The sequence below is a fragment of the Anas acuta genome, chromosome 1 (assembly GCF_963932015.1).
Source record: "Anas acuta chromosome 1, bAnaAcu1.1, whole genome shotgun sequence".
Classification (NCBI taxonomy): domain Eukaryota; kingdom Metazoa; phylum Chordata; class Aves; order Anseriformes; family Anatidae; genus Anas; species Anas acuta.
Window position 1 is genome coordinate 91,541,735 of NC_088979.1, and position 72,089 is coordinate 91,613,823.

The 72,089-nt window shown below is 38.3% G+C and overlaps 1 long non-coding RNA gene across 1 annotated transcript; it reads right to left on the minus strand.

The window, feature by feature from the left end:
- Nucleotides 1-6,659: 6,659 nt before the first annotated feature.
- Nucleotides 6,660-41,944, minus strand: LOC137859027 (uncharacterized). The gene is made up of 3 exons (XR_011098122.1): nt 41,876-41,944; nt 18,798-18,902; nt 6,660-10,211 (listed from the first exon to the last, which is right to left on the minus strand). It is a non-coding gene; the product is annotated as an uncharacterized lncRNA (long non-coding RNA).
- Nucleotides 41,945-72,089: the final 30,145 nt, after the last annotated feature.

The window sequence follows — 72,089 nt, forward strand, 5'->3', positions numbered from 1 at the left end:
GTGCAAGCATCATGCAAAAATCTGTATCATCCATTCAATGAACAGCTCAGCTCAACTGAAACAACTTTCAAAAGAAAATCACAAAAGAAAAAAATACTTCCATGATGACTGTGCTTGTCCATGTGGAAACCCTAACTACAGTTAGAAAAGTATAAAACATGAAATGAAATTTCTTCAAATGAGAAGAAATCAGTTCAAGAAGTAAACCATGTAATGGTAACTTTTATAAAAAGGATAGATCCGAACCCCTCTAACCTTCAAACGTATTAAAAATTGCTTTAACAGCAAGGTCATTGAGGCATCTTCAACTGAATTGGAATTAAAATTGGAGACTCATAAATAGTGTCTTCACCAGAGGGTTTACTAGTTGTAGAATGTTTCTCATTTTTAGTTCAGATAATATTTCATAATACTTTAATGACTGGAAAGCATTCCCAAAGTGAACATGATGATCTAATGACTTTTACTCTGCATGACTAGAAATTGCCCATTGCTTAGATATCTACCAAGCAACAGAAAAGCAAGTTAAATACATGGGACTGCAGTAAAGCCATTGTCCCTAAAGTTTGGTTACTTTGTTATGAAATTCACAGAACATCTTTATGGGCTTCTAAGCTTATACTTTCAATATTCTTAATAAGCTTCTAGGTTTATTCTTTCATCTTCACAAGTCTTATGAGGAGTGACTGAGGGAACTGGGGTTGTTTAGTCTGGAGAAGAGGCGGCTCGGGGAGACCTTATTGCTATCTACAACTACCTGAAAGGAAGCTGTGGGGAGCTGAGGATTGGCCTCTTCTCATAGACAAATAGTGATAGGACAAGAGGGAATGGCCTCAAGTTGCACCAGGGGAGGTTCAGGTTGGAAGGTGGGAGAAATTTCTTCTCAGAAAGAGTGGCTCTGCATTGGAATGGATTGCCCAGGGAGGTGGTGGCATCACTATTCCTGTAAGTATTTAAGAAAAGGTTGGACATGGTGCTTAGGGACATGGTTCAGTGGGTGACACTGGCGGTAGGGGGATGTTTGGACCAGATGATCCTGGAGGTCTTTTCCAACCTGAATGTTTCTATGATTCTATGTTACACTGATGAGAGGCTAGAGCCTGAGCTGGAAAATATCACGTGGAGCATGTGGAAAAAGGTAGAAAAGCCTGCAATTTGCAAGGTCCTGCAGTTTTTCCACCTAACCTAACCCATAACAGTGGCCTAAAAGAAAGCTGGAGAGGGACTCTATCAGGGAGTGTAGCGATGGAACAAGAAATAATGGCTTTGAACAAATGGAGGGGAGATTTAATTAGATGTGATGTGAGGAAGAAACTGTTCACTCAGAGCACAAAGCGCACTTGGGAATTAGGGCTGAAGATGCACCTTAATTCTGTTCTTTTCCATAAATTAATTTTAATTTGCTAAAAATCAGTGTTAAAAATAAACCCAGGGCACAGGACGGGAAGTGGAGGACAGTACCTGTGGCCAAGGGGCAGCCTTTCTCTCTGGCAAGCCAAATGGCTTGGGAGAGACAGCCCCAGAAAAGGGGCCCTCAGCCCCCCAACCCTCCTCCTTCTTCCATGTGAGGGCATCTTCCAGGCCGCCCCCAACACAGCTGCCCTTGGCCACGCATGGGCCACTCTATCACAGGGGCTTGCTGAGGTCACAGTGGCCACCACTGCCACGCGTCTGCTGCGGGCCCTATAAAACAGGATGCCTGCAGCTGGCCCACCACGCGCTGAGCTTCCAGGCACTCTGACAGCCACCTTGCGTGGCAGGAAGGAGAGCCGAAGCAGCCAGGTGAGTGACAGGCCTCCTTGGTGTGAGGACAGCAATGCAGTCCAAGAAAGCACCGAGAAGGAGTGCACCCAACAAGGAGACGTGTCAAGGGCAGAGGGATAGCACCCATGGCACAAAAGACACCAGTGCCCAAAGGACTTCTGGTGCGCAGCCCATAGACACTTACAGGCGGTACCAGCGGCACTGCAACAATGCAGGGAACAGGCCGCCCCCTCAGCTATACAGCAACAGGGGGCTGGGGCCTTCCCAATGGCACAACGGTGGTGTGGGGCGAAGGCAGGAGTGCCAGACAGCCAGCCATGTGGAGGAGAGGCATGCCTATCATCCAGAACACAGCGTGGGACCCAGCCGTGGCCATAAACAAGGCAGCAGTGTCGAACCCATGCATGAAAATCAACCGGAGAGTGGCATGGGACCTCGACGTGTGACTGGACGACCCACAGTCTTTTCCAACCTTAATGATCCTATGATTCTATGATTTTATAATATAGTTCAGATCCAGCTACAAACCTTTCCTTACTGAAATTATTAGTATTTTCATTTTTAAGTCATATCATGCAAGAACTTTAATGAAAGTGTTTAGCAAAGAACATTTTCTCATTTTCGTATTTGATTTCTTGATTATTCAATCTGTCATCTGAAATAAGTTCTTCTTAGCATTTAATAAAAATGAAGGCTCTATAAGGAGTATTTCATCACCACTCCAATGTGAATGGAATAAGAAAAAAAAAAAGTCAATGTGAATGGAATAAGAAAAAAAAAAAGTTAACTCTCACAGAGTATATGGAGTGCTACAATTGTAAAGTACAATAAAGCTGTGAGTTTTTGTGAGCAGGTAGGAGTAGGCTACACTAAGGAAGTTTAATTTTGAATGTCCATAAAAGTAGTTTGTTGGGTAAAAAAAGTAGATTTTTCACAAACACTTTTTCTAGTAGATTATGAAAGCACATCTTTCTTCTAGAACTTACTTAAAGTGTAACTGTATTTGGAGTATGAGGAACTACATTGTGTTAGTTAAAAACAATTCTCATAGTTACATTCAGAAAGAAAAATGGCTCTGTCCACTGCTATAAGAGGATGCCCTGTTGTTAGCTCCCCTGTTGTTAGATCCCCTGTTGAAAGTAATTATTGAAGCAGTACATATATTAATACATATATTAATAACACTAATAATTTTTAATATATATATTAATTACACACCTTTTTAAGCACAGGGAAAGGTTTTCTCCAACCTAAATAAGGACACCTTATCTTCTCTGTATCCTAGTCTATTGTTTCCTTATTTATGGTGTGCAGTGACACTGGTTCAGACCTTCTATATTGATGCAAGAATTCCTTCCTTTTCCAGTTTTTTTTTTTTTTTTTTTTTTTTTTCTCTGTCTTCCTTTCTGACAAATTATGATGGTCATCCTACATCTTGTGACTAGCCAAGGAAGCTCCAACCCTCTTTACAGCCCTGGTAAAACTGTACTCACAGGGTGACAGAAATAGCAGTGTATACGGTTGTTTCACAAATGGTACTGAGAAACCAAAATAGCAATGCAAGGCAGCAGTGACATCAATGTGTATAAATACCTGAAGGGAGGGTGCAAAGAGGACAGAGCTAGGCTCTTTCTAGTGGTACTCTGTGACAGATCAAGAGGCAGTGGGCACTAACTGGAACATAGGATGTTTACTCTGAACACCAGGCAACACTTCTGTACTGTGCAGGTGATGGAGCACTAGCACAGGCTTCCCAAAGAGCTTGTGGAGTCTTGTAGATCTTCAGAAGCCACCAGGACATGGGCAGTCTGCTCTAGGTGTCCCTGCTTGGGCAGAGTGTTGGACCAGGTAACCTCCAGAAGTCTCCAGAGAAGAACCTGGCTAAACAACCATCATCTCTTCATCCATTAGTCTATCTATTACAATCCCTGTAAAGGCATATTAGTACAAAACTAGGAGTGTAAGACATTGAAACTTCCCAGCTCTGATGGAAACTTAGTAATGTGGATTTAAGCAGAGAATATAGTTTCCATGTTCCCACTTTCCCCCTCTATGAAAAGGTGATAATGTATTTCTTCTACCTCCTAAATTATACACACATTCACCATTACATATCCTCAAGAACCCCATCTGGTCTATAATATGCTAGTGTTCACAATTAAGTTAATTGGAAACACAAGGTATCTTTTAAATAAATGAACATCACTTACCACAGGTTTATCTTTGTAAACAGTTTATTATTTTGCTGCATAAACTGAGATGCAATTTCTTTCCATTGACATACTCTTTGCTGAATGGATAAAGTGTGACTCTCACAGAGCAAAGGAATGACAGACCCTCTCTCTGACACACCAAATGTTTGCTCACATATTTCAGGCAAAATGCAATGAAGAAAACCTCTAGGGGAGTTAGGGGTGGGGGATGTCCGTGTCAATATGTTGTAAAACATAGAGATTATGGAGAAGAAAAGTTCTTTCTAGACCAATTATGACCAAAACAGCATTCTAAAACTAGGTCTAAGAAGCAGGGAAGGGAAAAGAAAAGGGAAAGAAATGAAGCAGAATAGGAGAGATGTATGAGTAGCAGAATTCTGAACAAAGAGAATGGAAAGAGTAAGTAAAATAATTTGATCCAATCTGAATTTGCTGTCATGTTTCTGTACTTGAAGCATGGAACACTGAAGAGTCAACAAGATACTGAACCACTATTAAAAATTCTGCTTAGGCTTCCAAAAATGTTTAGACCTTAGTGGTTGTTCCATTCCCAACTTTTCCCCTCTCCAGTTACCAATTTGAAAGTTACACTCTGAAGCCAGGACAACAAAGAACAGAATTGTTCAGAATGGCTTTTTTTTTAAGAATACAAATAACACGGCTACTTAAAGGAAATCAAAAACACTGTGTTGACCCTAAGCTGGGACTTTTACACCCTTCCACTGACAGCCTTGTACTTGGCTAAATAAAAGAGAAATAAAATGTCTAAAAGTAAAGCACACATTTATTTTTAGCATGCTTTTTCACTACCTGCTTGAAATAGTCACTTGTCTCCCATCTTGTACTTGGACTGAAAGTTCCCCATAGCAGGGACCATTTTCATTCCCCGTTTAGTACAATGGAGTGTTCTCCACAGTGGTTGTAGCAGTCAAGAGCTACAGTATAAAGGTATTTAGAACTCATCATTATAATGGCACTCATTCTCAGAACTGTTATTAAGTGTTAGTAGATGCTACTTACCCCATGCTATTTGGTAAAAAGCCTTTACTGCAAGGTCTCATGCAAGCCCTGGCACTGCATAGCAAGGTTCCACTTCCAAGAAAGACGTATGAAAAAAAGGAAGGAGTTGATTAACTTTCCATCAGGTTGACATTAATCCACAAAGAATCTACTCCCACCAATATGACTCCAGATGTCAGCCTGGAAATGTTGAAAAGCTTCAAGTCTCAGCCCAGTGTTAGGCTGAAACTTGGCAGTTCCAGAGGGAAATCAGGATATGGCCAGATGGGAAGAGAGGTGAGCCAGAGCCAAGAGTCCAGAGAAGGGGAATCTGGCAGACAGGAAACAAAACCTTGGTTTATCTACATAGAAACCATCCTGTAATATTTCCATCTGTCTTCCTCACTATTTTGTAATTTTTCCACATTAATCATTCCACCCAGAACAGGGCAACATTTTACCCCAGAGCTGAAGTCTAGTGTTCAGTGCTCCAGTGGAGAATCAAATGGAAAGAGCCAGCTGGTGACTTGGGCATAGCTTAGCAAAAGTACATGTAGAATGATCACAGTTTAATTCAATTGTTGCTACCTTGTAAAAGAGAGAGAAAGAAAGAAAAAGAAGGAAAAAAAAATCCAACAATCTTGATGTTTACCTCTGCACTCTAATGTTCTGTTACTCATTTTGCATATTTCATATTGCTCCCAAATTTTTTTCTTCAGTGAGCTTACAAGACTTCTCCAAGTCACAATCCAGTATTGGTTCACCCTTGGCTACTCTACCTGGACAGTGCACATTACGTTTTTTACCACTTTGGTTCACAACCAAACACTCATAAAACACTACGTACCCATTAAAGGACCAGTATGGTTCATGTATGATTCAATCACAGCTCATCAAAGTCCTTTGGAATGAACAGAGGGAAAAAATAAAATAAATAAATAAATAAAAACACTTATATTTCAAAACCATCATGCCCCATGCTCCATGAAGGGGCTTAAGTGGTCCTAGAAAAAATCTGCAATGTGGGTACAATCTATTCTGATTTCCCCTTTTTATCAGATGCAACTAGTGCAGAAACATCAGTTAAGTTTATGTTACCAATTGTCATCTGGAGATCTGGAGCAGCCTTCCCCTCCACTGATTGATACAGAGGGAGTTTAAGGAGACCAGGCTCCTGACTTAATCATCTAAATTAATTCCCTAAAGATGAACATTGTGAGTACTTCCTGTGTGTGACTAATCTCATGGCATTTTTTCCAATGGAAAAGAACACTAGTAATTCAGACAGGTTTTTGCACTAGGATGCATCCAGAAAATTACCTGACGATGAAGTAGAATTACGGTGTCTTTTCTTTATATAGGGCGCTCTTAATGATAAGCTTTATACAAGATTCTCCACTGTAAAATTTTAGTTGTGTTCAGGAAAATACATATTTCATATATATACATATATACATATATATATATAAATATATAATATATATAATATGTATAATATATATAATATATATTTATATATTTGGTTGCCAAAGACAGTATTATTGTTGTACCTGGCACATGGCAAGCCAAAGATCTTAAAGCATGTTTCAGGCTACAATGAGAACTACCCCTAATTCTCTTGAATCACAAACATGCTGCTTGGGTATAGAGTCTCATTTCTCTCTGAAGAGCAAAACCTATATGAAATGCAGAACAGATAATATATGCTTTTCTCTCTATCAGAAGATTCATGGGAGAATATGGACAGCTTTTAACACTGCTTTTAGAATGAACAACAAACTTCCTGGTAAATTTAAAATTTTTAAGCACCAGTTCTTTGCTTACCCAAGCTTATATTAGGAGAATGTCTAGCATATTTTAACAGTCACTTTTGCAGTTCTGAAAATATTTCCAAAGAACAGATTTTTATTTTTTTTTCTTCAAAAAGCTTCTGCATCCTGTGGAATGCTGCTAATTCTTTTAGTAGTGATTAGGCAAGCAAGTAGTTACATTAAGTTAGCAGAGCTGGAAAAAAGAAGCAAAACAAGTTCACTGAATATAACAGCATGTATAGTTTACACTTCACCCTAGAGAGATCTGTCAGCGTACACACTTTGCGAGTGTCACTGTTAGACCAAAACATTATGATCAGTTGTCTCAAGAGTAGTGGTGAAGAGAATTTCTGGGAACAGAGAGCATAAGAAAGACAAAGCGCACTGCAAGGCACTGCAGGAATCACAAAATCACAGAATGGCCGAGGTTGGAAGGGACCACAAGAGAATTAAGGCACAACAGAATCACAGGAACATGAGATTTTGGAAAGACTGGAATTTGGTAGGCAGACATCAGAAGAAGAATGAAGAATAGATCTACAGAGCTTGATGAAAAGGCAAGAATAAAACTCTGAAACAAAAACTGAAGGGAATGGGGGCATTTCAGAAATGTGCAAGTATTCAGAAACAGATGGTCCTTGAGAAGAAAGACAAGACTAGGAAAAAAAAAAAATAGGATGAGCAGATGTTATCAATGCTTCATGTGAATGACTGGTAGGACTAAATTCTACCCCAAAACTGGGATGATGGGAGAAATTACATCATCACCAGGAAAGGTATGCGTCATTACCAGAATACACTCACATGTCTAGAGTTTTACTTGGATAACCAGAACCAAAGACAAATTTGGAAGTCAGATGGAATGCAGAGGAGTCAAAATAAATGAAGCATAACCAGCCATACTGAAGCAGATGGTTTGAGATGCTGCTGGACAGACTTGACTCCTGCCTCAATGTCACTGAGAGATTAGTGCCATGGGGATGCAGAAAGTGACTAATTAGAATACTTCTCTGCAAGTTCCTTGATTTTTTGACCTTTCGTGATCCTTCATTTGCAGTGAGAACAGTAAGATTTAAGCACATGGTTGGGATTTAGTGTGAGTAGGTTTCTAGAAAAGGGGACATTTTATCTGCATTTCAAATTTACACAATGAAATCTTAATTCTGCCAGGGACTAAACAGAATTCCCTCTTCTTTATTTTATTTTTCAAGGTCCTTCTTTTCTCCTCTTTTTCCTTTTCAAAGGCCCAAATATTTTCAAAGCTTTATAAATTGATTCAGCACTGAATTAGCTACTATTCAATGTTCACCTGTGAACTGACATCCAATGCTCTTGAAGTGACAAACACAAGTGGAGCTGTCAGAAACTGTCATGCCTGGAACTCCCCTACTCTTTTTAAGCTCAACGAGCTGTACTATCCAAAAGGAATTACTGAGTGAACTCCCGGACCTCCATTCATTACCTTCTTTCTGACCATGAAGAACAGTATGTGAAGCTTATGCAGTACTTTAGACCAAAAACTTCCATAAGAAAAAAAAAAAAAAAAAAAACACATGAGTAGAATCAGCCTCCATTGTCTGGTTTCAGTTCAGGTCACAACCATAAGCATGGTAACATGGTTGCTCTAATTTCAGTTCTCTGTGACAAGGCTGTTACCTGTGCACTGAGGCTTCAGTTAGTTAAAGTGGAAAGTATCATTTATTCTTCCAGAAAATATCTGGATTAGTTAGTCCCTTAAACTAACACACTTCTCACATTAATCTTTTGTCAATTAAGGAAACATGTCAATATGACTCCAAAAGGTACACAACAATACTTTCCCACACATACTAGATTTTTTTTCACAACCTGCGTTCATTCTTATTTAATTTAAAACCTAATTAGAGGGCCAGAATTGCTACAGCCCTTGGGAAATAAGAGTTACAGGCACTGGCTGGATTTTTTTAGGATATAACTAGATTCAAACTAATTCAGGGAGTAGCAAAATCCGTATTTTAAAAATAATTTCAGCCCATATTTTTTATTTTTTTTTTCTCAGAAACTCATCTCAAGGATCTGTCTCCCACAACAGCTATCTTTATTGACCAAGAATCTATGCATCAGGATCAGGACACCGCCTTGTGCCTATGCATTGCTCATACTTTTCTTCCAAGTCCCCACTGTCCTATAGCAGAAGGTTCTGCAAAGAATAACAAGGCTCTGTTATGAAAGACCACAATAACACAATAGCAAACCTTAAGTCCACAAGATTGGTCCTCATGCCATGGTATTGTGACAGAGAAAAGCAGATATAAATGACTGATGGCAAGAGTGAGTATAGCAGAAGACCAAATACAGTTCTGTGCTTGTCATTACCAGTTATGTCATTGTTTCAATTGAACTAACATTTCTCAAGAGACTAATTGTTATTTGACTCCCTCTTATTCACAACAGGCTGCAAGGTAGACCAGAGCTCAACACTCACTTTGTATAACCATGGGTAGAAAAAAATCCTCTCAAATTGCAGTAGGTCTGGAACATCAACAGTTGCCTCTCTGGGATGGAATTGTTCCCAGACCTTTTCCAAGTCCTGTGGGATATTTTTATTGGCTGTGATGTTCTGCTGTTTGAAAACATCAGCGAGTAAATGATTAGAGAGAGATATCTTAACACAGCTTAAGTCAAACAGAGCTTCACAGTGGCCTTCAAATATGAGCATATTTCATCTTGAAAATTTTCTTATTCTTTATTTTGACTGGAGGAAGAGGAAAGTAACATAACAGACACTCAGCTAGGCAACCTGAATTATGTAAATGTGTCAAGTATTTTATATCAGTCTTTCTTAATTTGATATTAGAAAAGAATATCTAAAGTGCTACCAGTAAGCAGACAGCCCCTGGGTTGGATCCATACTGTGAGGAAGTTGTTCCTTGCCTTGTGAGTGCCTAGGACAGGACTGTATAACATGCTGATCTCTAAAGAATTTGCTTATCTAGTGGGAGGTCAAGAGGAGGTGAGGAGCAAAGCGGGAGCACATACTAGCAAGTAGCTCCAGGCCATAGCCTGCTAAGCAGTACAGCCTCTTCTGGGCAACACCAGAGCTAATATGCCCTGACAGACAAAAATCAGTCCCATGCAGAGCCATGAAAGTGACTTTGTGCCAGGCATTCCTGTTATGTTATTCTCAGGCTAGCAAGTCCTGCCAGAATCAGTGCTGGGAGGTTTGTGCAGAGACAACCAAGAGGAATAGCGATGACTGTTATTGTAGTGCTGTTGCTGAGCCAGAGAAACTCATCCTGATAGTCTCCATATAGGCAGCTGTGGATCCTAGTAATTCTTGCACTTGCAGGATTTTGCTATCAGTCAGATTTTGCCAGTGCCTCAGTACCATCGACTGTGGAGAGTTGGCATTCTCTTGCATTGGTCCATCTCTCAGGGTAGTTCCCTGTGAAGAAAGAATGTTATAAAGTACAGTGAAGTCATCTATCTCTGCCACAGAGAATCTTGGCTCTTGTAGTCTACTTTCAGGGAGATTTTTACTGCTTGAAAGCCAGGGAACAGAAAAAAGAACCCAGACTCTCAATCAAATATGGAAGCTTCTAGACTTAGTTTCCTCAGGTGTATTATCTAAGCTGAAAGAGAGTAGAAATTATACTAAACTTCTGCACATTTCTGCAGAATCTTTACTTTAGACAAAAATGTAAAAGTGATTGGTATGAAATTTAATTTGGATGATAAACACACAGTAAGAAAAAGCAAACAGTTCTAAAAAAAGGAAATGCACCAATTTTGAGAAAACAGGTTGTACATCCACCCAGATGTTCCGTACATTCCTTTCCATACATGCACAGAAAAAGAACATAACTCATAAAAATGTAGCACTTCTATTACATTAGAAATCACAGCCTCTTCAAAAAAGAAGAAGAGTGTAGTTGGAAAAGGACAATAATTATTTAGATTTCTGAATCCAGGAATTAAAGGAAAAAAATAAAAATAAAAATAAAAAAAGGATGACTTAAAGCTGAGCTTTTCATAGGAGACTACAAAAACTAGGGTTGTCAGTTCACACACACACACACAAACACACACACAAATATATATAAATCCCAAACACTTCCTAATGGCATCTATATTTATCTAAATGTAAGAAAGAGTCTTTAAATTCTGTAAGGGCAGGGATAGGACTGTTCTCTCCTCTTCATCTCTCCTCAGCCATATCATTCTGAGAATTAGCATATTAAAGTTTCTGATACTGTTTCATTCACAGTTTGAGTGGGCAGAATGAAAAATAGCAGTATGGCTACTTTAAAACATTTCCTTAATGTAGAAACATTAAGATTTTGAACATTTTTTAATTTTCAGGATTATTTTACCTGTTATGTCAGACTGAGATAGCCTTGCTCTGTGCTCTGTAAACCAGTAGCACTATCTGAGAGCAGACTAAAGTGTATTCATATGACTGTAAATGAGTATGCCTAAGCTTCTCTGAATTCAGAGACACAACTCTTTTAGGTTTATCATCCTGCTAGAAGAGTCAAGTCAGCTATAAGGATCTCTGAAAAAAAATGGGCATGCTGGACAACAAATAAAATTGGATTTTGCTCTGATGTGTTAAACTCACCCACCTCTGTTCTTATATGGGAAGCATTAAGATTGTCTTGGCTTGAGGTACCAGACATGAAGAGCTGTCATAACTACACCTCTGGAAACTCTCTCTGAAAATTCAGAAAGGGATGAAAGGCAAAACCAAGTTTTAAAATTGATGAGAACACAAAAGCCTAGTAGAGGCATAGATCTGGAGATAACAAAAATAAACAATATTATATGGTGCGCCTGAATGACAAATATGTTTACTAGAACACTGCCAGAAGCAGATGCATTAAAACAGTTGGACTTTATACAGTAACTGGTATTAAGGTGACTAGGCTCATACCATGGAGCTCTTGGAAAGAAGAGCTTTAACCTTTCAGCATAGATCACTCATACTTTATGAGTGACACATACAATTTAACTGATAAATTATCTACTGAAAAATCTGAGCACTCATATTAAGGAGCTAGCTACATAGACCTTGGTCAGGAAAGAGGAACAGATTTTGGGGGGATTGCTTTTGTTTTTTAACATGAAAGAATGAAGTCATGCAAAGACAGGACTTTGGTTATGAGTTTCAACTTGCTTATTATGTACTGGGAAAGCTTTCAAGGATGAGGCAGAAATAATCCCAAGTGTCAGAATACTGAGTAGGAGGCAAGTGGCAATTTGGAGCTAAAATAAGCCATTTTTTTAGACACAGTAGGCATATTACATTGTGGATCAAAAAAAAAAAAAAAAAAGCTATTGTTGAATACTAAATTTTATTGAGTTGATAGAAGTCTTTATCTGAAATTGCAGCATTTGAATGCCTTACTGGAGGCTTCTGCATCTCCCTGACTTATGCAAAATTTACTTAAAATGGGTGGGACTTGAATTTGTAATTTTCTGAGAAATGACTAGGGATACAGATTTTTTTTTCTTCACAACTGAGAAAAAGAACTATTTCAGAAATATAAGAACATATGAAATCATGTTAAAAACTGAACTGTTTTACCACCTGAATTTTTATAGGAGTTGTTGACATCCTATCCAAGTATGGGTATATTTACTTGTACTTTGAGTCTCCAGGGCAGCCAGACTTGGATCATTTTGCATTTCCACAAGCTCTGAATGGCAGATTTCAGAATGTCACATTATATCACAAAGAATGTCAGACACAAGCCATGTTTTTGGCCACTTAGGTCTGTTCTCCCTGCCTGGAAGCAAAGCTGGGTTAGCAAATAGAAAGAAAAGGGTCTTATTCCAACATTTATTAAACAACAGAATTGACCATTGTTATTCTGGGTCAGACAGTAAAGAGGATCTTATTAAGGTGTCTTGACATTATATTGTTACAGCACTGGATGCCTAAGACTAAGAAACGGAAACTGTTTCATAATGTAGGTACTTTGTGAGAAACCCTGTTAAACATTAGAAATGGTTGATCACTGTTATTGTCCTGACTGGGAATGGATCAGAACCAGAAAAACAGATGAGAACACAGGAAACTGGTTGATAATCCAGACCCTGCCTCAGAGCCTTGTCCCTTGCTAACCCAGTTGTCAACACCTTACAGCATCCACCAAATGGCAGCAACACCCTGCTCAGGACTACTTACATCCTTTTTTCCCCCTCCTCAGTGCCTCTCCTTGAGACTTGCTCCAGAACCTCTTCACTAAGGGTTAGAACCATTTTCTGTTTCAGTCTATTCAGGGCCAATTTTCCCCTGTTTTTATTGTTCTAAACCATCCTCTAGATTAAATATTTTATTATCTTTGTCACTATGACATTCCCAGCTGCAGCCATAAGTAGAACCATCTCACAGAAACTCTGTGAGCTGTCATCCTCTAATTCACCAACCCCATCAAGAAAGCAGTAGGGCCTGACACAACTCCAGCATCTGCTGTGGATCTCCTATTTCCTTCAGTATTCAGTGCTCCCTGCCCTGAGCATCACTGTACTGCAATACCATCCTTCCAACCTGTGCAGTTTTTGGTGCTAGACTTTCAAGCACTGACGATTTTGGGGTTGGCCTGCTTATTTCCTTCTTCAGTAAGTGTAAGCAATAGAAAGCTGTTATACCCCTGGATCCATCACCTCCTCCAATTTACATATATTTTGTGCTATTTTTCTATTCCAAGCTGATATTCTGCCCTGAACATCAGAGGACACAGGAGTTGAGGTCAAAGTAGGAAAGTTTGGGGCCAAGACACAGAATATTATGAGATTCATTAGCCTGAAATTATGTAGGATGGGCTCCTCAGTTTAAGGCAGGAAAGCTAGCAGTGTTAATTGATTAGGAAATAATTGGATAGTCCTGCACAGTAAACTAAAATATTTACATATTAACTACAAGTTATGCAAATAGAAATAAAATGTATTTATTCTGCAACAGTAACACAGTACTCTGCAGGGGTTAGGAGCCCTCTAGGGAGTTCATGGGGATGGGGCAGCCGTTTTCAGACATGTAGTAGCAGTAAATTGCTTAAAGATGGAGATTGAATTTATACAGAGGTAGGTGCTCTGCTGATGTCCTGTACCCTTCAGGACCTCTTTCTGTCACTCATCCTTTCTGCCATTAATCCACACTCATATCTATCTCTCCAGCTAAGACCACGAACATAGTGCTGCAGGCTACCTGTGCCATTGCCAGGATCTTGAACAAAGGTTTTCTTAAGGTCTCCCACTCAGGACTTTTAAAACTAATAAGATTGGGAAAAGGAAATCCACTGAACCTCCTCTAGAGGAAGAGCCAACAACAACAAAAAAACTACCTGTAGGTTTGCATGGCCCAGTGGCATCCTGGGCCAAATACACTGCCAGTCAGGCTGTGCAGGACCTTTAGACAGTTTTCTCCCTGCTACTGATACCAGGAAGAGAACTGAAAGCCTGAACACAGCAAGAGCAGAGACCATTCACCAGACCTATAGTGTTTGAGGGATGTACTAACCCAATTTGAACAGCATAAAAGATACATGCCAATTACCAGGTATGATGAGTGATAGACTCATGTACAGTCTCAATCTAATACCTGACTTGGACCGAGTCTTCCTGTCAGCTGTGGTACCTTTTATTCTGAGTGTCTTACCTGTGTATTAGTGTCAGAGGCATCAAGCCTACCACTATTTCTTTTCATTTACTTTCTCATAATACCTATCTAAATATGTAAACAGCATTGCCTGTATACCAGTCAGTCCAGACTGAGAGTAAGATTAACAACATGGATGAGGATGAATGGAATAGTTTTATGTATTTGAATTTTAGTAAGTGGAAAGCAAAATTCTATTATCTATAAAAGCTCTTATTATTATAATGTTACTTTACTTCAAAGTTACTTCAGAAAGTTGCAATAAAATAAGACACTTCCTCCTTTTCTACTTTACCTTTCTAGTACAGATTGGAAGGCTACTGGTCACTTGCAGTCATAGGATACTACAGACAATGGCAAAAATAAAATAAATTAAAAAAAAAAAGCCACTGTAATTTGACAACAGATAAACAATGAATAGAAATGCCATTTACTGGCTCAAAATTATAAACAGTTATAAACAGGGAGATTCTTAGACCTTATCATTTTGCAGAATCTGTGCAAGTGTGCCTAAATGTCATCATGTCCTCAATTTAATGTGTAACATTCTTCAACGGGGTGCACTAATCCACAAGATACAGCACCAGAAGACACATTCGGGTTAAAACTGAGAGGAAAGGTGCAAAGGGAGAGCAAAAAGTGTTGCAAGTAACCTCTTTAAAAAGCAAATTTCCGTGAAGCTGTCAATGAATTGGGAAGCTAGATTTTTGTTTTTACATGAGCAACCTTTGCACTAGCAATACTGTAAACCTGTTTCAGTTTTACTCTTGACACAGATGGCTAATCACAGGGAAAAACCTAAAATCAAAAAGACCTGAGGGAGGCAAATAATGTTAGTTTAGGTTACCAGATGAGCAAAGAGAAACAGACAAGCAGAAAAAGCTAAAGGAGAATTAATGGCAGAAGAAATGCAAGCCATTCAGAAAAGACTGCTGTTTCACTGAGAGCCTTGCCAGAGCCTTGGGGATTCCTGGTATACAGCAATGATGCAATCAGTATATGTAAGTAAACTTTGTTTCCTCACTAATCACACACTCCATTAAAAAAAGTAGCTTGGGAAAAAAAAGCCCTAGCAGCAAATTAGATTGAGGTAAATAGTGATTTTCTGTGGCTCTTTATTGGCAGAAATCCTTTTCTCCTTCAAAGGAGTGGCTACTTTTTCACCAAACCAGAGTTTCTGGAAATGATAGTTCAATGCCACAGGAGTTGACAGCTCAGTGGAAAATGATAAGAGGGCTAAGGACAGTCAGAAATGGCTCACAGAGTGTCACTGTTCCTGCTCCAACCTGACACTCTGCATTTAGATTTGTATCATCCTTAACACTAAAATTAAACTGTCAAAAAGTTTTCCAAGTGGTGCTCTTCCTTGTTATAAACTTTACAAAGAGGTCTTTTCAACTATCTAGTCACTCCTTCTCTTTCAGATTTAGGCTTAAAAATGCATTTTCTGTCTGTGAAGATATAATATACAAGCCATTTGCAACAGAATGGAGTTGAATGGTGTTTTTCAGCCTCTTTTAACCTAAGAAATCTTGTGACTCTTCTTGCATCACAACAGCTCATTTTATTGTTGGAATTATTGCTTTATAACACATTAAAAATAGAGAAAACCAAGTGTTCTTTCATTACTTTGAATTCCCCTCACTGCTTGATAGAGAAATGCACATTTAATTTAAGAAAACAAAGCTCTTCCAGTAATTTCATGGACCACGTGTCCCAAGGAGCATCAGTGGACCACCATCAGGTGGGAAGCACTGGAGGAGCAAAGTGTGAGCTATCTCTAAACCAACAGGCCAGCTTGATGGAAGCACCATTTCCCCAATAGCATGCAGTTTCTTTATGATCTCATCTAGATTGCTTCTGCTACACTGTCTTCAGTCCAGCTCAAAGTGCTTCTTCCCACTAACACTAGTGGGACACGCATAGTCCTAAAGTCAGATCAGGTAAAGATCAGGGCACACAACCCCCTTAGCATGTTAGCCTAAAGGAAAATATGCTTGAGTCAGAACTGCTACCTGTAAAAAGCAGCCATAATTCAGAAACTCTTTCTGCCCTTCATCTTCAACACCACACATACATACTACATACTGAGAGAAAACTTTCCTCATCACTACACTTTCTCAGCCTGGCTTCAATAACTCTGAGTGAAGTCACAAGTACCAGTTTGTAATTTCTGCTAACATGCATGCTCAGTTCAGATGAAACACCCTTTTTAACCAAATCCTTACATGGTAGTCTTAGGCCCTTTTTGTTGAAACTGCAGGAATGATTAAACTGTAATGGTGGAAGCAAGTCTGCTGTTGCTTACGTGAGCTGAGTCCTTGCTCCTGGCTGCATTGCACTTGTGGGGTTTGTTAACCTCTTCTATCAACACTATTTTTACCCCAAAAATATGTTCTTAAGACAGCAAGAGAGAAAGGTTTCTGTTTGATTTTCAGGACACTCACGATGGAAAGGACACTCACTGTGTCAGAGTCCTTTCCCGATTCAATGAATGTTTAGTTATGCAGGCAAGGTAGGAAAACTTCAGAAAAAAAAATAAAATATAAAAAATGAGTTTGGTCTTCTTTGTGTGCTTCTTACAAGCACATGCCACTCTTACTTTTACTCCATATTTACTTTTAACAGAAGGCCTCTTCTACTGCATACCTAGAGGTCAGGATCAGCCATGTCCCAGATATGTTCTGCTGAAATCTACCTATTCACTTTGATTATTTTTTTTTTTGAAACACTTTAGGTAAAATTGTGGAGAAAGAGATGCTAAACAATTAAACTGGGCTTCAAATTGGGCATAAATTACTAATTAGTTGCTACCAATAGCCATGAAAACTACTATGTTTTTATGGCCCTGTTCTAATGGCAATATCAACATTTTTTGGAAGCCACAGGATTTGCCTCACTCCAAACCTGGTCTCAGGCTGTTGGGGAGGGTGGGGAAGAAGTAGCATCTGACAAGAAAACCCAGTAAGGTTGCAAGGAGTACAAACAAGTAGGCTACACACATAATATCCTCACAAGTCTTGATTAATCAAAGAAATAAAATCTAAGATAGGCAAGACAGACAGAAATAACCACCAGAGGCTTGTGATCATAACAACAGTCATTAAACAGCATTGAATTTCAGATGTATTGTTAATGTAATGTTTTTGTCATTTTGGCTTGTTCTTGAAGCTCTGAGTAAGAAAGTGTTGGTTGGGGCTCGTGTACCACATTACAGAGGGAAACAGTAGTCACAGGGCACCCATTACACTCACCCCTATGGAAGATAAAAAATCACATCTATTCTTCCAAACTAAAAATAAGTCTGACAAAACTTTAAGATGTTGCACATGTGAAGCCAAATTCTAGTTTGTGTTGTTAACATCTTTCTTGATACACTGGTCTGTGCAGATTCCTAATTACAGGCATGGCAAGACACAGAGCTCTATTTTGTGCAAACAGCTGTTTTCCAGGCACTACATTTTGCTCAGAGATGCTCTGTTTCCCCCATGATGGAACAGAATCCTGTCATACATCAGGCAAAATTGTCGCATGGAACACAATATTTCTATTTGCTCCCAATGCATCATGTTAAGAGTGATAAACACACCCATCTGTCTGACCCTAAACATGTTTTCTCAAACACTTGGACTTAATCTCTCTCTTGAGATGCATGGGTGTTAATGCCAAAAAGATTCTTCATGGTGACAGGGTTCTAGCAGCTCTTAAGGTTCCCCTTTTCACCCTCTGAGCTAAATTAGAAGGAAAACGAATGGTACTAATGTTGGTCATTCTACATGGAAGGATGGCAGATGAACTGAAGTTCATTTTGCCTACAGATGATGCTGTCTACAGGTGACTAAACACTTGCTAGATCACAGCTCATGCTTATTAAACCACGTAGCTAGTGGACCATAAAACCAAGAAAATGCTTACACTTGTTCCCATATGCCCACAGAGATATGTCTCTGGTGATGAAGAGGGGTCACAATGCAACCTATTCCCAGTGCTCTGAAATCATCTGTAAAATTCCTTTCTGCAAGGTGGTTCACTATGACAGGCTAGGCAGTAAAGCTGTGAGTGAGAGATAGGCCTTATAGCCTGCATTTCTTCCTTGACAAAAGGATAGAGCTTGTAGCCATGGCAAGAGGTCCAAGGGTAGGAGGAGGGATTCTCCACCACAGTGAAGAATCATTGCAAAGTATCATGTGCTGCCTTCTCTGTCATAGCCAGCTTCCCCCTTCCCCACTCCATTGCTCTTTTAGCTCTCTCCAGCCACTTAAAATCCCTATCACTAATATGCAGCAACTAGATGAGGCTCTTAGGAAGAAAAAGCAAGGCTGTGACTCTAAGCAGATGGAAAAGAAGGTGAAGGGCAGGAAAGAAAATTACCTTCAGCTAGTAATAAAGGCTGTGGAAAGGCAGGGGAGAAGAGTGAGGCAAAACTGAACTGGTGATGGGGGTGTATCCTCATTACTCAAGTCTCTCACTGCAGTTCTGGAAGCAAACATATAAAATCTGTTAAAGCCAGCAATGTTAAATAGCAAATGTAACATTTTGGCAGTCAGTTTCACCACCACTTGCAAACACAAAGAATGTGATAAGAAACAGAGTAAATGAGCAGTTGACGTGTGCATGTGGGATCTTTAGCCCCTGCATTCTCCTACACGAACTGCTCCCAGAGCCTCAGGGTCAGGAAGCTCAATTTCTTCAGTTCATCCTGATCTAGGAAGATCCACCAAGAATCTCAGCACAACTGTCCAGAATTCCTCTCTAAATTCAGCAGAAGTTCACTGAACTGGCGTTGCTCTGAAACACGTTCTTTTTTTGCAAAGGAAGAATTTTTATTCTTGACCCAACTTCTCCATCTTTAGTAATTTTCCAATATGGTACTGTCTGTTCTCAGATAAACAGAAGAAGTAGCAAGCGATCATATTTCTCTGAGAAACACATGTTGCATTTCATGTTCATTTCTATTCTCCTCCACATACTTGGAGACATTTTTCTCTCAAGAATTGCTTTAAAACTGCAAAAACACAGACAGTATGTCCTGAAGCCACTTAAAGACCTTTTCCATTTTGTTAGCTCAAATAAACTAGGGCAAAGCAGCAGCGAATCACCTGTGCATTTTTGACTTTTCTAAGTATGGATCAGTAGGATATTTGTCTTTCTGTATTCTAACTTCAGCATTAAGACTTTCTCTATATGAGAAGTATTTTTTTGTTCTTGGGAGATTTCCTAACAACTTCTATTTTAAACATTACTAAAGCTTAAGGCAATGCAATTATCATTTAATAATTATGGTTAGTACTAACAGCACATCTGTTTGGTTTGAAATGGTTGGCTCTGCTTCAGAAAAGCTAGACATCCATTTTATAAACAACTTTGATACCACTTAAAACATCAGATGAGTAAAAAAGAAGCCATAGAGTTACACGATCACAGTTTAGAAATCTTCCACCTCAGTCTTCAAGGCTACCAAGAAGAATGTATGAAACATGAACCAAGAATTCAGGGTGTAAAACACTTCAAAAATAAGAAAATTAGGCAATATTTCTCATTTACAATTACTTTGATTTTCTGATTCATCAGACAGATTAATGAAGGGGAAGTTTCCTACTTTATCGATTTTGCTCCTGTGAAGGCAATAAGGACTTTTGTTTTAAAAGCATTGGCAAAGCAGTTTAGGAATCCTCTGGGTTTTTGATGCCAGATCCTCCCCTGACATAAAGAGGAACTAATGGCTGCAATCACCTTGCCTGCAGCAGCATCAATGTTTTTAAAGCACAAGCCTTTGGATTTTTTAAGGATCAGTGAGATTCTATTTGCAAGGAAGCAACTTATTAACAAGGATGGGGGCCTCAGGAGTGGATTGATCTTTCCCATAACTGAAACATTCTTTGCAGTACATTTCATTTCAAATTCATATTAGGAAAAACAATTACTGACACTCGCATGCTAGAATTGATAAATTTCCTGTCCCTTCTGGCTAAAAGCTTATATCACAAAAGATTGCACAGCAGCACACCACTAGCAAGTTAAAACAGTTTTTATTTATTTTGTCTCTGGAAGACACAATTTATACACAATTTCAGTGAATACTGCATCTGTTTTCTTTTTTTGCCTCCTGTTCAAAAACCAGTGAGTTGAACACTCTTCCTACTCCTTCTGTATAATGGGATCTTTCCTGGGATCTAGGCCTTTTGGCACACTTTAAGTCTTCAGATTTCTGAGGCTATCTAAAGGACAGAGCACTTTCTCAGACCCTACAGAAGAACTCTCTGGCCTCAGATCATCTACCTAAAGGGCAAGAGCTCAATTGCCCAGATTCCTTTTATATTCAGTGAGAGAGGCACCTCTAAAAAGTAGTTCAGACAAACTTCATCAAACCCATTTATTTCATATCATTCATTACAAAAGAAACCAAATGGGTCTATAGATATGTTCTGTACTTCTAACATAGTCTATTTTATTAGACAAAGGTCTGCTTTTCAATTTCTAGGGGTTTGCTATTTCATGGGGGGAATAGTGCTGACCATACACTGTCCAAATCCAATTCACACATACTTTATTTTCAATGGAAAGGAAACCCAGCCAAAAAGTGGGTAAGAGTGGGGCACCATGCTACATTCCAAGAGGTGCCCAACACAACTCTCAGGGGTCACTTGCCTAGTTAACAGAAAAGTGTTAGGGGCCATCTGTGCAACAGCCTCACTTTAACCCAGCTCCTTTCTCTCTCTCTCATTTTTTTATATTTTATTTATTTATTTATTTATTTTACCTGTCATGGCATAACACATTCCTGTTACAAATGTTTTGCTCCTGTACTAGAAAAGAGAGTTTGGGCTGGCTTTACTCACCTGCTCAAAGGTACAAGCACTGCAGGTTTCATAAAGGGCAGAAGACAGCATCGGACCCACATCATGATGCTTGATTTCAACAAAAAGCACAAAGAACGTGCTTCTCATGTTGTCACAGCCAGGACAGTGGCTCCTGGGAATAATCTCAACTTCTATCCCAGAGAGCTCTTTGAGGTGTAGCTACTATAAAAAAGTAAGTGCAATATTAACAGCCTCTCCCTCTTCAGATTCTGTAGACAATGCTAAATAGTATTCTGGCAGTATTTATATTGGTCTGTTTGGGTTAATATTAGCCTAGGTATGTCTTCATTTTTGTCTACATACAAAAGACAGCAATGTACACAACTCCCATGCAGCCTTTTTTTATTATTATTTTATTATTATTTATTTATTTTTATTTACAGAGAAAGGAAAATTAGCTTGTTCCTTGAAGCAGACTGTGCTTTAACTCTGCTCCAGGCTGAAGCAAATAAACTGAACCTGCTCATTATGATAGCCAAGATGCTCTTAAGAAAAGTAGCTCCTTATAACTTTGTACTGAGTAGGAAAAAGCCCTGGAAATGGTTAAATGTCATGTTAGCTTCACATAGGGAGAGCTTTAGGAACACTATTTTCTTCAGGCATGGAATCCTTTCCAAGATACTCTGAGGACAGTTCTGGAAAACAATTTTCAAGACAACATACTTAAGTTTAAATTGAGCTCAATTAAACTAAATGGGACTTATATAGATAATGATCCACACACACTATTCAAGGGACTCCAAAGCTAATTTCTAGACTGTTCCCATAAGGAAAAAAAAAAAAAAAAAGTATACTCACAGCTACTGAGAAGCAGGTTTGCAAATAACACGGGGGGGGGGGGCGGGGGGAAGCAGGCACTTGTCAGAATTCTTTTTTCAAACTTAAAAAAAAATATAAAGAAATGAATAAATGACAAAACAGTTACTCAGTTAACAGAACCAGGCCAGGATAAAAGCAAAGGGTATACAGGCTATGCAATTAGTCAGGGTCAGAGCTATGAAAATGACCCTGCATCCTATCCAAGATTTGTAGCAAACATCAGGTTTTAGGGATCTTTTCACCTTTTTATTCTCCATCTGTTTTAAAGTTTTGTTCTCTTCTGATACTAGGTTTTTAATGGAATTGGAAAGCTGTATAATTTATAAATTCCACAGTGGGCAAAAGCACAACCATAACTCTTTATTTTTAAATACAGCCACATAAAACACTTCTCAAAGGATAAAGCCCAAATTATATATCAAGTCAGTCAATCAATATACTGCAGCAGAACCTGTATAATTACTTTTTCCTGTGCTGTAATAGGGCCACATCGTGTTTTATGGGCATCATTAATTATTAAAATAGTTTCCTGCACCAGCAGGCACCTATACATAGCACCTGCTATCAGTCTTCTCAGGTCAGTCTTTCCTACTGCCTTGTGTCTATCTAGTGTCTATCCATCTAGGCCCACCAGTATTCCCCTGGGATTGTAGTCAACCTAAGCAATGTGTCTGGGCTGCCTGTTCAATCCATCTCTAACACCCCTGATTCCTTTGCAATCAAAAACAACCCATCTACAGTTGATGATAAAGAAATACTAAGGAGTTTCAGCCATGTTTATGAATGAATACTGTTTTGCCTTCCTCCAGTTATGCAAGGTTAAGCTGCTGACACAGAAGCAATATTTATACAACAGAATGACGAGATGCACACAATTTGTTTATACAACAAAACGATGAGATGCACACAATTTATCAGAAGTGGGACCAAATTAAAACCAGTTTGTAGTAGTGGGTGCTCCACAAATAGGTATTTGCAAACACGCTAGCTGGTCATTGGGAATACTGTTGAATGTCCAGAGGCTCTTGAGTTCTTAACACCTAAGACATACGAATAACAAAGTGGAAAACTGTCTCAAAATGAGCAGTCCTTCCTTTTAGAACTCACAAAATATCAATTCACTTTCCAAATGACAGTAAAAGTATTTGGGGGTGTATTTTTTCTTAATTTTTGAAATATAAATTCACCTCTTTTGCTCTTGTAATTTATATAAATTATTTATCTTTATGTTTGACTTTTCCTTTTAAATGCCTTCTCTTTTCAGCTGCACCTGATCTTCTCTTATCTATAATGAGAGAAACAGCCTCCATTTTAAATTCTCTTTGTGTCTCATCTCTAGCTGGCTGCTTCTTATTAGAATCACAAAATGTTTTGTGGAAGGGACCTTAAGACCATGTAATTCCAACCCCCTTGCCATTGGCAGGGACACCTTCCACTAGATCAGGTTTCTCAAAGCCCCATCCAGCCTAGCCCTTAAATACTTATATCACTTCCCTCTACCTGCTGCTCACGATTCTTTTGGTGCTGCCCAGGATAAAGTTGTTTTTTTTGGACTGCAAGCATACCTTACTGGATCATGTTCAGGTTTTCATCCACCAACACCCTCAAGTCCTTTGCTTCAGTGCTGCCCTCATTCCTCTGTTTTTATTTGTTCTTAGGTTTGCCCCAGCCCAGGTGCAGGACCTTGCACTTCATGAACTTCATGAAGTTCACACAGGCCCATCTCTCAAGACTGTCCAGGCCCCTCTGGATGGTATCCTTTACCTCCAGCGTGTCGACCGCACCACATAGCTTGGTGTCATCCACTCATTCATCTTAACTCTACTTGTTCATATTAAGTTGGTAATGATTCTTCATAACGGTAAATGAAAGAGGCAATCTTCAGTATTTTTGGTATTGTTAGTAAACAGCATCTAGATACTCAGTTGTATGCAGAAGTTTTAGACCCACTACTGCTTTAAGCATCTGAATTTGTACTTAACAATTTTCCCAGTATTTACTACTATCCAACCAAAAATGCTAAACTCATGATGTGAGGTAGAATTTCTGAAGATCTTGCAAAACACCAACAATGCCAACAACACCAAAAAAATTAAAAAATATTATTTTTCCAATATATTATTCCATGTGATTATCACTGGGGGCATCTTTCCCCAGTAGATCCTAACTCTCCTTTGCAGCTGCACAGCTCATTCCAGGTAAAGAAAAAGGACAAGCAGGTTATCCTGGGAAGCTATGAATTAGAAAGGGAATGACTTCTTTGGTAGGTGATATCCCTTGAACAGAGTCATTTAGTATCTAAACCTTTACTTGTCCCTATCCCTTACTGACTCAACAGTTTTTTATCCCAAAGGAAGAATTTCTGAAAAAGTAATAAGCTGGAGAAAACAGGGCTCATTTTAGAATTATGGTTTTATTAGCCAACAATGCTACTCCGCAGTTATCACTTCCACAATTCCCCACTGGGGTGAAACATAACAACCACTTTACCTAGCAACAGTACACAGTACATAAGGACAGAGAGAGAAGAACAACTGCAAGACAAATTAAGGTATGTGGTAAATAATTATCTCATTGATATTTGGCCACCATACTGGTCTTAGCTCTTCCATCTCATGCAAAGCTTCACAAAGACTTTCAGCATCCTAATAAACCTTTACTTAGGTTTTATACTGTCTGAATGATGACTGCCACAATGTTTAGGATGAACCCACTACTCCACTCACAGCTGCCAGGTTTACTTATGTCTCCTCACATAAAGCAGTTAGGACAGATTCTGCTCTTCCTTGCATCCTGTCTCATGTATAAGGTTTCACAGCTGTGCAAAACTAAGTGCAGAACACCTATGCATATTGATCAGCATGCTTTGGTCACCTGCTTTGGACCTAGACTTTGTGGCTGCTAGGTTTCCACTTACATTACAATAACTTCAGCAATTCTAAACTCCCCAAAGGCCCAGTAAATGGGCTGGCTGCCTGAAATAGTTATGGAAAAGACCTCTTAAATATCACCCCTTTTCTCTGGTTATGCTAAAGGCCTATATATAGCCAGGTAGGTTGTAGAGAGAATATTGAAAAAGGTGAACAACTTGTTTAATGATTTAAGTAACAGCATAAGATCAACCACAACCTGCAGGGAAGCACAGGGTATCAAATGCTTTCATGTGCTGTTTTATAAGAAAACATATCTTTAGACTTTCTTGTTGCCTAATGAGCAGTCAGAAAATTAAAATCCTTTTTACCATAATATTCATTTTGTTTGTTTGTTTGTTTGTTTTTAACCTAATTATCATTTTATTTATCCTGGTGATACTGATCAGTTTAGGCTTTCCAAAAACACTATCAAGTTTCTTTATAAATAAATAAATAAATAAATAAATAAAGTTTAAAAGTACATTAAAAACTCCATGGGATATACTTTTAAAATAATTTTTAGTCCCTGTTCAGGAAAAGTCATCATCTGAAATTTCGGTCTAGGTCTGAATATTTCAAAAACTCAGTGTGTGCATATTTCAAAAGCTTGGAACAGTCAGAGTCTACAAAATTAAGGGCTGTAATGTAATACTTATCAGACTACATCCCATGACACTGAAGTCATAGACAGGAAGCATTCATAGGATCAAATCTTTACAAAAACTGTAAAGCCTCCAGGTTACAATCTCCAGATCACAGTGACAAAACTCCTTAAGTAAATGAGTTTGGTATGTGGCAAAGATACTGTACGTTTGCATTAACTTCTTTGAGTTGTCATTAATTTGCTTTGAATAATGTACTCAGCGTGTTATGGGCCAGTGACAGAAAGTGTTATTTTATACGGAGACTTGTGCTAGGTAAGTTTCTTCCGTTCTAAAACATGGTATAGTATACAAAATACTTCCCATACTGAAAACAGGAAAACTTCTCATGCATGGTGACTTATTTTCATATACAAGCATATTGTGACACTAATTTCTGTTTCCAACCAGCAGCTGCTACTGTCTCAGCATGCAAAGGGATAAGGAAATGGCTGGCTTTTTCTTCTGTAAACTTTCCAGTTATATTACACAGAGCAATGCAAACCTTTTTCTAGGTCTCAGATTCTGCTTCCTCACTGGGTGACACATTCTCTCTGCACAGAACAATTCAGCAGTGTGCATGAAACAAAAGGACACCAGAGTTAAATTATTCCAAACAAAATATTGGCTGCAACTCAGCAGGAAAAATGAGATTCCCAGAAATGTTCCTATTTGTGCTCCATCATTCCTGAGTGAGTGGGATAGTGATGACAAAAAGTTAGAGCTTTCGACTTCTTTGCCTACAGAAATTCTGCAGTATTGTGCCCAAAAATAATCTATGAATGGACTGTGTAATTCGGTGCATACTGTGCACAGTCAAGGGAAACAGTACACTACCAAAAATAATAACAATTTCTTCTTTTGCAAAAGGAAGTTTTCTGACAAAACCTGTTAAATTCTTCCAACCACTCCCAGAGAATTAGAAGGTAAAACACCGGTGCAGAGTAATCACAAAGACCAAAATAATAACTTCAGGTGTATTAATCTTACCTAGTAGGCTACATTCACATAGTACCCCTAAGTGCCTCACAATCCTGAGTGTACTGATCACTGGGAAAAGAACGAGTAACCCTTATGCACATGCATGTGCAATTTTAATCCAGCAAAGTAAGATCACTTTTTTCTTAAACTAATTATACTTTTTTTTTTCTTTTTTTTTTTTTTAATTTCTTGAGTTTTTGGTTTCCCCACTTGAGATATCCAAAAATAATCCAGTTTTGATGGAGTGGCAAGCACCATCACCTTGAAAGCTAGTATACCCCAAATTGGCTCATGACAAAAGAAATGTCTGGCATATGTGCGAGTGTCCAAAATAACACAAGTCTGAGAAAGCAAGTCTGCAATAGCTCAGGCCGAACATCTAATAACCAGACTCTCACTGTCCTTCACTTTGCTCTGTCATTTCCTTGAAATGGCTACACTACCTGGAACTGAATAAGATATTTCAATTTATGAACAAGATACTTCAATTTTTAATTTACAATGTACATAGAGGAAAATAATTTTTGGACATTGTTTTCCTGGTCTTCCTTCTCTCTCTTCCTTTCACTCATTTTTACTACAGTTTTACCGGCATATGTCAAGGTCTCAGTGAAATTACAGCTGTCTGACTAACATTTTCTCTGTGCATAATCCTTATAAATTTGAAATATGCCAACGCACAATAACATAACAGGAATTTATAAATAAATAAAATTACTTCTTGAAAGGGCATCACCTGTTCTCTTTATTATAAAATACCATAATCTGTATGTTCTATGTCCCATATTTAGGAGAATTTCTTCAAATGTTTAAAGGCCATGTAATTATTTGCATTACACAGTCACTACACTGTCCTCTTCTATCCTGATTTTTTTAAGAGAGTAAACACTAAAAATAAAAAAATATTTATAGTCATCATCATTCTTCTCTCTAAGATGTTGAAGTTAGCTATGTTTTTTCTTCTCTTATCAAATTAGTGAATTTGTCTTACCTAAAGCACAACTCTCTGTAGTGAACTGTCACCTACACTATAACTCAAGGAACTTAAAATTTCTAAAAGATATTTAAAAGACATCCAATATTCCCATGTGTTTCCCATGAAAGCCCTTTAATGGAATCTCCATAGACTGACAACACTAAACATCATTCTGACCTAATATCAGAAGTGTGTAAGTAGAGGAAAATGTCAGTTTGTCATAATTTGAGTTAAAGTTAAAATATAGAATCATAGAATACCCCAAGTTGGAAGGGACCCATAAGGATCATCAAGTCAAACTCCTGGCACCACACAGGTGTACCCAAAATTTTAGCCCATGTGACTAAATGCACAGTCCAAACATTTAAACTCCAACAGGCTTGGTGCAGTGACTACTTCCCTGGGGAGCCTGTTTCAGTGTGCAACAACCCCCTCAGTGAAGAATCTCTTCCTGATGCCTAGCCTAAATCTCCCCTGCCTCAGCTTGACACCATTAATGCGGGTCCTATCACTGGTGATTAAGGAGAATAGATCAGCATCTGCCCCTCCACTCCCCCTCGTGAGGAAGCTATAGACCATGATGAGGTGTCCCCTCAGCCTCTTCTTATCCCAGCTGAACAGGCCAAGTGAACTCAGCCACTCCTCACACGTCTTTCATATCTTCTATATATGTATATATAATTTGCCTGATTTCTGGTGTGACTAATGAATGATGATGTTTTGAAATAATTCAATCATTTTCTTTGTCTTTTTCATGGTTTTCTTTTGGGTGAAAAATCACATAGACAGTACCCTGTGAAGCTCTAACCATTGCCATCTGAACTCTGATTGCATGGTTCAAAGTATGGTTTGACAGAGTTTGGCTAACAGTACCAGAAACTACATTAATTTTTTAAAGATATCTTGCTTTGGCTTAGCTAATATCTTTGCCATATATTTCCTTCTATGGGTGTTACTAAGGTAGCAACACAGCAATCTGTGCTAGAAATCTCCACTCTCTAAAACTTACTTCAAATATATTTCTCAAAGGTCACAGTTTACTGGTGTGAAATTCTTATCTCCTTTTATCTGGCTGCCACAAGCAACTGCACTGCATAATTTCAGTTGTAAATTAATCAAGTTCCATCTTAAGACAGGTCAAGTAATTCCTACCCTTAGCACCAGTGGCATCTGTTCCTCTGCTCTTTTTAAAAGGACCTTTCAAAGCAAAGGGTTCATAAGTGTACAGCTTTACAACCCATGATACTGGACTAAGATACATGTTGCATACCCAGCGAGGATGCATCTGGATTATGCAAGAAACAGATGAAAAGATACACAGCTGGTTTCAGAGATAATGTTCAAAACATCCAGTGTCCTGTTAAGGTTTTCTCTCTCTCTTTTTTTTTTTTTTCTTTTTTTTTTTTTTTCAGTATCATAATATAGGAAAATGACTTCATTTTCCTTGTTCTCCACTTCCCTGGACATTAGGTATTATCTGGATTTAGTAGCAGAACTCCAAGCAAGGGACTATTTTCATCAGCCCTGCTTCTCGAAAAAAGCATCTTGGAAGAAAGATCATTGAATTGGTGTTTGATGTGCCAGGTATCAGAGGTACGGGCTTAAACCTGGAGAGAAAGGACAACATTCTTCCTTCCCTGCCATTTTCTACATCTCCAACTATGTAACTGCACTCCCATTAACAATTTAATTGAATCAACGTAGTTCATCTCCCATGAGTAGCTTTCCCAGGAGATAAATCTGTTGATGAAAAAAATAAACAAACACATTCAAAGAGATATAGTGCTTTTATATAATATCAGGACACAGAGAAGAAAGTTTCTGGGGAAAAAAAAAAAAAAAAAAAAAACAGTTTATAAGACAGGTTGTTGTTGGATTTTAATAAAAGGTATGCTTCCAACTCAATGCCAGGCATTTTGAAAGTAGATTGTGATGGCTGATGTCCATTTGGAAAAATATTTCTTTTTAACAGAAATTACCTCATCACACAGAACACAGACAAAACACACGTTTAAAAAAGGATAAATCACACTGCCTTCAATCGAGTATCAAAGGCTGCACATCATACCCATGATTCTCCTTACTTCAAAACTCAGGTCAATAGAAGGTTTATTCAGTTCCTCTGAATGACGGCTTTGATCTTGTTAGATAAAAAGTTCTCTTTCTAAAGCTACAAGGTATCTGAAAGATACTCTTCTAATTTTTGCAACGGAAATAGCCTCACTTGCTTCTCTATCCCGTATTGTTAACAGGAAATATACACTTGACTAAATCACTTAAGGTGTCATAAGGTGAAGCTGACTATGTTGAAGTGTTTCTACAAAACTCAGATCATTTATATTTAAATATATCTTATATTTAATAATAGAAATATGTTAAGAATAAAACTATGTTTCTCTAAATCATGGCATTTAAACTCTGACAATAAAAACTAATTGTAGAAAGCATGTCTTCCAAAGATGGATTTTTGATGTTGAAAATATTATTTGAAATTCATGAAATATAAATGTAAAAAAATTGTAGAAAATACTTATCAAATTTTTCTAACACTTTAATCTGAAAATATACGGTTATGTCACTCAGGTAAATTTTAGTATCAATTTACAAATATAAATCTAAAAGTAAACTATACTGGAATTGAGTGAAATACAACTATGTTTGAAAAGAAACATCAAATTAATATACTTGATTATAATTTCATTATGTAACATGAAGAAGACAACAAATCCAGCACCAGTAAATATAGAAAGTTGGAACAATATTAACTCTGGCCATTAAACTCCATGACTTGACATCCCATTGGAAGGTCACTGTCACCATTCCACCCAGTACAACCCCTCTTTATTTTCCTACTTTAGAAAAGACAGTTTCAGACACTTTCAAAACTTTATTTAAAAGGTCATAGACTATTTGGACCCTAGTAGAGGACAGTTCAGAAGTCAGGATATTAAACAAATGTCATTACAGCAGAGGTTTTTTTTTTAAGAAAAATGCTTGCCATTAAGTCATACTCTCTCCATTCTCTTCTCTAGCCTTCTATTGTATATTCATGTGTTTTTTAGGACTTCATTAGCTCATGGAAAACAAAATTTTGTTATTTGAAGTTACTTCAGGACACTGTTCTGCCAGTCCCAAATGCTCAGCTGAAGGGATCTGAGGAAGAACTGGGCACATTTATCATTCAAGCATCTGAGTACATTCTCTGTATTCCACAGCGTACATATTTTGTTTGCATTCCCCAACATAAATATCAAGTCAGATCTACCAAAAATCAGAGCAATTATCCAGTTAATGCTTAGGGAAAAAAAAAAATAAAAAGGAAAAAATGAAAAATAAATAAATTAAAAAAAGAAAGATTCTAGTAGAGCACAAGAACATAAACAAGATATACACTAGGCTTTGTGCTAAATGAGAAGCTCATGAAACCAAGGGTCATCATTAAGCAAGACTTCCAGTGACCTACACTGATATATGTATTGCTGGCAACTCAGCAATATGAAAACCACTGAGAGTCACAAATGGAAAGATACAGGTCAGTTCAGATGGGCCTTTGAATATGGAGCATTTTATATCTTAAAGATGAAAAAGATGGATCAGATGGATCAAATCAGTCCTATGGTCATGGCATCTTATACCCTCTGTCTGACGGGAGAAAAAAAAAAAAAAAAAAAAAGAAAGAAAAAAAAAAGAAAAAAAAGAGAAAAAAAAATGTAAACTGTTTGCAAAGAATGTAAAAAGTATGGTGTAGCTGCTCTCACAGATTCTAACTGTAGTCTACAACCCTTTCTCTCCCCTTGACTGCTATACAGTGTGGAAGGACAGCTGCAACTCCCTTCTGGGGCAAACAGGCTGTGGCTATATTAACATTTTAATGCAAGGCAGTGCTGAGCTGTTAAAACAAAAGGCATCACTCCCACATCTAGTGCACTGATGCAAATTTCAAAGTAGCTTGGTGTGTGCAGACTAGGTACCCAGTAGAGGAAATTAAGCCAGATTATTTTCTCCATGTCCATATCATAAGCAATTTCCTCTTAGGACATACATGCCTATAAGTGTATTGCCACAAAATCCTCAAGCATTTACTGAGACCACATGCTTTAACAGAAAGTTCACAAAATACCAAGAGCTAAGTTCTGAAACAAACTGACATGTTAGTCTTGGTATATAAACAGCCAATGCCATCTGTACACTTGTATTTCTTGTGAGCCACAAATGATCATTTCTTGCTGACTTATGCATTCCTCTACCCTACCTTTCTCCTGCCTTGATAGCCTTTGCCTTTCTCACATTCTGTACTTTTTTCCAATCCTATTTTACATCCCTTGTTTATTCAAACAACTCTTTTTAACCCCCTTCCTTTAACACTGCTGTCTTTCCTGATGCAGAACCAACCTTTCCAGCCCATGAGACCCTGTATAGTTCTGCAGGGGTGTAGAGGAAATGACACTGCACATCTGCCTGGACCACAAGAGGCCCAAGAGCTCCTGTGGCAGCAGCTAAAGCCAGTGAAATAAAAGAAGGCTGCTGCCTCATGGTTACCACCAGGATTGAGAGGTCTGTTATCAGTGCATCTCGGATTCCAGAAGAGGAGGGTCATCTTCCTAAAAATCCATGCCAACTGAGCCCTAGGGCAGCCCATGTCCTCCTAGTACAGAGGTCTTGAAGACATATCTGTCTACAACTACTTGAAAGTTCAGACTCTATACTGTGAGCCTTGCAGAAGACGTTGCTTTTGAAGAACCTGTGACCTTGAACAGGCCTTGTCTTCTCTATTGGGCGTTGCACTTAGGGCTTGAGAAGCCCTTATATTAGCAATATGATCTGTAACTTGTAATAACTTTGAGAAAAGCAAACTGTATGGCAATCAAGGGATGGAATGTTTTGATCCTGGCTAGGAAATCACCATATACCAAGGAGTTAGTGATCCATATAACTGTAGGCACAAGCCTGTGCTGTGTTGAACTATGCTGCAGGGAGTGTGGGCTTCAGGCTGTGTTGTGGGGCACAAATCGCTTGGCAGTAGGACAAACTCAACCTGCTCATTGTAACAGAGGAGCCTGACAGCAGCTCCCACTGGGTACCAGCTATTACACAACCTGTTATGTAAAAGTACAGCAAGTTCTCATACAAACATCCTTTATGTTGCTTTCTTGCAAGCAAATTATATTTCAGTCAAGCTATTGACTGAAAAGGAGGAACCTCTCTCCACAGACAATATCTGCATAGCCTACTATGGGAACATCCATCCAGGGTCTCTGATGCTGCACAAATGTAGGGTTCCCAGCATCTGAAAGGGCATAAGATTGACTCACTACATATATTCCTCTTTTTATTCTATCATATTAAAACAGCCATTTGTGGATAGACCTTTCTTATTGAGATCCAGAAAGAACCCCACACCATCTCTCTCCCTCTCTTTCACCAGCACCACCTGCCCTCCCTGGTGCAGACAGACCCCATGTCCCAGGTTCCCCATGTGGAGTCTGGAGGAGAGGACAGTCTTTGCACTCACTCTGAGGTCCTCATCCACAGATTCTGCAGAAAACCTTGCAAGGGAACATCAGCATTAAAGGACACCTTTGTGCCTCATTTCTGAGGTGTAAGGCATTACTCCCAGTTCATGGCCCAAGACAATACCACTCCCTTGTACCCACACTCCCAATCCCAGACAGGACCTGTCCTGCAAATGATGAACGTGACAAGTACAGACAGATTGATGAGGAGGAGATTTCTACATATTCAGAGTACTAGGTGGTAATGGCAAAGGTAGCAGTTACTTCTGCTAATAGTATCCTTCTGTTCCTCTCCACATTTATGTGGGTGTGAATAGTTGCACAGTCACCTGCCCTCAGCCACTTGTGCCACTACATGCAGCACAAACCTTCTTCTGAGACCAACCATGGCCATACATCCCCTCTAGCTTGGACTGTTCTTCAGTCTGAACAGGCAGAGCACAGCCCAAATCAGATTCACCACAGATACCTTTAACCTTTACATTGTGGGCAAGCCAGCAGAAAGCTTGACTGCTGAAAGTTTTGCAAGTAGGAAAGGAAAGGCAGTCTCTGGAACCCAATTCAGACGATGGGGCATGGCCATTATGAGCAGTGTTTAGGCTTCTAGCTGAAATGCAAGATAGATGGATGATTTTGCCTAAGAGCTGGAGTATGAGCTGAGGTGGGAAGCTTTTGACTCCCAGAGGAGAGTGGAAAGACAAGGTGAGAGGCTCCCTTTCCTTTGTGTAAAGCCCAGTCAGCCAGCTCCACCTTGCTAACAAAGTTCTGGTCAGTCAGTACTCATATTTTACTGGCTCTGTGGTGAAATCATCCTGAGGGGCTGGATCTATAAATACTGGTTCTTCAGAAAGCATAATAGACCTGGTCGGAAGAGAGAAAGCAAGCATGGGGTGCTTGCTTTTCCTATAATGATTGGATTTTTTGGTAATGTAATTCCAGTGTGAAAAAATATCAGCAAATACAACTGTAATAAAAGAGAAGGAACATTTTACCCACACATCATGTTTGGTAAAACCAAAAACACAAGGATGTAAAATAATGCTTCACGCATCTTCTGCTCTTCTTCTGAAGGGATTGACCTAATTCTCCACTGTTGTGGAGCAAGGCAAGGATATAAATGACCACAAAGATGACAATGGCTTTGGCTCCCCTTGTTCTGTCTTGTTCTTCCCCTACATGAACCGTCAAGTTGTACTTCTGAGTACTCAAGAGTGACCCACTGTTACTCTGCTGCTTAAGTTTCTAATCCCCTTTGCCCCCATTCTCTGCGTCAAACCATCCTGACAAGCCTGGATGGCAAACCCAAGCCTAAGAATCACAAAACACATTTAAATCACCATGTGTGGATGGCTGTGTCTAGCTTCTATCTTAAAAGATTCCACTTATAGTCAAGTTTATGGTTTTTCAAAGTATCACTAAAAGCTTAGACACACACTTTCTACAATGTTAAACCTGAGCTTCTTACCTAACCATATAAATCTGAGAAGTGAGGAGCTCTGGAAAATATACCAAAATATTCCCAGAAAAACTGCAAGAGATGCTAACATCAGACAGGTTCTGTTGTAAAAGGTGGCACAGGTATAGGATAGATGATGTGGGTAAGTCTTAATTTAAAACACTCACTTTCCCTGGCAGGAAATTCCTCATGCAGTGAACTTTTATAGGGAAACTTCACCTGTCTATGCAAAGTGAACAGATGAGACTCTGAAGCAAGTTGAGTGTCCCAACTCTTCAAACCTGGCCAATGTTCTCAGAAAGAACAGTCAGGTACTGTGTGCAATCCACCCATCAGAGATTGCTATCTGTTAACTTCAGAGAAGTCAGTAAGTGGCACCAGATGACAGACAACCTACACTTTCTGAAGAGCCCGAGAACTAAAGACCTATCTGCCCTCAAATTTTAGTAGGACTCTCCTACAGAGCACACAGCCTCTTTGTAAAATGCCACGTGCAGAATTTGTCTCTTTAACATAAGTGCAAAATATTTTGAACCCATTTCTGAAAATTTGAGATGCTGAAAAAAAGTCTTTAAACAGAAGCAGATCTACCAGAATTCACAGACTTGTTTCTGAGCAGCATTTAGCCTTCTGCATTTTCACCAAAGAGCTTGTGTTATTCTTTGTACAGCCTGACACCTAGAAAACCCATGTTGCACATACCACAGTTGTTAAGGCTAAATTTGAACTGGTCACTTAGAAATGAGACCTTTTCTAGGCAACTTAAATATACTTGACGGTTTATTGTGTATGCAAATGGAACAGAACTGATATAACCATCAACATATTGGTGATACCAAATCACCGGAAGGAGGCTTGGGCAACTCCAGATGGTAACCAGATTGGCTACAGATAACAGAGCATAAAGCAAAGAATGACCTCATCAAGACTGAGCCTTCTCAGTCAACAGCCAAGGTACTTTCTCCTCTATCCTGCAATTGTATCAACAACCATAAAACATCATTTTTAATAGGGATTTCATCACCCCGGAGCTCAGTTGTAAATTAGTTTTAATTATTTCACTTCCAAACTTTAAAGCTTTTCCTTTTATAAGCCTTTAGTGTCTTACACTTAATTAAAAAAAAAAAAAGAAAAGAAAACATACTGTGAACAATGTCTTAAGAATGTGTTGATTCATTAGAATAATAATAATAATAAATTATTTCCTCTTCAAGATACAATTTCTAATAAATCAAGAATTTTTAAATTTTGTGCGAATGGCTTTCAAAGACATGGCAAAATCCGAATGTTTCCTTACTAGTATTAAGGTATTTGATAAGACCTATAAATATACACCAACCTGTAGCAATGCTTACAATGAGTAGATGAGTTATGCTTAAAGAAATATGCAGAAGTTGGTATGTTACCTTAGCTGTAGTCTGTCATTTATTAGTATGCCTTTTTTTCTGTTTTTATACCAAAAATCTGAAGAAATCACAGAAAAAATGAGTATCTAGAACATTCTCAGCTTGATTACCAAGTGCAGCTTTTAAAGCTTTACATAAACTTTGTCATCTTTAAATATGGACAATCCAAACCTTTCATTAAAAAAGTGCCTGAAGTAAGATGCATGGATGTACTTTGGTGCAGGCTGTACATTTTTAAGGAATAAGCAAGAAGATGATGATATAGCCTAATAGGCTCTCTCCCATTTGGAGACAGAAGAAAGATTAAAAAAAAAAAAAAAAAAAAAAGCTTCTATGCCTTTTCTGCTGACTTCTTTAATTTACTATTCAGATAGGACTAACAAATGCAGTATTCTTTGTCCTAGTTATGGCTTTGCCAGCACACAAAAGTTCTGTCTTTGTGCAAGGCATTCTGGCCTTCAATTTAGTTTTCTTAGTAATAGACAATTTAGGTTAAAAGCAGCTTATGTGTGAATAATTATTGAAAGCCACTATGCAGCCAGTAGCCACTACTTTGAAGCTGTCTGGTGGGAATTTCTGGTAAATATTGCAGACATTAAAAAATTCCTTATCCATTCGAAGTCTCATTGTAAGTTTCATTCCTTATTAAAACCAGATGGTGCACAATCTTAATGCAGGTATACAAACAGGACAAAATACCTTGGTGCAAATCTGAGAAAAAAAGCCCAGTAAATGACACATGAAGCTGAGGGAGACCTCAACACAGAATTGCACTGCTGCAATACCCTCAGAGCTCCCTGTACACACAGCACCAAATCAAATACTTTAGCTCATATAACTCCCAGTCTCTGCCAACTCATTCTCCTCTACCAACATCATTACTGGTGTCTCACATGGCCTTAGTACCAAGAAAGACAGGCAGAATTTCCAGTCTACCTTTGGAAGCCACACAGGGTCTCCTGCATCTTTGCCTCCTTCAAAGCACATAAAATAAGACAAAAAGAGCCCCAAGAATGGGTCATGACTCTGCTTGCCTAGCTCTGTTGACAAAACAGAGTCTCTGTGCCCCTGGGGTCAAGAAGTAACATGACCCCTGGAGCTGCCTGTTGATACCCTCTAGGCAAAGCAGCTCCTCTCCTTTTTTGTGCTCCTATCACATAATATAGCTCTGACCATCCATAGGAAATTACCTCTATGGCACCTGGCCTTCAGATACTTTGACTTATTAGACCATCCACTGCTCCATTGTATCAGTATCTTTTCCCAGTATAGAAAATTGGCTTTTGATCATCACCAAGGATGCCTGGCTATGAAGATGCTGTTAATGAGTTCTTACTGAGCAGTGACATCTATTAATTATTCTTAAAACTGATGTGGGCTCTACAGCAGGAACCTACCACAGCAGTCTATTCCTATTCATGCTTGATTCCTGGAAACACAAAAGAACATTCCCTTCGTTCCTCTTCTTTACTGTTTGGGAGGGGGGGGGGGGGGTGTGCTTATTTTTTTGATTGTTTGGTTTTGTTTGGCTGGGTTTCCTATTGTTGTTTTTCCTTCTTTTTTTTTTTTTTTTTTTTTTCTTTACCCTTTGTTTGCTTTGGGTTTGGCTATTTTTATTTTGTTTTCATTTAAAAATTGTTATTGATTCTGTTACAGTATGAACAATAATGGATTTGGTTTTGCAGCACACTGCTTCTTGCAGATAAACTATGCACAGCAATTGTATAGTGGCATATTACACATACACAAGAGTATATTGCTTTTGTTATATCTTTCTATCTGTCAGGTATTCCTACAGGTACTTCTCTATGGACTGTGGATGGTAAGAGCTAAGGTTAACCACAAGAATAAAAAAATGTCATTCTCTAGAGCATTCCTGTGTCCTGGGTTGTCTAGGGCACAGGAATGATCACATCTGAATACCAGATGTAAAGGTCGAGTCGATGATTCTTTAAAGGTGAATTTCTTCTCAACTGGTCTCTCTGTTCTTCAGGTCAGATGAAGAAAACTGCAGGTATGATATGTGTACACTACTTCCTGATAAGTACATGTAGAATGAAGAAAAAGGAAATCACTACATTCAGTTCTACCTGGAGAAGTTCAAGAAAAATTCAACCAGTTAACAACAACAATAAATAAATAAATAAATAAATACATAATAAAGTTTTTTTGTTTTGTTTTTTCCCCCAAAACAAACATAGTGGCCATTAAATCTCCAGTAATCTCCCACCCCCATTCACACACACTCCAAGTTAAGGGTATTTTTTTTTTCTCTACATGACATTTTAAGGACAGGCTGCCAAGCCCATCTGTCCCCTCATTTGCAGTGACTCTTGTTTGCATGAGCTTTCCACATGCTGTTCAATTTTCTGGTAGAGAACAGTTTGTTTTCTTTCTGCAATGGGTTTCCTTTCTGAGAATATTCTGCTCTCCCACCACCTGGGGAGCTGCAGCCTTCATGGAAACTTATGGGTAATCAGTATTTCTGAAAACTAACTAATATACTCAAACACACGGTAACTCACAAAGTCATATCTAGCATAATGCAAGTGATCATCTTAAAATAGAAGCACCAAAAGTCAAAATACTGTTTTGGCCTATGATTTTCTGCATCATTACTGCAGTTTTGCCAACTGCCCAATGAATTCTACCACCACATTTGCAAACAATACTTGCACTACACATGAACTGAAACCAAGGCCTTAATCCCTAAAAAGCTATGTAACAGATACGGCTATTCAAATAGTACCGATGATACCACAACCACAAGAGGCTGAGACATTGGACTTCCAAATAGTACCTTGAGTCATGCTGCTGCACAATTCCTGTTTTAATAACTTTGTTTTTAAATCTTCTGCTACAACAAAATTAAGATATTTTAATTGCACCAAAAGGAAAAACAAAAACATGAAGCAAACCAAAAAAAAAAAAAAGAAAACTAATGTTATCACTACACTATCAGAAGAGCTGGCCTATAACTTTTTACCTAAACCGCAGGAGCAAAAATTCACACATCATATTAGAAAGCCACTTTAACTCCCATAGAGGAAAATGAATCCCTCTTAGAAATAGCAACACCTGAAAAACCTCCTTTAGAATAACAAGTGGAATGCACTTTTATATAATCAGATTTTGTAATATCTCATCCTTGTCTTCAGTGTAATGGAATATGCTCCATCTTTTTAGGACATAAAATATCATCTAACTACCACAGATGACTAGATTCTCACAATTCATTTCCTTTGATCAGATCTATTAATAATCTGTTCTGTATGTGGGAAAACCCACTGACAGAATTTCAGGAAATAATTCAGATTTATTATTTTCTGTCTCAATCCTTTTCTTCTTTTATGATTTGTCCTTTTATTTTTTTTTCATTTTTATGTGGATATTATAAAACGAAAGTCAAAGAAGTGCTTTATTATACTAAAATTGTGCATGTCAAGTTTCAACCAAGAAGGAATTCCTATAGGCAATTTAACTGTATATTCAATCTTTTATTTTTCAGCATGCTTATCGTAGTTTTTTGGAGGAGGGGAAGGGGTGTTTTAATATCAAGAACATTTATCAAAATAAAAGGGAATTTGTTTCAGAAAGTAAATTGCACTACACAGACTTCACCATAGTAGAACCTCCAGATACTTCACGTGCTAACATTGTACTTCATGAGCTAACATTGAGTAATTCACTTGTGGATTAGAGTGTAATCTTCTTCATTATTACATAAATTTCTACTTCACTAATTACAGAAAAAAAAAAAGCAGAGTACTCTGCTTTACCCACTTAATGGCATTTTTTCTATAGCACACTAGAGATGTGTCTTTACAACATATGCATTTATGTCTTCTTTATAGAGTACCGAATGCACTTTGTCCATCTTCAACTTGATAGTTTCTTGGCAGAACCTTCCACACCTCTCTTTCTCTGTCTCCTTCCCATCCAGTATTTCACACTTAATGATGTTGTTTCCTCATTGCTAGTCACACAAGGATAAATTGCATTGGTTGTTACTTTAGGTTTCCTTGATACTCTGAAAGTTAGGTTTTTATCTGTCAGGCTAAGTTGAGAAGTCTGCCATTTGGGAAACAGCTACTTTCAGGCTTGCATTCTTCAACACTTTACACTAAACACCATAAAAACCTGAAATAAATTTTAGTTTCTAGGCTAAAAACTATTTTCCTTTGTCTTGTTAAAGTATGAAAATGACAGCTGCTTTCCCATATCCTAGCCACTGAACATATGGAAAGGACAAGGAGGCTTAAATCATATCAAATGAGATTCAGGTCTGACCTATAGAAGAAAGGCTTTCTTATTCTACAAATAGTGAAGCACTGAAAGATGCCACCTACAGAAAATAAAGTTCTCACATTAGGAGGTGACAAACACCAATAATGGAAGATTTTGAGGGAGGGGTTATATCTTTTATTATACTAAGTGATATAATTGTAAAAACTGGCCAACTCTTGAGGCACATTAGTCCTTCTTCAGATATAACAGCATGACAAACATAAAACTAAGCAGAGGATGAGACATCATTCTGTGTAAACTAATAGACTAGATAAACTTAGGAAGTAAATTCCATCAATGAAAGACTGAAGGTGTAGCAAAGATTGTATATGAGGAAAATTACAGACAATCATGAAAAAAATATCTTGATTAAGCATTCAATTTTATTTATCCATGTTACAAAATTTATTCTTTATATTTTTTGCAGTTATTTTCTGTAAATCATCATCAAAGAATCAGGACAGAAAGGTCGAAGATGGAGTGAATATTTTTGAAACCCTATTTATGCAAATAGCTACTCATTTGTTCTTTATCAATTGCCCATGTGAAAGTGTTCTGCTGCATAGAGGTTGTCCATTTTCACTCATACTTTCCAAAGAAGTGGTGAATGAAATATATCACAAAAAAAATATTCTTGTGTATGGCTGAAACAATTAACCTTAGAGCAGAAATTTTACTGCAATGTCATTCTTACAAGGCTGTTACATTTAACATTTGTTGATCTGCAGAAAATTCATTTCTAGTGATGTATTTGCTTGGGTTGAGTGGTTGGAAGTGGGAGAGGGAATCCAGGGTAATGTTTTTTTAAGCCTCATTTTCTTCTACATAAATTGTAATTGCCAGTGGCTTCTAACAGAGATTTCAGCATCAGGTCATGTGCAACAGTTGCTTGGAAGTTTTGTGATACGTTCTTCCTTGCACCCAAGTGATGGGAAGTTGGCTTATTCACAAATATGACTTAACTGTCTGGAAAAATGCCTTTGGTGTAAGTCCTCTATGAGTTTCTAAGGCAGATGGTAAGATCAGTTTTTCATGGATAGGTGTGGCAAAAAAACAGACTGCCAGATACAATCAACAACTTTGGGGTGTTCAAGATGGTTTCTGATTTTGTGCTGAAAAGTGTTTGGGTCAATAGGATTTTGCATATAGTAGATTTTAAATTCCAAATTTTATGATGTTCATGGTTCTGAGAAAGTTGCTGTGGGCAATACTCCTGAGACAGTTTTATGTCAGTCAGTATTAATGAGATACTACAAAAACAATGAAAGATCCCTATCCAGGTGAGTAAGGTGGTAGAGACTATCTATCATGGCTACAGTAGTGTTTTAGTGATACAAGTATCTATAAAGTCTTCCTAATATTATTCCCAAATGCCAATTAATTAAAGAACTTAACTCTTGATGACCTTAACTATGCCCAGAACCTTAGGAAAAAAAAAAGTTGTTTAAGCAGGACTTAACAGCCAAGAGCTTGGACTAGATGTTCTAACAAGGTCTGTCCCTGAATCATGCTTCATAGTTCAGTGTTTCACACACATAGGAAAAACGTAAAGGGAAATTCTCCATACTTTTATTAAAAATGAAAATATTCAGTATTACCTGTATCCATATGCAACACCTGCAACAATATTCTCGCCACTTCACAGGAACTAAAACATCTTCTATCAAACTCTGTTTCCTTATAACACCACCTTTTCAATAGATATTGGATGAAATTAAAAATGACGCTGAAAATCAAAGAAGTTGAGAAATAGTAATGTAGTGCTCATATAATTGGAACTTCTAAAAAGTTTTTAAAATACTGAATACTGTTAATTGTTTTCCAGACCAACAAAACTAACATAGAAAAAGAAATAATCTTAAGAATGCACAATATTTCACCCTAGACTCCAGGTAACAATAAAGCTTGTCTATGTCTAAAATAGATTTACTTAGTCATCTTTCCCACTTCATTTTCTGTTATTTGAATGTTATATTTACTATCTCCAGGTGAAAACTAGGTATCATCCACTGCACTAGAAGTGAAGAAAATCATTTACTATGAAGATCTGAGAACAGATTTCATAAGGTTTTCTGGCATAAATCTAGCAGACAGCAATACAAAAGGTGATACCATGCTGATGACGATCAGGGCTTTCTTGATAGATTCTCTTTAGAAATCAAAACTCAGATGGGGAAGGAACACAAGAGAGCTAAAGAGCATTGAATTTCATTGCCACTTAATGACAAAGATGCACAGTTATGTTCTTGCCTAGTTTTAGGATACAAGCTCTCTGTACTGCATAATATGTCTGCTTGGAAGGAAAGGAGCACAGGCACCTTCCTCTAACAAAAAGGACAGTGCCATGCCTCGCAAAGCAATCAAGTAGCATGGAGGAGCAATGCACTGTACAGCAGTGTGATAGGAAATCTGTCAAGTTTTAGATATGAAACTTACAGCCTTTGTCACATAGTTAGTTTATATGCTGTAAGTAGATTGTGAGTCATGATGTTCAGGGTGAATACTTCTCCCTTCTAGGGCACAAATGAGCAGACATTTCCATGGATGCCATTTTGGAACCACATAATCTTCAGATAAATAAACATGAAAGGAACTGGTCTGCTGCATGAGGTGGACTAACAACTCATGAAGTCTAACTGGGCTAAATGTACTGTTTGCATATTCGCAAAATGCATCTTCAGCCTATAACATGGGCATAAGTGGGTCTTTGATACTAAACTGTGAGGAGCTGTTGACTGCAAGTGGCCCTGTAGAGGTATCTAGGTACATCAGAGCACTAGGTCATCAGCAATGGCATGGGGTTCAACAAATGGAAATGTTGAGTTCTGCCCCTGGGACAGAGCAATGCTGGACCCAGGCACAGGCTAGGAGCCAGGTGGCTGGGGAGCAGCTCTGCAGAAAGGGAGTGCTGGTTAGCAGCAGGCTCAGCATGAGCCAGCAGTGTGCCCTGGTAGACAGAGGGCAAAACACTTTTTGGGGTGCATTACACACAGCACAGCCAGTCAGTCAAAAGAGGCAATTCTGCAGCATTCAGTGTTGGTGAGGCCTCACCTCGAATACTGTGTGCAATTCTGGGCTCCACAACACAGAAGGGATGTTGAGGTCCTTGAAAGTCTCCAGAGGAGGGCAGCACAGCTGGCAGCAGGACTGGAAGGCATGTGCTGTGAGGGGATGCTGAGGACTTTTGGGCTGCTCAGCCTGGAGAAGAGGAGGCCCAGAGGCAACCTCACTGTTCTCCGCAGCCTCCTGAGGAGGGGAAGCACAGAGGGAGGCGCCGGCCTCCGCTCCTGCAACCCGATGGCCGGGCACGGGCATGGCACAGAGCTGCACTGGGGAGTTCAGGCTGGGCATGGGGAAATGTTTCTGTGCTGTGAGGGTGGTCACACACTGAAACAAGCTTCCTGGGGAGCTGGGTGCTGCCCCGTGCCCATCAGTGCTCAAGAGGCATTGGAACAATGCCCTCAACAATATACTTTAACTTCTGGTTAGTCCTGATGTGCTCAGGCAGCTGGACTCAATGGTCTCTGAAGGTCCCTTCCAACTGAACTATTCTAATAACAAATTCTGTATCAGACAAAAAAATATATAATAAATAATTACGGGCAAACTAGTCACCATTTACAGAAAAGGTGTGGGCAGAGACTTGTGATGTGTCAAGAACTGAATGTCTCTCTCTATCTGAGGGAGTAATCTAATCTCTTTTGATACTATTGAGAGAAGAATGTCTCAAATACAATTCATTTCAGCCCATGATCAATATCTAATGTAGATCAACATGAATCCTGTCCCCAAACTACCTGTTTGTTTTCACTGAAAATAAAGAGAGCTTGGAGTGAACAAGCTCAGGGCAGAGTTTAACACTATAGATGGTCAAAGCTAGGTAAGATGAATCCCACAAAACGTAAGCTCTGGAAGATGATCTGAAACATTAACTGGTCGTAGTTTATTTACAAAGGTACAACGTCAAAGAAGAAATTCAAGCACAAAACATACCACCAGGACCAGATGACCTCCAAGAGTATCTTCCAACCTAAACCAATCTGTGATTCTGTGGATTTTATCCACCTTAAAGAACTCAGATTACATTCAATTTATGGTGGTATTTAGGATGCTAAATAATCATAATTTAGTAGAATGTGTGCAGATACATCACAGTGGCACTTTCTGTGATAGTATGATACAACTATTTCTGCTGATGTCAGTAAAGAAGTTCTGTTCAAATATTTGAAAAGATATCATACAACTTTAAAAAAATAAAAATAAAAGCACTGTGAAGACTTTCTGAAGGACATGTAAGCTAAACTTGAGAACCTGCAATCCAGAAAATCCTACTCTGAGAAAAGTCACATACTTTTAGAGAGTAGAGAGTCTGTAGAGAGTCTGAAAGTCTCTATCTCCTCCTATCTCTGGGAGTGCCAGTGAGGTCAACAGACACTTCTGTCCTAATTAAGGGTAATACTCATGGCTCTGCAAATACAGCTATAATTTCAACTTTGCCTTTAGCAACATTATTACACTTTCTTTTCTTAACAGTAGAGAATAAAGCAGAGAAAAGATCTCTAAAAGGAGCTGGGGATCTTCAGCAAAGCTCCTTCATTAGTATGAAGGAGCTAATGCATGAACCCTTCAGGGAGCAGCTAACCGATACCTGCTGATTCATTCTGACAAATGCTATCAATTCATTGCACATTTTCAAGGAAAGTGATGTAGGAGTAGCTTCAGGCAAGCAGGAGTAGTGAAAAGTCCTATATTGAATGGAGCCAGGATGAGCTGCTGTCTTAAGCAATCTATTCTTGAATATTCATGTTTCATAGTTCCCTGTCCTACACATCCACCATGTTGGCAAGTATTAACTCTGCTCTTCATGTGACCCAGTGACTCTATCCCAGCAGTGCTCTAGATAGTCAATCATCCTGTTTGATAATATGCCAAAGTATTAAATAAACATAATGATGTAACTTCTGTCTAAAAGCTAAAGCATGGGGAATATCTCTCCAGGGATAGAAAAAACTCTCTAAGGAAAGCCTGAGGGAACTTCAAGCTCTAAGAACAAAACTGGCTATAGCTATTAGCTTTTAGAAGAAAACTGTAGCTTTCTTGTATATAAAACATAGACTTTCTCCTAAGAGTAGCACAGAAAGAGAATGTAACTTCTGTCAGGGAACGTGGAATGATACAACCAGCAACAACTTACCTTGTGCATTCCATGCCTTGAGGATTAAATAGATAAATATTAGCATAAAAATATAGATATGTTTGGTAGTGTGCAATGAGTTTTACTTACCACATCTCATTTCCTCTCAACTCTCATTTGTTCCTTCTCTTTCCTTCACTGTAGAAGAGAAATGTCTGTAACCATAGTCAGGACTCATTTGGAAGTCCTGCTCAATGTCCTACTTCACAGACTATATATATTTATGTGTGTGTGTGTGTATATATGTATATATATATATATATGTATGTATATATATATATAATACTACTAATAAAGCATGCGTGTGTATATATGTATGTGTATATATATATATAATAATAATAAAGCTCATCACACTTGGACACAGTGTTGATGCTATTGGTGTGCTCAAAGGATTACAGCATATTTAGGAAGAATACCACAAATGATTCAGGCTGTTTTAGTCAAAGCCTATTCCAAAACATCAGTTCATAAAGGACAGGAATAAACTTCAGTCCCTGCTGTGACAGCCAAGAGGTGTAGATAGAACTTGCACAGCAAATAGCTCTACAGCAGCATTATAGCTGTGGCAACACAGGACACAGCACAGCTCACTGAGCAGCTACCTGGCACATATCCCACTCTAAACTGTAGTTAGCTACCAGTACCTGAGCCTCTATGTTCAAAACTAGCACAACTGTGTTTATTGGATTTCAGCTCACAACTCTGCCTACAGTACACCCGAAGGATTATACTTTTGTAACACCAAAGGAATGGGAGGAAACCTATGATATTTAAACACTAGCAATACCATGAAGACTATGTAGTATTTAATAATACAACAGCAGGGGAGATCCTCTCGGTTACACAGTAGGATGTGACATCATTTTTAAAGGTCTGATGATTTTTATGCCTGATTCAATGGATAATGATTCTGTGATACCCTTTTCCATGACTGAAATACCATTACATGGTTATTCTTGTGAAACATGGGAACATATTTTAACCATTTTTTAATGCTTAAAAATGTTGATATAGTATAGTTTCCAGTCCAAATATATTATCCTGTAATTCAACTCTGGACCTGCATACCAGAATGTTGAAGTATTTTCATTGCTAATCTGACAGTGAATATACTTCAACTAAGTGATTTACCTATACATATTACAAATTATTAGTTGTCAATTAGATGCACTGGTAATACAGGTAATTATATATTTCAAGTAACAGACCTGTACTTTGACAGGCATTTGCAGACTAATTTGCACTTCTGGCAGGCTTCTAGAAATAGAGTGTTCAAAGTAGCAGTAACAAAGTAGTTTTGATCCAGTTCTTTTTCATATTCTTCTTTTACCCCATGACTTTTTTATTCATATATTTATGTTTAATGTTAAGAGGGATTTTTTAGACTTTCAGAAATAGTGAGACTGTTCTTTGCAGAGGTTTCTGTAAAGTTTCTGCTTGTCTTAAGAATAAAGCAAAATGATTAAAAAAATTCTCATCTTCATTAATTTGTTTTTGAGCATAACAATTCATCCTATGCCAAAGGCCTGGCCTGTAAAGAGTAGAACTGTTTGGTGGCCTTGTTGAAACTTAAATGTTTCACAGACATATGAAGGAATCGTCAGAAAATGGTTTTAAAGCCAGAGGGGACCAAGAGAGCAACTAGTGAAATGCAAGAAGCCTTCTTCCATCAAATGGCCTTACTGCAAACCAAAGTGCAAAATTATAATTCTGTTTCCAAACAGCACTTGGAAGTCTTTGGTCATGCAATAATAACAACAGGCATTGAAATGAAAAGAAAATGCAAAACTTTAAAAGCCACTAAGAATAAATTCTTGCCTTCTGAAAGTCCATGGCAAAGATCAACGTTTTTGTATGAGGCCAGTGACAAAGGGCAGGATTTTAACCATGATGCATGTACAAAATTGATTTTTTGTTGTTGTTGTTCTGTTTTCAAAAATTCCAGACAAAGTATTTCAGAGGTCTGTGGTGATGTCCATGGACAGAAGAGTAGCAGGAATCCTGTTCTATGAAATCCTAAATGGAAGGCTTTTTAGTGACTTCTGACAGTGAAGAAAATCTTGGCTCTCAAATGTCTCTTAAGACCTACAACAGAGATAAGGAAATAACTGGGAGTCTATGATGCATAAGAATTTATAGATGTCTGTGGCATATAATTTTTGCTATTGTGTGAGCAAGGGGACAGGAATGTCTGGTATTTTAAAAAAATAATTAAATAAAAATTACTACAGAAACACTTCTGTCCTTACCAATTGCAGCCTTCATCCAAATAGCAAACTCTTCACCTAAAGCTTCTGGTTTTGAGATTTATGAGTGAAACCTACCTACATAAATCTTAATATACTAATTTATGGTGTCTGTATTTAATATGACATGACCTCTCCACTTCAGAGACTATTAAATCAGTCTTGGAATGAAGCATAAACCTTTCCAAAACTACAAAGCTTACTAGCAGAGCTTCATTCAACAATGAAAGGCTGATTAGTTGATTAATATTTTCTGCTCTTTATTAAGACCATACAGAGCTTCACAGTGAGATACAAGATAGAGGAAAACTCGTGACATACACCCAAGTGGCATAAGATAGAATTTTTTATTATTTTTTCCCCCCTTAGAGGACTTTTGTAGCTGGGAAGTATAGAACTTAAACAAGGCTAGCTGTTTTGTGTTCCTTTCTAAAATGGATGCCATCTGTCTGCATGAAAATGCTTTTACATAGGTTAGTGGGACCCAAACTTAATTACACAATTTGAAGGGGATTGGGACTAAATGATATTTAAGACCCCTTCCAACAAAAACTATTCTATGGATTTAGGTATTTTTCACAAATCCATGCCAAGTTTGCAGTAAGGACTCCTCCAGCATAGGTTAGCCCAGAGAAACACGAAGGTGTCCTTCATCCTTATTTTACTCTGCTTTGAGTCAATATTCCATGAAGGCAAGCCACACTATATTTATGCCTACCAACAAAGGAAATGATATCACTGTACAAATAAAACTTTCTGTAAAAATACATACTAAGACTAAGAATCCATACTTGATAAATGCTTTCATAGTTTTTGTATTGCCTTTCAGAGTGCTTATAAAGGACAAAAATGGAAAAAATACATTAGAAACCAATATGCTTCGCATAATCTACAGCTGCACGAATTCAGCTGACTATTCAAGATCACAGTCACACAGAAAGGGTGAGCAGAAGTACCAACTTAAGATGACTCTTGGGCTTCTGCTGCCACTATTAACATCATCACCATTACTGCAATAGTATTCAAGTCACTTGCTGTGCAGTGCATGATATCAATACAGAACAATAAGAAGAGTCCCATGAAACTTCCAATTCTAACTTAAAAGTGTCCTTTGAGTCCCAGTTCCCAGAAGTCATTTTCTCTCTCTCCTTTCACAATGGGATTGTGGAACACCATTTACAGCATGCCATGCATACTTTAGATGAAGCTGTAGTTTCACAATATAACAGATGAGTTATTCAACTTTACTCAAAAATCAGGAGGTGCCAGGGCACCAGTTGAATATTCCCTACCCATTCCTTCATCACTCACCAAGACACAGTACTCTGGACTCTGATGAGGAGAAAGAATTACATATTTTCTGTCCAAATAAGAAAGAGCTTCACATGTGAAATATAGTCAACACAGCAACTTCTCTATGTCAAAAGCTCCTATGCATTTGATACTATGTTAGGTTCCCTCATATGATATTAAATGGGGATTTTGTGATCCCTTATCTAATATAACGAAACTTCCATTTAAGACCATCCCAAAACAAACTATGACTCCCCATTACATTTATTACCCTTCCCAACACAATTCAGTTCCCAATTACTCCTCATTTAGTCTCTAATTCCCTAATTAGAAAGCTCCCAGGGGTAAACCTGTACAATATATGAATGGATTTTATAAAATTATTCACTTTAAACATGCTTAATTAACAAATTTTTTCGTCCAGCAAATAATCTGTCACTAATTAGCACAGAAGTACTTATATCACTATCCAAAACCAGGAAAGCTACACCACAATTTGCGGGTTCATCACTTCACATTATTTTTGCAGCATATCACTGTCTCCTATATTTTAAGTTAAGAATTCATTTCTGTCCTTTGTTATCACAGCATGTACTACCCAAGTCTTTGATTTTGGGGGTTTTGTTGTTTTTGTTTGTTTGTTTTGCAAGGCAAATTAAATAACAGTTAAGTAACAAATGCTGTCCCAGGAGTCTTTCCTCTCTCACTGCACTATTTGATGCATCATAAATATGGCATTTCCTAAATGTCCACTGCCAGAGTTCACAAATTTAATATTCTTTTAGCATTGTGTGTTGCTCTATCATCTTCGCTGTGTTCGTAGTATACCATTTATACTCAACATTCAATTATTTTCACTAGATAAAAATATTTTCTGAGAGAAGCAAGGAACAATGACTCTTAAAACAGAAAATTCCTCTGCTGATCATCAAAGGCCAGCTGTAAACAGCCATCTTTGAGAACGCTCAAAGAAAAGATTGCTTTTATAGTGGAAAGCATGAGCTGACCTAAATACAAGGGAGACCAGCAAATTTCCCTCTAACTCATATGGGTAAAACAAGCATTAAAGCACACTTGCAAGGGAGTTCTAAAAATCATACATAGATGTTCCACAGAACAGAAGCCCATCCATTTTCAGCCACAATCCCTCCCTTTCACCCTCTGCTAGGATACACATCTTTGCACGCTGATAATGCTGGTCAGCCTTTGGGTTACAAAAAGTAAGAATCACTCAAATTGCATAACAGGCAGCTACAGAGTTGTGCCCATGTTCATTACAGAAGTCTTTTTTCCACCCCTATTAGTGGGTTGTACCCTAAAAAACATAGACAAACATCAAGATAGTTATTTTTAACATAAATAACAAACAGAATGGTTAGGAAAAGAAAAATATGGTAATATTTAAGTTTTCTTCAACCAACAGCACAGGTGCTATTTGTTTCTAATCCAACCCTGTTAATTTCAAGAATGATTCAATCAAGTCACGGAAGAGCAATACTTTTGCAAAATCAAAGCCTGACACCTTTTAAAATTTTGACTGGCGTCACAACATTCTGTGCTTGCCAAGAGATACTGGCAGCAGAACTTACCGGAAAATGGAAAAGCTAGGATCCCAGCACCTGGGAAGCAGAATAAAAATTATTACTTATGGAAAGGACAGGCTGAGGACACACAAAACAAGAACTGACAAGTATAATCTAACTTTAGTAAAGGGTCCTGACTAGCTTTACCTTACTACTTCCATTCATTCAAGCTTACCTTAAGCTTCTTCTAGCATCTGTCTTAATTTCTATGAAATTCTCATTTAAAATCTTCAATAATTCAGCTGTTCCATTGTCAGCCAATCAATTATTCAGCTATTGATCTGACCCACATGGAAAATAAAACTTTAATGGATGGACAGTTTACCTTTCACAAACAAAAGAATGTGAGGTGCTGATTACAGCTTAGATTTGGTCTCTGCTCAGGCACAATTCTCTGGTGGAAAAAAAATAAATAAAGATAAAACGGTCTATTTCTTTTGCCCCCTCTGCAATTGTCTGATTAGGCCTCTTATAGTTTCAGAAAAAGAGAAACATCTGTAAGGTTCTTACTTCTTGTCACCAAGAGTAACATTCAGGTGATGCTTATCTACCTCATTTGCTTCTTGCTTAGGAAATGATTAGGACTGAAATGCTGTTTTGTGCTGGAGATAATTAAACATTCTCCTGTGAAAACTATAATGGGATTTTTAAAACTCAGTTGCATTATTTTTGTTCTCTTTTTCTTTTCTCTTATGAGTTCTTTACTTCTGATCTACATCTTTCTTTTCAAACCTGCTACCCACCAGTATCTCCTCCTGCCGTTCTCAGTGACCATTAGGATGAAAGACTCTCTCTTTCAACTTCCTCCCACAAGTCTGATGCTGATTTCTACAAGGACCATGCTTGCTTCTGAATAGCTCCTACAGCTAGACACTAGTATCCTAAAGTGCTGAGACCCTGTTAACTAACTTGACCAATCAAATTCATCCCAGAATTGATGGCCACAGGTAATCAAATTTTCCTGCTGCTTAAATGCTGCCACCACCAGTTTCATATCCTCTTGTTGAAAGAAAAAAAGTAAAGCACACAGAGACAGTTACTGACACAGCAGCATGGCCTTACATATTTTGTTTTTGTTGGTTTTTGTTTGTTTTAATCAAACCTGTTTTCTACTGTCATTGTCACTAACTTTTTATTCTATTCCATTTCTGAAAGGGAAACCAGAAGTAAAAGCAAAGGAGAATACTTTACACTCTTTCCAGAGATGAAGACAGCTACTTTCAAAACATTTTCTGATGAACCATGGGTATCACAGTTTTAATAGTTTTATGAGAGGAAGACAACAGAAGAAAAGTGAGAGGAAAGTGTGTCACAGAGAGGTCTAAACCAGCAGCCCCACTGCACAGGGATGATCACCCCAGTATAGGTGCTAAGAAAAATCTAAACGGGGCAAGGTGACTGTAGTTCCTCCTCCAGTTCCCAGCAGAGTTATCTGGTTCCCACCATCAGCTCAGCCTACACAAACGTGACCATTACTGCTTTTCTCATAGGCTGATGAAAGACCTGCAAAGGACCTACATTGGGGAGGAGGTATGAGGAACCAATTTGGTAACTCAAACAACTTATATGATGTATATTACATAAACACACACCTGTAAGGGTGTTTAGCTTCACCATAAGGTATTTTTCCCAATTACAGTTATAGGAAACATAGTAGCCATTGCTTTCCGTAATTGCTGAAAAATACTACTTATTCCACAAAACAGACATGTTATTAAATGTATCCATCATGAAAATGAGCTTTCAATGCAGTGAAACATTTCTAATCAATAATTTGTAGCTTATGAACATTTTAAATCGCACCACTGCCTAGTCCTACCACATAAATCCAAACCGTCACTTACAGTGAAAGAAAAAAACTCAAGCTCTTCAATTTTGAGTTTAATATGTATGAAATGTATGTAAGTTTGTGCAGATAAATATTTTTTTCTAGTAAAGCATCAACACACAAATAATAAATCAACTTTAGCATGGGGAAAAGAAAAAAAAAAGAAAAAAAAAAGGATTTATTTCATCAAATTATTAGGAAATATGCACTGAAGAGTAAAAAGATTGGTTGTTTCACATTCATGCTGATAGAACTTGAATCACAAATCTGTCAAAGATAGCTTATTAGTTACTTTAAATAGGCATTCAATAATTGAAGTACCCCGAGGAATAATTACAAGCTATATTAAGATGACAGGAATTTAAATTCATAAAGCTAAAAGTACATGTCATGAAGTGTCAAAGACACATTGAATGAGTCCCAGATTCCTTTGCATCTATTCCTACTCTTGCGCTTCTCCTCCCTATTATTTGTGTACAAAGAACAAGCACATACTTTCAGTCCTTTTTTTTTCTTTTCTTTTTATTTATTTATTTTTTTTCCCCCCAGGTATTTGGAGAAACAACCATACACAAGCATACACACAACCTGAGAAAGAAGTGTCAGTGAAACCTCCCTGAGAAACACATTACACCTATACATATCATCACCTGGGAAGTGCCTTCACCAGAGTGAAACTGCTCAGAAACACACCTGTGTGGCAAACAGAAAGCAGATTAATGGACAGAGATGCTCCTTACACAGTGTCTCCTAACAATCATGCTGTTCATGCTAAATTTCTGCAATTGCAATACTACTGTGTTCCACGGTACATAAAATCTCAAGCACCGTCTCTGAAAAATACATCAGGAGACCATCTCGCTTGAAGACAGGCAACACTTCTTCTCTCCCTCCTTTCTTTCAGCTTAGAGAAGGCATTATTAAAATCTCTGTAGAAATAATGACACAGCACAAGGTCTTTGGTTTGATTTTGGATGTCTCTACTCTCACTCATCTGGGGCTTCTTTCTTCCAAACGTCCCCATTTTTCCACAGGTTGTGAAGTGACTACTTTCACTATTACGTCTCCCAAACACTCTCACCAGTGAGAGCACTTACAAAATGGCCCACACAGAGGTTCCCTGGATGTTCTATATTTTTCTTCATTAACATCTCCATAGAGAGGTTAACAGACCAACACTCCACCAAATGGAAAACAAACAACCTAACATAGGATCTATTTCCAAGAAAAAGGAAAAGAAAAAAAAAAAAGGTGGGGCAAAAAAAAAAAAAAAGAAAAAAAAAAAGAAAAGGAAAAGGAAAAAGAAAAAGAAAACACGTGAAAATCATAAGGAGAAAAGAAAATGCGACACACTACCATTGCTATTTAGTGGTAAACCACTACCTCCACAGTTCATTACTGTGAGAAATTAAAGCTCTTTTCTCTCTGCAGTTAACCCCTATCTTACAGCAGTTAGATTAAAGTATTGAAAACAGGAGAATAAAATGGAGGGGAAAAAAAAAGTGAGAACATAGAAAATATTTTAACTTACATTAAAACTAACACTTTACACTTACACTTTACACTAACATATCTGAAAACAAAATTATGTTAGCAGGGTCTATTGTTACTGCACTGGGTGTCCTAAAATAATACCTTGAAATAGAAGCAAGGAGCATCATCAAGTTCACATAACCTTTAAGATAATTTTAGGTGACTCTGAAAATCAAGTTACGTCTATGTAGGATTTCACATACATATTTTCAGGCAGAAATGCAAGCCACCCAGATTGAATATTTTGACCTATTGATAAAACCAACTGTACCACATACAGAAAAATGCACCTATAAAGGATGCACAACGTAGTGTAATAACAGTGCTTTCCAGAACACTGCAATCATAGTTGTTTTTTGATTTATTTGGCTTTAAACTAGGCAGTGAATCTTTTCAGAGTTATATATCTTTTTTTTTTCCCTAGTATTCTTTATTGTATTTTATCCAAGGATTCATGTTCTAGCTTATGCTGAAAGTTGTGTCCTCAGTCTAATAATTATTTGTGTTAATTAGCCTAATAATTAGTTCCCAATGAAATGAAACTTCTTGTTTACATGGTATTGTGCCTTTGAGGTACATATGACAAAGCATAAACATAGTACTATTTAAGTGATTTAAGTAATCACTGTTTAAATGATTTAACAGGAAAATATATTTTATCTGATATGAAATTTGTTTCTTTTCTTAGCTTTTTTTTTTTTCCTTTCCTTGTCTTTTTGAGGAAGACCAAGGTTTGCATTTTCAATGAAACACTCCAGGTAAATTGCCATCAGATCTAGGTACAGTAGTGCACTGCTGTATTCAGAGTACACTATGCAGTACAGTAAGTACCTAAAATACCTTACACATTTACCTCCATAATTTTCAAGCAAGGCTGAAACACTTACCTTTAACTTACCATATATTTTATGGCAGAATAAATATATTCTGATACGTATATTCTTATCCCAAATATGTATTGGTTTGCAAATAAAACAAGATTTTTTTTCATAACAAGTTTAAGATATTGAACATATCATGACCATATTGTGACTATGCTGCTAACAATCATAATTTCATACGCTGTGAGATATGCCTGTAGATTGCAAACACTGTTACTAATTAAAGGGTAGAAAATACTTCAATCTAAACCCAGTATGTTTGGAGTATTTTTCCAACCACTGAAAAAAAAATAATAAAAAATAAATAAAATCTGTATACAGGATTCTGCATACAGTATTCTCTATAAATTGTTATTTTGTATTTACAAGTCACTGTTCAATAGGAGGATCCCTGAGCTACCCTGATAAACATATATCAGAAAGCAGGCTGTGTTGAGAATGCTTTGGGTGAGAAAAGCTCTTTTTAAGCCATGCCTGCCTCTGAGAAGTTCAAGACAGGGAAGTTATTTCCTCAAGACTTCAAGTAAACCAGGCATCCAAGAGAGTATTCCCTCCTGGGAAGCTGCTACTAAACCCAGGCATTAGGCATACATCTGTAACTACTGAATTCAAAAAGCAATGTTCTACATGTTATCTTTGAAGTTTATCTCAAAGCCCAATGGGTATAAACATAAGCAAGTCTTATAACTTCTCCCCCACCATACCTACCCCAGGCAACCAACATTTGCACACACAGAGCCTCTCAAGATATCTTATTCATGTCTAAATATACATGCAAAGAGTAAGAAGCATACACTGACAAGCCAAGAAACAGATTAACCTGGCAGTCCTTAGGGGAAAGAGAAAAAATAAAATAAAATAAAAATAAAAAAGCTGTTTTCTTTGGACAGATACTTAAGCCACCACTTCCTCAGTGAGTTTAATAGTTTCCTCCCACACTAGGTTTATTTTTTGTTATTTTAATTCTTTCCCGTGGCACAGTCTGAAATACTGTGTGCTTGGCAGCCATTCTTTCACTGTCCAGCTGCTTTCTCTTGCCATTGACACTGGTATGACTTTTCTATCAATGAATAAAATTTACAAGCACTTTACAAGCAAAATTACAAGCAGTCTTCCTGCTCGACAGGAACAGTATTGAATTATGATTTCCAGAGGAGTATCTTCCACAAACAATGTATGCAGTTTCTCATTTCCTCTTGGCAAGAATGGTATATCCAATCTTCACTAATTGCTTCCTGTGGACACACTTCTAAATAATAATTTATACAAAAATAAATAAATAAAATAAAATAAAATAAAATAAAATAAAATAAAATAAAATAAAATAAAATAAAATAAAATAGCTGATTATTTTAGCCAAATCTGTCTCAGTTTAAACTTTCTTTGGAAAATAACCTGAGACACAGCATCGCGGTAGAACCCTAATGTTGTCTCCTTCTGTTGAATACAGCAGAATTTTGTTCACATCTAATTAATCTCTGTATGACACCAGGCTTAAGTAAAAGAACTTGGAATAATTTCCTGTTAGGTCGAATTTGAAAACTACACCTAAGTTATCTTTCCAAAAAGTTAACTTCTTAACCTAGAAGTAACTAAGTCACAACAAGACTTATATTAGGCAACTCTAAGTGTAGTGGGTTTACATGGCAAGGTTTTGGTAGCAGAGGGTTACCAGGGTGGCCTCTGCGAGAAGAATGCAGCAGCTGCCCCATGTTAGATAAAAGCCCATGTCAGCCAGCTCCAAAGGGACCTACCGCTGGCCAGAGCCAAGCCAATACGCCATGTTGTTTGTGCCTCTGGGAGAGCAGATTTAAAGAAACTGCTGTGCAGCTGGGATAGAGGAGTGAGAACCAGCCTTGCAGATGCCAAGGTTGGTGCAGAAGGAAGGCAGGAGGTACTCCAGACACGCAGCAGCAGTTCCCCTGCAGCCTGTGGAGAGGCCCCTGGTGGAGCAGGCTGTCCCCCTGCAGCCCATGGGTCCCACATGGAGCAGATCTCCACGCTGCAGCCCATGGAGGAGCCCCCGGTGGAGCAGGTGGATGTGGCCTGGAGGAGGCTGCGGCCCATGGAGAGCCCCCGCAGCAGCAGGCCCCGGGCCAGAGCTGCAGCCCGTGGAGAGGAGCCCATGCAGGAGCAGGGGGTCTGCGGGGAGCTGCCACCCACCTGTGGGGAACCCGTGCTGGAGCAGTCTGCTCCTGGGGGATGGACCCCGTGGTACGGAGCTGTGTGGGAGCAGTCCTTGAAGAGCTGCTGCCTGTAGGCAGCCCCCATAGGCTCAGTAGGGGAAGGACGGCATCCCATGGGAGGGACCCCACAGGGAGCAGAGGCAGAGTGACCATGAAGGAGCAGCAGAGACAAAGTGTTAGGGACTGACCCCAGCCCCCATTCCCCATTCCCCTGCACTGCTTGGTGGGAGGACTTGGAAGAGGGCGAATGGGGGGAAGGTATATTTGGTTTCTTTCCTTTGTTTCACACTTCTCTAGCTTGTTAGTAATAGCTAATTGCTATAACTAATCTCCCTATGCTGAGTCTGTTTTGCCCATGGTGATAATTGTTAAGTGATCCCCCTCTCCTTATCTTAACCCTTGAGCCCTTTTTGTTGCATTTTCTCCCATTTCCCTTTGAGGAGGGGAAGTGAGAGAGCGGTTGTGATGGAACTCAGCTGCCCACCTGAGTAAAACCACCACAGTTAGAAATATTAATATGAGAGACTTTTCTCCAATACATATATTGTCAATATCCAATTTGGTCTGAAGCTGCAAAATTCAGACTCAGAGCAAATAACCAGTCCGGAATGTGCCAGACACTAAAGAAGCACAGGCAAAAGCTGATAAATCAGTTCATATCAAATGATTAATATTGATACAAATGTATCAATATTAAATACCTAAAAAGGTGGCATCTAATGGATTAAGCACCTGCTAATAGTCAGGGTATTTAAGACCTATTACAGGCTCTGGCTATAAACTGTTAGTTGATCCATGGAGAGTATAGCCACCTCAGTGCTTCCTATCCCCCATCTTTATGCTTCAGCCTTTCTAGACTGTTTCCAGGATGAGGTTCCATTTTAAAACGTTATGTTTTCATACACATATCACATAAGCTACCCTTAATAATAATAATAATAAAAAGCATAGATTACAAGTGTGTATAATTGATATAAGGGATACCCAAGAGATGACTCTTCTTCCTATCTTCCCATTCCTAAATTGCTACAGTCTTCTTTCTCTTCCCTGTAGCCCCTTATTTCTGTTTCACATTATCTAAAGGAAGTATTACCAAGAACTACTTTGTAAGGGCACAAACCAAACAGATGAAAATATGTGTGATGAACCAAACGCCTGCCAGCTGCAGTTGGATTTCTGGTTTTCATCAGAGCATTAAGAATGGAACATGTGTAGCCAACAGAGATTCTGTTTTAAATGCAAGAACATACAATATCAAGACAAAAATATGGTCAAGTGACTAATGTTTCTCAGTACAGGGTGAGACGAGTATCCCAATGGTGCATTCCTCCACTGGGACTCTACACTGCAACATGCCTCCCAAGGCTGCTCCAACTGAACACTGCAGTGACACCACATTGATCTCCAACCATTTTATAACTAAGATATTTTCTTTCCCTAACTTACTGCCCAATTCCCATAACATAGAGTAAAAAAGGACTCACTTCAGTCCAACCACTTTTATTTGATGACTGATCTGAATGCAAATGCCAAGACTTAGGCAATGTGTGAGCTTGGGCAGCTTTGTCTATACAAATATACACAGAAACCCAAGCTTAATATTAAATTAAGATTATGTTGGTTGGATAAATAGAAGTAGATGGTATGAGTCAGAAAAAATACTTTTCTCAGCAAGAGGCTGTCTTACAAAAAAGATCACTGCAGAAACCTGTGTGCTGACAAGCAGCAGAAAACAAGGTTTAAAAGGGGGGACTTTTTTTTTTTTTTTTTTAACATCTGTGAGACATTCAAACTGAAATTTTATCAATTAAAAATAAACAAATAAATAAAAATCTCCTGGGAGGTTAAATTCTTTAATTCCGCTTTAGGATGATGAGCTCCAGGAAAATGCAAGGCTGACTATACACACTGCATAGAGAATTTCACCTCTTGCTTTCTGAATGCTGTTCACTTAGCTCTGGTTTTGGTTCCATAGTTTTCTGCTTCCATGGTGATAAGATTTTGGGGGGTTATTGTTTGAATAAATTCATTACTCCTCCATCACTTAACAGCTATACATTCCAATTTATTTATTTTTCCACTGGGAAACACCAAAGAGGTTTAAGACTTCATTTCTGACAGGCATCTTTTTGTAAACTACTATTCATGAGGGGGTGGACTGTTAAATAGCAATTTCTTAATTCTATGAAAATATATCACCCTTTTTTTTTTTTGGTAGGAGGAAAACAAAAATCACAATTAGTGACAACTTAGTACTTGCAAAGCCAATAGATTTGTGTATATCAATTAATTTAATATATTTAATATGGAGGTTATTGGTGACAACCAACATGGCTTCACTAAAGGCAGGTCCCGCCTGACAAATCTGGTGGCCTTCTACAATGGTGTTACAGCATTGGTGGATAGGGGAAGAGCAACTGACATCATCTACCTGGACCTGTGTAAAGCATTTGACAATATCCTGCATGACAACCTTGTCCCTAAATTAGAAAGACATAAATGCAATGGTTAGACCTTACTGGTGGGTAAGGAATTAGCTGGATGGTTGCACTCAAATACTTGTGGTCAATGACTCAATGACCAAGTGGAGATCAGTAACAAGTTATGGAACTCAGGGGTCAGTACTGTGACCAGCACTGTTTTATATATTTGTTCGTGACATGGACAGTGGGATTGAGTGCACCCTCAGCAAGTTTGCCAATGGCATCAAACTGTGTGGTTTAGTCAACACGCTGGTCGTAAGGGATGCCATCCAGAGGGACTTGGACAGGGTGGAGAGGTGGGCCTGGGCAAACCTCATGAGGTTCAACAAGGCCAAGTTCAAAGTCCTACATCTGGCCAGGGCAAACCCAAGCACAAATACAGGCTGGGCAGAGAATGGATTGAGAGCAGCACTGAGGAGAAGGACCTGGGGGTGTTGGCTAATGAGAAACTCGACACGAGCCAGCAATGTGTGCCTGCAGCCCAGAAAGCCAGCCATATCCTGAGCTGCATCAAAAGAAATGTTGCCAGCAGGGTGAGGGAGGTGATTCTCCCCCTCTGCTCTAATGAGACCCCAACTGGAGCATTCAGCTCCAGGGCCCCCAGCGCAAGAAGGACATGGACCTGTTGGAATGAATCCAGAGGAGGGCCACAAGGATAATCAAGGGGCTGGAGCACCCTTCCTATGAAGAAAGGCTGAGAAAGTTGGGGTTGCTCAGCTTGGAGAAAAGAAGGCTCCAGGGAGACCTTACAGTGGCCTTCCAGTACCTCAGGGGGGGCCTACAGGAAAGCTGGGGAGGGACTCTTTGTCAGGGAGTGCGGGGATACGACAAGGAATAATGTCTAAATTGAAAGATGGTAGGTTTAGATCCACAAAGAAACTGTGGAAGTGTTCAAGGTCAGGTTGGATGGGGCTTTGAGCAACCTGGTCTTGTGGAAGTTGTCCCTGCATGTGACAGGGGACGTGGAATTAGATGGGTCTTTAAGCTCCCTTCCAATCTAAACCATTCTATGATTCTATGATTCTAATTTTTAGATCCAGTTTATTCTTGTTATAGTTTGACCTCCAAAATTATACAGATGGTTGCTATGTAGTGAGATGAGACTTACACAGCAGAATATACTAAGAGTTAAAAAATACTACAAATAACCATAACACCAAATTTCACATAATTAAAAATGACAAAAGCCCAGATCTCTTAATTACTTTACATTGTGTTTCTATACAGTTTAATAATGTCTGAGGACAGCAATGGTCTGATCTTACCCCCATTAAATGCTACAGGAACCTTGGCACTTATTTTAGCAGAATTACAATCATGCATTTAATGATTTCTATATTTAGATTTTTATGTTTAAGCCAGTGGATATATTGTAAGGCCATGTACAGTTTGTTTAGCTCCTTTTGACGTCCATATACTTGAAAAGCATCTGTATCTTTTTTTCTTTTATGGCCTCACTCAAACACAGTAATCATGACAAATCTGAAGGGATAGACCACACACTACAAATTAATCAAGGTGCTGTAAGCAGAAACAATCCTCATTCTAAAAGATCTGTGGTTAACAACATCTAAATCACTCAAACACTCAGCTTTTACAAATTCATTTAATGGGAATGTCACTGCAATGCAAGAGTGGGCTACCTCTGATTCATTCTAATTGTATGAAAGTCACGCACTTTGCTCTCACATATGGTTAGCAGCCTACAGTAATTGTTCCAACACTCAGCAATGAGTTTATTTTATACTTTATTTTGCATATGAACACATAAATCCATAGGACCAATTCCAGGCCAACAGACTTGGGAACCTTATCAAACCACACAGCTGACAATCTGATTGCAGGAAGTGATCTGGCCAACACAACAAACATTCAAAAACTGACTATGAGGGAAGCAGTCACCTGGGAGGCTAATATCACTTTCTCCTGCCTTTTTCCACTTTACTTCCCCTGTCTCCTTCGTGTCCAACTATCTACCAACAGGAACACCCAATGGACTCTCACCCTGCACAGGTTTTCAGAGTTGATACTTAGCATTGGGTTTTGCAGACAGGGAAATACAGTACGTCAGTTTATGCCTCCAGTTCTGGGAAAGGACAGAACTCTAGCTGACGGGCCTTTGCAAAAAAGCAGACTTATCTAATTCAAAAGGAAGTATTTTCTACTTGGGAAGAATCAGAGTGGTATTTTCTGGTTTTATACTGATACAGTCAATTCTTAGTTGTCCCCAGGTAACTGAAGATATTAGACAACAGCTAAAATAATTAATTATTTTTAAAAAGTCATTGATATTTGATACATGGCAGTGAACGTTATGAGGAAAAATGGCTGAGGCACTGTCTCAGGTAAGATTCTCTAACAGAACAAATCACGAGCTAAGCGGGAACCAGTACACAGCATGTCTTTAGATTCTGCAGTTCATACATTCACAGAATGGTTGAGGTTGGAAAGGGCCTTCAGAGATTGCCCAGCCCAACACTCTGCTCAAAGCAGGGTCAGGTACAGCAGGCTGCACAGAGCTGTGTCCAGTAAGGTTTTGAATATATCCAGGAATGGATACTCCATAGCCTCTCTGGGCAACCTGACCACCTTCAAAATAAAAGTTTGTTGTTTTTGTTGTTTTATGTTGAAATGCAATTTCACATATTTCAGTTTGTGTCTACTGTCTCCTGTTCTGCTAGCAGGAAGCGTGGTTCCACCTTCTTCTTAAACAAAAATATCCCCATCAGGTATTTAGGCATGTTGATGGGGTTCACCCTGAAACTTCTCTTCACCAGGCTGAAGAGTCCTAGCTCTCAGCCTCTCCTCTTATTACAGAGGATCCAACCTCTTAATCATCTCTGTGGCCTTTTGCTGGACTTGCTCCAATATGTTCATGACTAATGCAGCCCTGTACTGATACAGCTCAGGATGCTACTGCCCTTCTTTGCTGTAAAAGCATACTGCTGCATCATGTTCAACTTCTCGTGTAACAGGACTATAAGATACTTTTCTGCAGACCTGATTCCTGCAGAGTCAACCTCCAGCCTTTACTGCCACAGACAATGTTATTCCCTCTCAAGATATTCTTCCAAGACAAAAAAATCTGCATTTCTTCTTTCTTGACCTTCATGAAGTTCCTATCAGTCTACTTCTCAGACTGTTCTAGTCACTCTGAATGGCAGCCCTGCCCTCAGCATATTGGCCATGCCCCCCAAATTGATGTCACCCACATACTGCTGAGAGTGAATTCTGTCCTGTCACATAGGTTGTAAATAGAGGTATTCAACAGCATGGATCCCAGTAATTGATCCTTAAGGGACACTACTAGTTACTGCCTGCTTGCTGGACTTTGCATCACTGAACTGGACTCTGAGCCCAGCAGTTTAGTTAATTTCCACCCATTTTACTGCCAAATTACCTAGCCCATATCTCACTAACCTGGTGATACAGAAACAGTTTCAAAGGCCTTGCTAAAGTCAAAATATATAAAATCCATTGCCCCCCCTATTCTTCAGGGCTGGTATCATCATTACAGAAAGCAATCAAGAGAGTCAGCTGGGATTTGATTTTTGGGAATGCATGTTAGTTGCTCCTTTCTGTCCTTTATGTGTTTTGGATAGGTTGCCAGAAGCATTTGCTCCATAACTTTCCCAGGGATTGAGGCAAGCCTAACCTGGACCCTCCTTCTTACACGTTTTTAAGATCCATATGACATTTACTTTTCCATTCATCTGGATTCTTCCCCAGTTGCTGTGACCTTTCCAAGAAGAGCAGACTTTCCTGAAGCATCCAGAGCAGCCATTAGAATACACGTTTCTTTTTCTCCAAAAGCCTTTGAGGACATCAGCAGAAATGTTCACCATACTTGACATATGTCCTCACTGGCCAGTGAAGTCAGTGCCAGGTGCTGCTCTTCCTAACAGTGCATCTTGCTGCCCTCAGGCCACCCCATTTTAAGCCAGCTCCCTCCTTGCACCTCACTGCATCTTTCCACCCAAGAACCAAAAGACTGCATATTCTCTTTCTCACAGAAACTCTTATCACCTCTTCCCCATCAATATTCTTTCTTTTCCAGTCATGGAGCAGCAGTTCACTTATGTGTTTTAGCAAATACACATTAACTAAAATGCAAACAGTTTTCTCTAAATTTCTACTTCATCTACTTTAAAGTTTGTTGTTTCTAATTTTAGAGCTGGAAAGCCCAATTTTTCCATACATATTAGTTGATCTGATAAAACCTTATACCTTTACCTTGCCTATGGTATCAACATGGTAATTTTCACTCCATTGTTCCCTTTGTGCATAACTCTTATCTTCCACTTAGAAGTTAAACCATTTTACAAGGGATCTGTGCTACTTCATGTTTCTGCACTGCCTGGCAAAACCGTCATCTTTTATTGTTCCTTGTATTGTTTTATTGCATGACACTAAATATAGTTCGTAACAAAAATAGTAACTACTGATGATTCAAATGACTAAGAAAAAAAAAAAGCTAGAGGTGGGCTAGCAATATAAAAATGATAAAGGCAACGATCTGGGTGACTCGATGTCAATTACTGTGTTATCATCACAGGCAAGTAGAAAAGAGACCAATTTGGAATACAGCTGCAATATAATGATAACCCACGTTTTATGGAAAATAGGTCTTAAATTTGGATGGGACTATGTATTTGTCTAATAACTGGTAAATGTGTTAATAAAGCTTTTTATACACACTGTGAAAACTATTTAGTTGTTTCACATGATAAATTATGCACAATGCATAATTGCGCTAAATAGAGGAAAGATTGCTTGATGGACATGTCTCAACAGTAACTGTGAGAGAAACTGTGCTGTGAGAGTTGTTGTTGTTGTTTTTTTTGTTTGTTTTTGCCCAGACTGGCAGGGATTACTTCTGAACTGACCACAAGTCCTCTTGCAAGCCCATGTCTTTATGAATAACCCAGAAGAAAAGATTCAATTACTGTTGACATAATTTGCAGATGACAAAAGGGCAACAGAGTGCAAATGAATTGTGGTGACAGTTCAGATTGATTTGAATGGCTTTGGTGAGATAGGTTCATTTAAGTAACATCAATTTTAATACAGCCAAATACCAATCTAGTTAAAAAGAACATATGACAAAGCACATAATAGATGGAGGACTCTAATCTCAAATTTAGAAGGATGCTGGGGATCATGGTAGATTACTGACTGAACTCAAGTTCCAAGTACAATGCTATAATAAATGTAGATGTCCACACTACAAGTGAAAAATTGTAAGTGACTTTAGAAAAAATACAAGAAAGATACAAGCTCAGAAAAGATGCAACTATGACTAAGTGATTTAATCTGCCCAAAAGAATGCTCAATTAACCCTCTTGATCAGAGTAGAGATGCACCACTGTCTGGAAGACACTTCTGATAGAAATCTTAGCATAATGAATACCAGGTAGAAATCTGGATTAGAAACGAGGCATATCATTGCAACAGTAAGGGAAAATAACTTCTGAGGAGAGCTGACTAGAAATGCATGTAAGTATCCATCCTATGTAAATTGAGACAAGATATTATTCTGTAGAATATGTCCTGACAATTTCTGTGTTTTTGTTGTTTGGTTGGTTTGGTTTTAAATCACAAGTTTTATGCAAGAATTAAGTTTTACATCCTGGATCACAGAGGATTTCAAAGTATATGATCCCTTCTGGCCTTAAAAGCCTGTAAATCTGAAGTCACTCTTCAGGTCTGTGACAGAATGAGCATTTTACCACGGTTCAAAAAATTTTCCCCAGAACAATCTTTCTTCTGAGTCAAGAAGCTATGTGATGTCTTCTGTTCACAAAAGGTGAACTGTTCTGACAGAGGTCATGTTTTCACATTTGTTTTCTTCTGTTTAAGATTTAGCCAACATCTGAGAACAGGTTCAGCACAGTCATTAACCTCACATGCACCATGACTCTCTCTGGCTGCTGTAAGCAGCTCGGGTCAGTCGCACTCAGGTGTGACTCTGGCATTTGTATAATTGCCTTTAGACTCAGAACTTGATACTACACGAACCTCAGCTCTTGCTCTATTTTACTTTCTTCTAAAGCAATATCTAACTGTGAAACATTAACAGCCCATAGAGATTTAATCAGTCAATGACATTTCTAGTCCTAGCTCTCTCCAGCCATATTACTGAAAACAGATTCTAATACAGTATATTCTAGGCAAATACTTCAGACACATTCTTGCTTATCATTGGCAATGCCAGGCACCCATAATGAGACTACTGGTACCAACACAAATTGCTTATTTATGTAACCTTTCAGCAGTCAACTTTGTGCAATTATTATATTTTTCTTTTGCCTCCATAAGTACAATGGCTATCTCTGATATTCCAGGCAGATATTTTTCATGTGTTATGTGAAAATTGTGGAATTTTGCAGTTCTGCAGTGTATTACCATTTTACTGCTATAAAAATAACAACTATTGGAATTCCTACTTAATATTTTCTGTATGAAGAAATGTAGAAATGAAGAAAAATTCTGGTAGGGTATAACTAGTCTACCACAGACAAGCCATATTCATCAACTTGAAAGACTCTTTATTATGTAAAGTGTAGCACCCATCTCCTTCCTTTATTGTCTAGGCTGTTCATTAATAGTTTAGAATACCTGAGATTTACTAGCAACCAACATCATTATTCACTTGTAAAATTACTGCCTGTCAAACGGCATAGCTTGTGGAAAACTGGTAAATGTTGACCAGCAGAGCTGAATATTGGAACTACTTGTCTAGTGAGTATTTTCCTACATTAAATGTGAGAAATTTTTGTTCAAACTTTAAAAAAACAAAAAATAGATATGAAACTGCAGGTCACAAGACGCATTTGGAACCACTTGGCTGTATCCTTCCTCTTCATCCTGATGTTTTATTCCTATCTCAATTCACATGTATTGTATAGCTACCTTACCCTAGTACCCCAACATCATGACTTGGGATTTGTTGTTTTCACTGTGTTCTGAACCTGGAGCCAAGCATGGAAGCACCATTAAGCTTTCTGAACACAGGCAAGTGATGAAATTGTTGTCCAATAGCACTTTGCAAGGAGGAAGTGATCTGGAGTCTCATTTATTGCCATGATAGCCTTTCAGACATAGGGTTGAGTATTGTCTCTTAGTTTCAGTCACTTAACAGGGGATAGAGTGCTTCAGAGTTGATCATTCAACTAGAAATCAAGACAACTCAGTCTTCATTTAGTTTATATTAGGATCTTAAATGATTGGTTATATGTTCAGTTCTGTATCTGTGCAGGATAATCCTTATCTGTGATCTAAGTGTAAGAAATTGTGAGTAGTTTGGGAACAAGGAAATTCCAGGTATAAGAATGAAATAGATCTTTAATGTTCTGAATCTGGGTAATTCCAGGCGAATAACTGGAAAGCAGTACAACGAATATGTCATCTTATTTTAAGCTTTTATGGGCTGTCAATGTAAAAATAATCATTCTAGACTTACTTCTCACACCAAGTCTATTTTAGCAGCTCTGTGAAAAGTCAACTACCACTGAAATCCCTCCCAGTAAGTCCAGTTTCAATGCATGGCAAACTTTGAGCAACCAGGTTTGCTTCCTTAGCAGAATATATCCATAGCACGAGTTAAGTGCAAACCTCCATCAAAATGCATTCCCACAGTTTTGTCCCTGAGTCAGAGAACTGCAAGTACAGTACATTCTGCTGTTTCTTTAGCTGCATCCATGCTGTTGATTCTCCCACCAGAAAAGTTTTCAAGAGCACCAAGCTGTTGTTATGACTCATAGTAAACACCAACGCAAAGCAAGCAGCCCAATGTTCTTCCCTCATTTCACTCACACACATTCAGTTAGAAGGGAAAAAAAGAGGGAGAGGGAGAGAGAGAAAGAAAGGAGAAAATAACAAAGATTCAGTTCTTATAAGCTTGTAAGTCCATGGTGAGAAAAGAGAAGGCTGGAGAGGGCTAGACAAGAGACGAACAAAAATACCATAGCAATTCAACACATGGTGAGGAGGTGGAGTGGGATAACACTACAGAAATGAATGCTTATGACTCTTGCATCATCGCCCCCAAAATAATCAGCCAAGAGGGATAATTACCAGGTTTATCTTAAGTATGTATACATGTATATGTAGACAGGGACAGAATCAAAGGAGCAGATTAAAACCTCAATCTCAACTGAGAGATGGGTTCAACCCATTACTTGGTAGCCAAACATAAGCTCTAGGTGAGATCAAACTTAAAATTTGAGTCACAGGATTTCTGACAGCACTACCTGCCTTAAAAGCATGAATTGAGTGAGTAACGGCACAGAGATAAGATCAAAGCCTGCAACTCTAAAACTGTTTATAAAAAATCCTCAGATAGCACTTCTGAATGTAAAGGTTTAAGAATTTCATCCAAACCCAAGCTTCACCTAGTATATGAGCTTTACACACTACTAGGTGAGAGGCACAACCCTGGAACTGAGGATTTAGCTGGAGAATGCTGATAGGGTTTACAGAAGAAGTAAAGACAAAGACCCAGGGCATTCTGCAAGTCAGGACACATCAGCAATGCCAATCCATATCTGCTTCTGCAACTACTCCTGCATGGGTCTTAAACAGTATGGATAACAAAGTCTATGGCAATAGCAGGTACTCGTCACCTTCGACAGTCAGGCCACTTTTTTTTTTTCCTCAAGCCAGATTTAGGAATGTAACTTGAGGCTTGAACTTTGAACCAATTTGTGAAACTGAATACTTTTGCTTTTTCAGCACACAAACAAATGAAAATTAAAATGGAAAATAAATGACATAGCCTTGCTACATACAAAAGCTATCCTGTTTGCTCTCTGATTTAATATCATATGTTGTTTTGGAAAAGAAAAAAAAAGACAGATGTAGTTAAATGAAGTCTGGCAAATGTAGTCTGTAAGCAAAAAAAAAAAAAAGTTATAAATTCCTTCAAAAGGTTTATCTATTTCAGAGTGATCGCTGCTAATTTTAAATAAAGCAATTAGAGGATAGAGCTAGCCAAAAGTTATGTATTGGTATATCTGAAGCATAATTTTAAATCATTATTCTCTCTGCTGTTCACCTAAAGATCAACACATTCAGGTAATGCTGAAATGTTCATCATCATGTTCATCCTTAAGCAAATTCAACTTGGACTTTATTTTGGGAACATTGTTCCCTTAAAAATGTGGTAGAAAATGTGGGTCACTTTTGTTTTTCAAATCAAATACAGAAGCCCACATCATGGTCTGCTTTTGTAGTAGTAGTTTTAATTTGTTTGTTGCTGGTTTCTTTTTTTAAAGACTATTAGTCAAATTAAAATTTGCTCTTAAATCTCCAGGCTGACAGGACAAATCAGTCCATGAGTGGTCCTCCACCCTTTCCAGAGCCAACAAGATCCTCAAATGTGCATCAGTTCCATGATGGCTTTTACACAGGTCAATCATCTTTATTCTGTAGGCAGTGAGAAAGTCAGAAGTGAACTTGCCTGTACTTCCACAAAAGTGCTGAAGTGCTTAATAAAGAATTCATCTGAAAGTCCAGTCAGGCAATTACTAATTGGCTGGTAAATGTTCATTGTGTTTTGCTACTGGTCAAATTCAACCTCCAACATTCCCTTTCTAGAACAGGTCTTAATTTGGGAGAAGTCATAAACCACATTTGACAACAGATGTTATTCCTCCAAAGGACTAGATACAAAATAGGATTCACAGCCAAAAATGTGCATTGAAGATTTCTGTGTTCAGAATATCAAGATCAAAAACTAAATTACATTTAATTGTGTTTACATATTTGAAATGCACACACTTTCTGTAAAGATAATTTTGTTTTCCTCATTTTCTCCACTGGAAATAGCCATTTAAAAACAATAATAATAATAAAATCCCATAGCAAATGTTCCCATCAACACTAAGTTCTTTCTCAGTATAGTTACAATCAATATCAGTTCATTCCTGCACACTCAGCACCAGCAGTAGGTGGGCCACATGCAACTGCTGAAAATGTCACTCTTGGTTAATGTTTGATAGCAAGTATTGAGCTTCACAGCAGGAATAACTATTACCAACAAAGGACAATGGAAAAAATGATTGAAAGCTTCCTGTAGCTTAGGGAAAACTTCAGAAGTTTCAAAAGGAGGGGGAAATAAGAGCAGAAGAATCACAAAAATGGCTTATAACATAGTCCTAGTCAGAAAGGCTAAAACTGAAACGAAATCTCTCCATGGAGTTTTGCGGAGCCATCTACCAAAGGTTTTGGGATCATGGTCTGGAAGAATGCTAAGAGTTTCTGTGCAGAATGCAGAAGATGTAATGTAGCTGTGGCAGGGAGCCAAGGGAGCTATCACCAGTCAGGAATGACCTCACTTCATTTCTGAGTGGGTACAGAATTCTTGCAGAATTTGTACAGTTCTGATCCAGGATTTCATCTGTTTTAATGTATTCCCAATTTACTATTTTGTCTATGCTATTAACTTGCCACCTAACTGCAAGAGGAAAGTTCCAGAGACCAAGGCAAGGCATGAGTGTCTGCAACCCAAGCAAAGAGGCTGCTGGGATAAGCAGGGAGTTGACACTCCAGACTCTGAAGTAACAGAAAATAAACTTACCATGGATTGGAGAGGACTGTCCAGAACTTGCTGCTACCTAGGAAGCTACTGAGCTGCCTGAAATCAGAGGGAAACAAGAATCCAACTGCAATGACACCGTGCCAGTTTCTATTCCATCTCTAGTCACCTTCAACTCTCATTGTTTGAACAACAAAAAACTGACGATTCTAATTTATATTCAGATAAAACCTGAAAAAAAGTATATATATATATATATATATATATATATATATGTATGTATTCTTCTTCAAGAGCTCACCTCTGAAGAGTTTTAAGCAGATCCACCTCAAAGTTCTTGTAAATTCAAGGTCAACTTTTGCAGTTACATCAGACATGGAATTACCAGAAGGCTACAGGAATTTTAGCTCCTTTGCTTGCACTGTCTGTTGGGCTACGCAATCACATGGGTGTTATCACCTGCTCTCCCAGCCATTTAGATCAGGGTGGTGACTAGTTAAATACCAGTTAGGAAACCTATAGTAAATGTATAGGATTTCTACCAGGGCAGTATGTCCTAAGCAGATATTCTTTCCTGTTACATCACTCTAAATAAGAAAAGAAAAAAAAATTGCTATTTCTGTCACTTTCACAGTCAGCAACACTATGAGTAGTTGTAGCAGCATCTTCTGGAAGGAAGGAAACTAGATAAAATAGAGCCAGCAAGAAGAAAAGTTTAGAATTATACAGTGGCTAACTGTATTTAATCAATTACCTTACCAGGCTAAGAAAGAGATCTGGCATGTGGCCTGCACTGCAGAGACTGCAGTGGCATACATCCAGTTTTTTATATATATATATATATGGCATCTAAGTTTTTCTTCTCTCTGCTCCTCATCTCACAGCTAAATTTGTCATTGAAGGTGATCCCTCTCTTTCTCACCTCATATATGAGCACAGGTGAAAGATGGGGTCTACCACACAGCTGAGTGAGCCGGTACTGATGGTACTTTCTTTTATTACATGCAGGAGGGCATGCCTTTTGGAAATATTTGATGATTAGCCAAAGGTTAACATCTCTGCAGCTAACATAATTACAAGTCAGTGTTATTTCAGAGAAGAAAACATAAATAAACAGCTCCAAATACTCTTTCAACAACTAAATTATGACCTTAAAGATGGGAAAAAAAAAAAAAAAAGGAAAAATGTGAGGAATCTGTAAAGAAAAGAGATGTAACTGGGGCTGATGGTCTTGCATTGCCCTCAGTTTTTCTCAATGCCTTCTTCTGTTAGTATTTCAGCAGGTTTTGATATACATACATATTAGTTGCTTAGCTAAAAGAAGACACAGAAAGGCGTTATTCTCTAATTGCTGGCACCCTAGATGGTTGTGTCATTTGCTCTTCACACAGGAAACAGATCGACAAAGCCCCACATGCAATCAAGTCCCACATACTTGTCTCTACTCCTTGTCACACATGCGCTGGCCAAGCGTCAGCTCTGACTGTCTTCTGGCAGTGCCTACACAAAAAAAGCACATGAATGCTATTAAAAGACACATGTATTATTCAGTGGGACACTGCCCAAACATCACACACTAAACTGAGCAAAAAGAGTGCAGGAAATGCACAGGTCAGGCAAAAGCATTCTTCTGGGTGTCCATATAAAGACAGAACCAAGTACTGTAGTTTAATAATCTTGTACATAAAGTGAGAAATAATCCATGTAACATCTCAAGTACTTATGATACTTCACTAATCTAGTGACCCACTTAAAAAGGGTCTTATGAACTATCTGATCTTCTGCTCTTTCCCCCCCCCCCCAACCCCCCTTTTAGGCTTGTTTTTTTTTTTTTTTACTACACCATTAACAGAAGCATAACAGGAAGTTCAAACAAATCAGCCAGCTGAGCTCTGATGGCAAGCTAAAGGGCCTGGATACCCATTCTCAGTAAATGGTCCACCACTTATCAGCTGGGGGCTTTCATTGTCCTCTTACAGCACAGTACATAACTGTGCCGTGAGAAGGGAAAACAAAACAAAACAAAACAACAACAACAACAACAA